Here is a 51,847-nt window from a genome sequence, read left to right as displayed (position 1 = left end):
TTTCCTTTATATTATATAGCATGCTATAGATTATACTTACTTTGTGCTCTATATAGCTCTAATTGCAGTGCTTTTCGTATTTGTTGTAGAGTGCGCGAAATTAGTACATTTAGCGCTTTGTTTTTTTCTATGTGTTTCCTTTATATATATAGCATGCTATAGATTATGCTTACTTTGTGCTCTATATAGCTCTAGTTGCAGTGCTTTTCGTATTTGTTGTAGAGTGCTCGAAATTAGTACATTTAGCGCTTTTGTTTTTTCAATGTGTTTTCCTTTATATTATATAGCATGCTATAGATTATACTTACTTTGTGCTCTGTATAGCTCTAATTGCAGTGCTTTTCGTATTTGTTGTAGAGTGCGCGAAATTAGTACATTTAGCGCTTTTGTTTTTTTCTATGTTTTCCTTTATATTATATAGCATGCTATATATTGTACTTACTTTGTGCTCTATATAGCTCTAATTGCAGTGCTTTTCGTATTTGTTGTAGAGTGCTCGAAATTAGTACATTTAGCGCTTTTGTTTTTTCAATGTGTTTCCTTTATATTATATAGCATGCTATAGATTATGCTTACTTTGTGCTCTATATGTTCTAATTGCAGTGCTTTTCGTATTTGTTGTAGAGTGCTCGAAATTAGTACATTTAGCGCTTTTGTTTTTTCAATGTGTTTCCTTTATATTATATAGCATGCTATAGATTATGCTTACTTTGTGCTCTATATAGTTCTAATTGTAATGCTTTTCGTATTTGTTGTAGAGTGTTCGAAATAGTACATTTAGCGCTTTTGCTTTTTCTATGTGTTTCCTTTATATATATAGCATGCTATAGATTATGCTTACTTTGTGCTCTATATAGCTCTAGTTGCAGTGCTTTTCGTATTGTTGTAGAGTGTTCGAAATTAGTACATTTAGCGCTTTTGTTTTTTCAATGTGTTTTCCTTTATATTATATAGCATGCTATAGATTATGCTTACTTTGTGCTCTATATAGCTCTAAGTTGCAGTGCTTTTCGTATTTGTTGTAGAGTGTCGAAATTAGTACATTTAGCGCTTTTGTTTTTTCAATGTTTTCCTTTATATTATATAGCATGCTATAGATTATACTTACTTTGTGCTCTATATAGCTCTAATTGCAGTGCTTTTCGTATTTGTTGTAGAGTGTTCGAAATTAGTACATTTAGCGCTTTGTTTTTTTCAATGTGTTTCCTTTATATTATATAGCATGCTATAGATTATGCTTACTTTGTGCTCATATAGCTCTAATTGCAGTGCTTTTCGTATTTGTTGTAGAGTGTTCGAAATTAGTATATTTAGCGCTTTGTTTTTTTCAATGGTTTTCATTTATATTATATAGCATGTTATAGATTATACTTACTTTGTATTCTATATTTTTCGAATTGCAGTGCTTTACGTATTTGTTGTAGAGGGTTCGAAATTAGTATATTTGCGCTTTGTTTTTTCAATGTTTTCGTTTATATTATATAGCATCTTATAGATTATAATTACTTTGTGCTCTATATAGTTCTAATTGCAGTGCTTTTCGTATTTGTTGTAGAGTGTTCGAAATTAGTACATTTAGCGCTTTTGTTTTTTCAATGTTTTTCCTTTATATTATATAGCATGTTATAGATTATACTTACTTTGTGCTCTATATAGTTCTAATTGCAGTGCTTTTCGTATATGTTGTAGTGTGTTCGAAATTAGTACATTTAGCGCTTTTGTTTTTTCAATGTTTTTCCTTTATATTATATAGCATGTTATAGATTATACTTACTTTGTGCTGTATATAGTTCTAATTGCAATGCTTTTCGTATTTGTTGTAGAGTGTTCGAAATTAGTACATTTAGCGCTTTTGTTTTTTCAATGTTTTCCTTTATATTATATAGCATGCTATAGATTATACTTACTTTGTGCTCTGTATAGCTCTAATTGCAGTGCTTTTCGTATTTGTTGTAGAGTGTTCGAAATTAGTACATTTAGCGCTTTGTTTTTCTATGTGTTTCCTTTATATTATATAGCATGCTATAGATTATGCTTACTTTGTGCTCTATATTGTTCTAATTGCAGTGCTTTTCGTATTTGTTGTAGAGTGTTCGAAATTAGTATATTTAGCGCTTTTGTTTTTTCTATGTGTTTCCTTTATATTATATAGCATGCTATAGATTATGCTTACTTTGTGCTCTATATAGCTCTAATTGCAGTGCTTTTCGTATTTGTTGTAGAGTGCTCGAAATTAGTACATTTAGCGCTTTTGTTTTTTCAATGTGTTTCCTTTATATTATATAGCATGCTATAGATTATGCTTACTTTGTGCTCTATATTGTTCTAATTGCAGTGCTTTTCGTATTTGTTGTAGAGTGTTCGAAATTAGTAAATTTAGCGCTTTTGTTTTTTCTATGTGTTTCCTTTATATTATATAGCATGCTATAGATTATGCCCACTTTGTGCTCTATATAGTTCTAATTGTAATGCTTTTCGTATTTGTTGTAGAGTGTTCGAAATTAGTACATTTAGCGCTTTTGTTTTTTCAATGTGTTTCCTTTATATTATATAGCATGCTATAGATTATGCTCACTTTGTGCTCTATATAGCTCTAGTTGCAGTGCTTTTCGTATTGTTGTAGAGTGTTCGAAATTAGTACATTTAGCGCTTTTGTTTTTTCTATGTGTTTCCTTTATATTATATAGCATGCTATAGATTATGCTTACTTTGTGCTCTATATAGCTCTAATTGCAGTGCTTTTCGTATTTGTTGTAGAGTGTTCGAAATTAGTACATTTAGCGCTTTTGTTTTTTCAATGTTTTCCTTTATATTATATAGCATGCTATAGATTATACTTACTTTGTGCTCTGTATAGCTCTAATTGCAGTGCTTTTCGTATTTGTTGTAGAGTGTTCGAAATTAGTACATTTAGCGCTTTTGTTTTTTCAATGTGTTTCCTTTATATTATATAGCATGCTATAGATTATGCTTACTTTGTGCTCTATATAGCTCTAATTGCAGTGCTTTTCGTATTTGTTGTAGAGTGTTCGAAATTAGTACATTTAGCGCTTTTGTTTTTTCAATGTGTTTCCTTTATATTATATAGCATGCTATAGATTATACTTACTTTGTGCTCTATATTGTTCGAATTGCAGTGCTTTTCGTATTTGTTGTAGAGTGTTCGAAATTAGTACATTTAGCGCTTTTGTTTTTTCTATGTGTTTTCCTTTATATTATATAGCATGCTATAGATTATGCTTACTTTGTGCTCTATATAGTTCTAATTGTAATGCTTTTCGTATTTGTTGTAGAGTGTTCGAAATATGTACATTTAGCGCTTTTGCTTTTTCTATGTGTTTCCTTTATATTATATAGCATGCTATAGATTATGCTTACTTTGTGCTCTATATAGCTCTAATTGCAGTGCTTTTCGTATTATTGTAGAGTGCTCGAAATTAGTACATTTAGCGCTTTTGTTTTTTCAATGTGTTTCCTTTATATTATATAGCATGCTATAGATTATGCTTACTTTGTGCTCTATATAGCTCTAATTGCAGTGCTTTTCGTATTTGTTGTAGAGTGCTCGAAATTAGTACATTTAGCGCTTTTGTTTTTTCAATGCTTTTCCTTTATATTATATAGCATGCTATAGATTATACTTACTTTGTGCTCTATATAGCTCTAATTGCAGTGCTTTTCGTATTTGTTGTAGAGTGTTCGAAATTAGTACATTTAGCGCTTTTGTTTTTTCAATGTGTTTCCTTTATATTATATAGCATGCTATAGATTATACTTACTTTGTGCTCATATAGTTCTAATTGCAGTGCTTTTCGTATTTGTTGTAGAGTGTTCGAAATTAGTATATTTAGCGCTTTTTTTTTTTCAATGGTTTTCATTTATATTATATAGCATGTTATAGATTATACTTACTTTGTGCTCTATATTTTTCTAATTGCAGTGCTTTTCGTATTTGTTGTAGAGTGTTCGAAATTAGTATATTTAGCGCTTTTGTTTTTTCAATGTTTTCGTTTATATTATATAGCATCTTATAGATTATATTACTTTGTGCTCTATATAGTTCTAATTGCAGTGCTTTTCGTATTTGTTGTAGAGTGTTCGAAATTAGTACATTTAGCGCTTTTGTTTTTTCAATGTTTTTCCTTTATATTATATAGCATGTTATATATTATACTTACTTTGTGCTCTATATAGTTCTAATTGCAGTGCTTTTCGTATATGTTGTAGTGTGTTCGAAATTAGTACATTTAGCGCTTTTGTTTTTTCAATGTTTTTCCTTTATATTATATAGCATGTTATAGATTATACTTACTTTGTGCTGTATATAGTTCTAATTGCAATGCTTTTCGTATTTGTTGTAGAGTGTTCGAAATTAGTACATTTAGCGCTTTTGTTTTTTCAATGTGTTTCCTTTATATTATATAGCATGCTATAGATTATACTTACTTTGTGCTCTGTATAGCTCTAATTGCAGTGCTTTTCGTATTTGTTGTAGAGTGCTCGAAATTAGTACATTTAGCGCTTGTTTTTTCAATGTGTTTCCTTTATATTATATAGCATGCTATAGATTATGCTTACTTTGTGCTCTATATTGTTCGAATTGCAGTGCTTTTCGTATTTGTTGTAGAGTGTTCGAAATTAGTATATTTAGCGCTTTTGTTTTTTCTATGTGTTTCCTTTATATTATATAGCATGCTATAGATTATGCTTACTTTGTGCTCTATATAGCTCTAATTGCAGTGCTTTTCGTATTTGTTGTAGAGTGTTCGAAATTAGTACATTTAGCGCTTTTGTTTTTTCTATGTGTTTCCTTTATATTATATAGCATGCTATAGATTATGCTTACTTTGTGCTCTATATTGTTCGAATTGCAGTGCTTTTCGTATTTGTTGTAGAGTGCTCGAAATTAGTACATTTAGCGCTTTTGTTTTTTCTATGTGTTTCCTTTATATTATATAGCATGCTATAGATTATGCTTACTTTGTGCTCTATATAGTTCTAATTGTAATGCTTTTCGTATTTGTTGTAGAGTGTTCGAAATATGTACATTTAGCGCTTTTGCTTTTTCTATGTGTTTCCTTTATATTATATAGCATGCTATAGATTATGCTCACTTTGTGCTCTATATAGCTCTAGTTGCAGTGCTTTTCGTATTATTGTAGAGTGCTCGAAATTAGTACATTTAGCGCTTTTGTTTTTTCTATGTGTTTCCTTTATATTATATAGCATGCTATAGATTATGCTTACTTTGTGCTCTATATAGCTCTAGTTGCAGTGCTTTTCGTATTTGTTGTAGAGTGCTCGAAATTAGTACATTTAGCGCTTTTGTTTTTTCAATGTTTTTCCTTTATATTATATAGCATGCTATAGATTATACTTACTTTGTGCTCTATATAGCTCTAATTGCAGTGCTTTTCGTATTTGTTGTAGAGTGTTCGAAATTAGTACATTTAGCGCTTTTGTTTTTTCAATGTGTTTCCTTTATATTATATAGCATGCTATAGATTATGCTTACTTTGTGCTCCATATAGCTCTAATTGCAGTGCTTTTCGTATTTGTTGTAGAGTGTTCGAAATTAGTATATTTAGCGCTTTGTTTTTTTCAATGTTTTCATTTATATTATATAGCATGTTATAGATTATACTTACTTTGTATTCTATATTTTTCGAATTGCAGTGCTTTACGTATTTGTTGTAGAGGGTTCGAAATTAGTATATTTAGCGCTTTTGTTTTTTCAATGTTTTTCGTTTATATTATATAGCATCTTATAGATTATAATTACTTTGTGCTCTATATAGTTCTAATTGCAGTGCTTTTCGTATTTGTTGTAGAGTGTTCGAAATTAGTACATTTAGCGCTTTTGTTTTTTCAATGTTTTTCCTTTATATTATATTGCATGTTATAGATTATACTTACTTTGTGCTCTATATAGTTCTAATTGCAGTGCTTTTCGTATTTGTTGTAGTGTGTTCGAAATTAGTACATTTAGCGCTTTTGTTTTTTCAATGTTTTCCTTTATATTATATAGCATGTTATAGATTATACTTACTTTGTGCTATATAGTTCTAATTGCAATGCTTTTCGTATTTGTTGTAGAGTGTTCGAAATTAGTACATTTAGCGCTTTTGTTTTTTCAATGTGTTTCCTTTATATTATATAGCATGCTATAGATTATACTTACTTTGTGCTCTGTATAGCTCTAGTTGCAGTGCTTTTCGTATTTGTTGTAGAGTGCTCGAAATTAGTACATTTAGTGCTTATGTTTTTTCTATGTGTTTCCTTTATATTATATAGCATGCTATAGATTATGCTTACTTTGTGCTCTATATTGTTCGAATTGCAGTGCTTTACGTATTTGTTGTAGAGTGTTCGAAATTAGTATATTTAGCGCTTTTGTTATTTCTATGTGTTTCCTTTATATTATATAGCATGCTTTAGATTGTGCTTACTTTGTGCTCTATATAGCTCTAATTGCAGTGCTTTTCGTATTTGTTGTAGAGTGCTCGAAATTAGTACATTTAGCGCTTTTGCTTTTTCAATGTTTTTCCTTTATATTATATAGCATGTTATAGATTATACTTACTTTGTGCTCTATATTGTTCGAATTGCAGTGCTTTTCGTATTTGTTGTAGAGTGTTCGAAATTAGTACATTTAGCGCTTTTGTTTTTTCTATGTGTTTCCTTTATATTATATAGCATGCTATAGATTGTACTTACTTTGTGCTCTATATAGCTCTAATTGCAGTGCTTTTCGTATTTGTTGTAGAGTGCTCGAAATTAGTGTATTTAGCGCTTTTATTTTTTCTATGTTTTTCCTTTATATTATATAGCATGCTATAGAGTATACTTACTTTGTGCTCTATATTGTTCGAATTGCAGTGCTTTCGTATTTGTTGTGTAGAGTGTACGAAATTAGTACATTTAGCGCTTTTGTTTTTTCTATATGTTTCCTTTATATTATATAGCATGCTATAGATTATGCTCACTTTGAGCTCTATAGTTCTAATTGAAGTGCTTTTCGTATTTGTTGTAGAAGTTCGAAATTAGTACATTTAGCGCTTTTGTTTTTTCAATGTTTTTCCTATATTATATAGCATGCTATAGATTATACTTACTTTGTGCTCTATAGTTCTAATTGCAGTGCTTTTCGTATTTGTTGTAGAGTGCTCGAAATTAGTACATTTTGCATTTTTGTTTTTTCATGTTTTTCCTTTATATTATATAGCATGTTATAGATTATACTTACTTTGTGCTCTATAGTTCTAATTGCAGTGCTTTTCGTATTTGTTGTAGAGTGTTCGAAATTAGTACATTTAGCGCTTTTGTTTTTTCTATGTTTTTCCTTTGTATTATATAGCATGCTATAGATTGTGCTTACTTTGTGCTCTATAGCTCTAATTGCAGTGCTTTTCGTATTTGTTGTAGAGTGCTCGAAATTAGTGTATTTAGCGCTTTTGTTTTTTCTATGGTTTCCTTTATATATATAGCATGCTATAGAGTATGCTTACTTTGTGCTCTATATTGTTCGAATTGCAGTGCTTTACGTATTTGTGTGTAGAGTGCTCGAAATTAGTACATTTAGCGCTTTTGTTTTTTCTATGTTTTTCCTTTATATTATATAGCATGCTATAGATTATACTTACTTTGTGCTCTATAGTTCTAATTGAATGCTTTTCGTATTTGTTGTGTAGAGTGTTCGAAATTAGTACATTTAGCGCTTTTGCTTTTTCTATGTGTTTCCTTTGTATTATATAGCATGCTATAGATTATACTTACTTTGTGCTCTATAGTTCTAATTGAAGTGCTTTTCGTATTTGTTGTAGAGTGTTCGAAATTAGTACATTTAGCACTTTTGTTTTTTCTATGTTTTTCCTTTGTATTATATAGCATGCTATAGATTATACTTACTTTGTGCTCTATAGCTCTAATTGCAGTGCTTTTCGTATTTGTGTGTAGAGTGTTCGAAATTAGTGTATTTAGCGCTTTGTTTTTTCAATGTTTTTCCTTTATATTATATAGCATGCTATAGATTATACTTACTTTGTGCTCTATAGTTCTAATTGCAGTGCTTTTCGTATTTGTTGTAGAGTTTCGAAATTAGTATATTTAGCGCTTTTGTTTTTTCAATGTTTTTCCTTTATATTATATAGCATGTTATAGATTATACTTACTTTGTGCTCTATAGTTCTAATTGCAGTGCTTTTCGTATTTGTTGTAGAGTGTTCGAAATTAGTACATTTAGCGCTTTTGTTTTTTCAATGTTTTTCCTTTAGTATTTATATGCTATAGATTATACTTACTTTGTGCTATAGTTCTAATAGTGCTTTTCGTATTTTTAGAGTGTTCTATACATTTAGCGCTTTCACTACCAAAAAAAGGGCTATTCACCACGGGTTGAGAGTCCGTAACAATAAAATCGTAACAAATAGATATATTAGTTACGACAAAATCCGTGACGAAAAAAAAAAAAACCCGGTCAACGTTTTAGGTTCTGTCGTTACGCAAAAAATATCGTAACAAATATGAGATGGTAGAATTTGGTCAAAATAACATTAGTTACGTAAAGTGTTCGTAACTACTGGTATTTAATTTTTTATTTTTGGAAAAGTTAAATTAAAAAAAAAAAAAAAAAGTAAAATACTGGATTGACGCTTTCATTCCAGAAACGATCAAAATGGACAAAAACGCTATATCATCCCACACTTAGACAAATTAGGGCATCTGGTTCATTTCCCTCGTTCGCTTCTCACAGTCGCCCGCGATCCGATTTCCTGTAGCTGCCGACGACGACGCGCGAGGTGAAATCGATCCGTCCCTGGGATCTACTCCGGCGCACCTCACCCAGGTAAGGTTTTGAAGGTAGCTCGAAAAAGATTTTGTATTACGCGAGGTATCTTCGACAAATTAGGGCATAATCTCATTTCTCCCTTGTAGAAAACTCGATCGAGTTTCCTTCCTCTGAACCTGCAGGACGACGAGCATTGTGAAATCAACGGAAACGAGGGATCTACTCCGGCATCTAGGTAAGGTTTTTAAGTTTTCTCCCGAAAGATTTGGTATTACTCCAAAGTTCTTCGCCTCTTTCTCGGTATGGATATAGTCTTACATTTTAACTCCATTTGTTTGGGCTTTATCGTGTGTTACATTTGAGGTGAATTTGTATTCCTTTGTCCAGAAGGAGAGTTTTTTTGGTTGAATTTATTTTTTTGATATTTATCTTTAATTTATAGTTAAACACCAAGTGCAATGCTTTACTGTATGTTAAATTTATGAGGTATTTCTTTGTTCTGGTAGCTTAAATGTTAGATTAAAACATATTAGCTCAATCCTCTTGCTAATTTGTTCAGAATACAAAGTAATACATTACGTCAGGAAACTTAATTCGGCTGTTGGGAAGCATTTAACAAGATTTATGAATTGCGAAATACCTCAAGTTGCATGCTTCTTGAATTGCAGTTCAGTTTTCTGATCGTAGGTAATTTACTATCAGATTTCGTTATCCTGCATTTGTAGTATGCGTATACACATACAGTCACCCATACATATATTCATTATAGCATTTCTATAAATTAAGGATAAAATCCAGGGCTTATTTACACTTTGCATTGAGAGTAGGGAGTAGAGAGTAGAGAGTAAAGGATGAGGGCGAGAGTAGTAATGTGAGAAGAAGATGATGCAAATGCAGTTTTGGTGGAAACAGATACAGTGAATCTTGTGGCTTTGGTGCTGTGTACTATTCCTATTTGTATCCCTCTAATTGGGGTAGAGAGCCATTTCTGTACCTCTATATATATATATGTATATCTATCTCAAAATTCTTATAGTACACGTCTTCCATCTCAATCTCCATCTTCCAGTCCCATATAGATAGATAGATAGATAGATATAGTGGTTGCAGCATACACACGGATGTCCCCCCCATGCTCCCCATGTCTTGTCAATTTCAGAAACTTTTTCACTTCTTTCTCACTCTCTCTTGCTGCTGATGTGTCTATTTGTGACGGCCCAGCATTTGTGACGGGAAATATATCCATATAATACTATTTACATTGCATCTATGGAAGATTTTTAAGTGGTGAGGGCTGCTGATTTTGGTCCATGTGCCTTAATGTTGTGATAAATTATAATGCTAGCGTCATGAAGAGCATCCATGTTTCCTATTATATCGGTGAAGGTTATGTTGTACTTATATGTTTTTGGTTGCATGTTTTGTTGATGGAATCGCATGTATATTATATTGCTAGATGGATAGGAGTTGGATAGACGATGCGAACCATATCTCCGCTCAATATTTGGACGGGGTCAGGGCTTTCTTAGATTTCGCATTTAAAGATCGTAGCTCTGAATCTTGCATCTATTGCCCCTGTACATCTTGCGGAAATCGCTTAACAAAATCTCGTAGAGATGTCTTGCTCCATTGTATTCGTTATGGATTCGACCAAACCTACAAGGTTTGGACTTGCCACGGAGAAGGAGAGGTGAACCCTGCTGTTGCAAACGACAATATGCCAATGCGTTGGGAGGAGGAACTAGAACTTCTATTGCGAGAGTGTGCATATACAGAGCACACCGATCCGGGGCCCAGTGGAAATGAACCTCATAGGGATGACGAAAATGAACATATACATCATGGCAGTAAGGGGTATAGAAAGATGTTAGAAGATGTAGAGAAAGAGCTCATACCAGGGTGCAAGAAGATGAGTAGACTCTCGTTTATCGCACGGCTTTTGCACTTGAAGGTTTTGTGCCACTGGTCTAATAATTCTATTGATTTGCTGTTAGAGCTGTTACGGGATGCACTTCCAGACGATGTTGTCCTTCCGAAGAACTTCTATGAGGCTAATAAGCTGACCAAGGACTTGGGGTTCACATGCAAGACTATCCATGCGTGCATCAACAATTGCATGTTGTTTACCGGGGAAGATGTTGACCGTGAGGTTTGTGTTGTGTGTGGGGAAAAGCGATTTACACAGGGTAAAGATAGATCTCCAGTGAAGAAGTTAAGGTACTTTCCATTAATTCCGCGATTGCAGCGATGGTACGTATCTTCCAAAACTGCATCTTCTATGAGATGGCATGCCGAAGGGCGTGTAGACGATGGCAAGATGCGTCATCCAGCAGATAGTCCTGCGTGGAAGAGTTTCGATCATCGGTACCCGACGTTCTCTGAGGAGATTCGCAACGTACGCCTCGGTCTGGCCACTGACGGTTTCAACCCTTTTGGGAATATGAGTGTGAGTTATAGTATTTGGCCCGTCGTACTTGTGATATATAACCTACCTCCGTGGCTGTGCATGAAGCAACCATCGTTCATCCTCTCTACGATTATAGACGGCCCGCATGGCCCGGGGGATCGGATTGATGTCTTCCTTCAACCTTTGATCGATGAGCTTAAGGAGCTTTGGTATGATGGTGTTCGGACGTACGATGCGAGTACTAAGGAGGATTTCCAGATGCGAGCTGCATTGCTGTGGACTATTAGTGATTTTCCCGGTTACGGTATGTTGTCAGGGTGGCCGACTCGTGGGGCGAATGCATGCCCTGTTTGTGGTTTAAAAACTCATTCCAGATACCTGAAAAATGGACATAAGTATAGCTATTGCGGGCATCGACGGTTCCTGCCGGCTGGGCATAGAATGCGCTTTGATAAACATGCATTTGACGGTTCGATGAGCTTTGACGGAAAGCCTTCTCGCTTGACCGGCGCTGAACTTCTGCAGCAGCTTCAGGATATGCCTACTGAGTATCGTACGGTTGACTTGATTGAGAAACGCATTGCACAGGGGTCTCGCAAGCGTCGCCGGGGGGTGGACGGGCAGCAACAGGTGTGGAAAAAAAAGAGCATATTCTTTCAGCTCCCTTATTGGTCTGAGAATGAGGTACGTCACAACCTCGACTTGATGCACATTGAAAAGAATGTGTGTGAGAATGTACTGTATACATTGTTGGGAACTAAGGGGAAAACAAAGGACAATCTGAACACGAGGAAAGACTTACAGTTGATGCAAATACGTAGTTCTTTACACCCGGTATCGGGTCCTAGGGGCGCTATATATTTGCCGGCAGCTACGTACACCATGAGTAACCCCGAAAAACGGATATTCCTATCTGTGTTGAAGGACCTCCGACCACCTCATGGGTTCAGTTCAAACTTATCGCGTCGTGTGAAGGTAGAACAACAACTAATATGGGGACTTAAGAGCCACGATTGCCATGTTCTTATGCAACGAATTCTACCTATTGCTGCCCGACGGTATACCCTTGAAACGCAATTATTTTAATTAACATGATATATGCCTCCTCTAAATATAACTGAAGGTGCTGATTCAACACTTCCTGTAGGTGTCTTCCCAAAAATGTTGTGCTCGTGTTGATTGAACTTTGTAACTTCTTCAATTCGATGTGCTCAGCTCATAACACAGTTCGTGAACTGGAGCGAATCCAAGAAAGAATTTCTTTGACGCTATGCCATCTTGAAAAGCTATTCCCACCTTCATTCTTTGATGTAATGGAGCATCTGCCTATCCATTTGGCTGAGGAGGCTATGGTGGCCGGTCCGGTGCAGTACCGGTGGATGTATCCCATTGAGCGGTACTTGGGTACTCTGAAGAGGTACGTACGGAACAGGGCACAACCTGAGGGTTCGATTGCACGTGGATACCTCATGGAAGAATGCGTGACTTTCTGCTCAAGATATCTCGGAGACATAGAGACCAAAGAGAACCGGGCTGCTCGAGGGGAGGAGGACGGGACACAACACGGGAAAGGATTGTTTGGTTCTAGGTTCAATCTTGATTACAATACGATGCACCAAATTCATTGCTACATCCTAGGAAATATAGATGAAATCAGTCCGTTGCGAAGGTTTTTTCACATCAATTTAACAATACTTGTATGCGTATCCGACCTGTGTTGAATATCTTCGACTTTTATTTTTGCACTGTAGGATTCACCTTGATACTATTAGGTCATGTCGAACTCGCGCACCCCCACGTGAGGTGCACCAGCAGCACAACGAACAATTTGCGTCTTGGTTTCAATCATATGTGAGTACCGCCTACATCGTCCGTACGTGGTATCTTGACTACACTCCCAAAAAACATTGAAATCACGAGTGTTCATGAACTACTTTACATCAAATGTAGGTAGATGATCCGACGAATAATGATGAGTGCCCAATCTCAGCGGAGATCCGTGCATTGGCGGGTGGACCATTATGCAATGCAACACGGTACTCTTCGTGCATTGTGTCAGGAATACGCTATCGTGTTCAAGACCGGGATGCAAGGAAGAGGACACAGTGTGCAGGTGTTATGGTTACGGCAGATACAGTGAGTTATGCCTCAGCTAGGGACCATAACCCACGAGAAGGTTCCGTGGCATATTACGGGATTCTTACGGACATTGTGGAAGTGTACTATAGCAATCAACAGAAGTATCTCCTTTTAAAATGTGACTGGGTGGATCTGGAGAGGGGCGTTAAAGAGGATGAGTTCAAATATAAATGTGTGAACTTTAAGTATTTGATGTACCCCAAGAACTTGCCCACGGATGAGCCTTTCATCTTAGCGACCCAAGCCTCTCAGGTGTGGTACATTGCAGACCCGGTTGATGAAGGTTGGAGCGTTGTCGTTCCGGTGTCACGGCGAGACACGTATGACGTGTATAGTACGATCGATCATAGATTCAGCACAGGGTTACCTTTAGATGACGGAGGCAATGTTAGAGGAGCAGCCGATTACTGGCTAAGGGAAGGTATTGAGGGGCAAGTAGTAGAAGATGCAGGGCAGATGGACCATGCCGATACTTCGCCTTCGGATTCGGAGGAATCCTCCGAAGATGATGGTGCTTAGCGCAGAATCAAATAAGCGGGCATTTTTGGTAGTATGCGAATATAGCCTAATTGGCCCATTTTTGATGGTTTGGCAACCACGCAACCTTTTTGAGTTCGCAGTTCAGAATAAATTACACATCTCAACAGATGGTCATCTATGTGGGGAGGGGGGGTCGGTGATTGAAGTACGTAATAGGTAACCACTTTCGGACATGCATGCCATCGTTCATAGGCCCTGTTTTCGCTTGATTTGCTGAAGCACTTTGCATCCATTATGTGCGCGCAGGATGTTATGATTTTTTCCGAATATGTCAACGCGGATAAGCTCTTTACCCCCTTTGCGTATGCTGAAGCAATTTACCCTGATTAATTGCAGTAACTATTATGTGAATTTCTCGTAATATGTCACTTCATAAGCTTTGTTGTGATAAGTGTGTTTTGATTTTCTCCTAATATACGTTTTCATACTGCCAACTAACACTGGTGTCTTGCAGGTTATGGGCAAATCTCAACGTGTTGCCGTTGGAGGGTCACAGGATCCGGCAGTCTCTCCCGCAAGACGTTTTACCCGGGCATCCGCACGTAACAGCCCCCTAGAGGCAACTCATCCCGCAAGCAGGAATCCATCGCCCATCCGCAATCCCACAAAGAAAGTGACAAAACGGAAGGGATCTCGGGTCTCGCCACTGCTCCAGCGACTCCGGTCCATCACATCAGAGTGGGAGAAAGAGCGCGATGCTCGTGGTCAAAGCATGAAGCCAACATCTTCCACTCGAAGGGCAGTGCTTCAGGATTCAGAGGGCCCTTTGGAGGTAATGTGGTTCCTTTGCCGAAAGCATGTCCTTATTTGAACTCTCAGTATAACACTACAATAGGCTGACACTGTTAACCCCAACAGGAACATGATGATAGGGATGTTCCATCACTTTTTGATCCGACGGCACTGACACAGGATGACGATGATACAATCCCCCCCACACAAGCAGATGACGAGACACTTCCGCCGACGCAGGACATGGAGACTGCAGAGAGTGATATGCCACTCTTGGATGAAGGGCCAGGCTCCGACCCCACTCTGATGACAGGAACAGAGGCGGGCAATATGGCACCATTGGACGAGATGACATCGCACGACGGTTTGGAAATTAGCCTTCAAAGATTACCGATTACATTTAGTGACTTCATATTTTGCATGTAATATCCTTATTAGAACATGTAATCTCCTGTTTGTGTCAGCTGGTTCGTCAAAGAAAAAGCAGGGGAGAGGGGCGGCACGAATGCCGCGTGGATGGGGAAAAGATCACAGGATGCTTGTATTCACATCGCCGGATGGTAAAAGCATCGTCGGACCCGACGTAAACGAGTACAAGACAGCCATTGGGGTCATTGCACGCAACGGAGCTCGACTTCCTCTACATTACCCCACGTTCGCTGAGATACCGGAGACGAAGAGACAGGGTGCATGGATGGAGGTTCAGGTGATGCAAACTTCATTAAATTGAAAGTTCTTTTATTTCATATAGATTCTTATATATGGCCCTACCATCTTCTCCGGACCTGGTGGAAACCGTGTGAAACGGCATTCCAGAGTAACAGCGGATTACCAGACTCAGCGGAGAAAGTGGTCTTGGCTGACCTAAGGGAAGTTTGGAGGCACTGGAAATACAGCATCAAATCAACTTACTTCAATCCGATCGAGGACGATGAAGAAGCACTGAAGAAGGTTCCCTCAAGCAGGATTGTGCCCGATCAGTGGCCGAAGTTGGTTGAGTATTGGCGCGACGAGAAGGTGAAGGTACGCATAGGGACATGCCAAATTAATATACGTTAAATCTGCACGGGCATGGACTGAGAACTAAATAACTTTGATTGACGTAGCTTCAATCCAAGAAAAATGCGTCGAACGTAGCGAAAAGAAGCTTTCCACATCGTACTGGGCGGAAGTCATTCACGACTCTGGCAGAGGAGGTACCTTTTATTACAATTAAGTAATTAGTCATGTCATGCTCCATCCCCATATTTTCCTCTCCTGTATTTCATTATGTTTTCGATGACAGAAGGCCTTGTATTGCTGCAGATCAAGGCAAAGGGGAAGGACCCCGACAATCTGGAGATTTGGATTTCCAGTCGCACACAAGGCAAGGGAAAGGATGACCAAGAAACCGAGGAGATATTGGTAGAATAAATTCGTTTCCAACTTAGTTACAATTCAGTCAGTATTTACATCTCTAACAACAAGAGCAAGTTCGGCCTCACTTAAATCTTTCCTGTAGACTTATTTACAGAATGAGCTAAACAAGGTTCCCCCTGAAGGGCGGACTCCCTCTGTTCGGGAGACTCTGTACCGACGGGCCCTTGGGGGAAAGATTAAGAAGCGGTCAAAGGTCGACAGTGCGGCAAGTTCAGCTCATCCCCGCAGCGAGTCAACTGGTTTAACAGACAGTGTAGCATTCCAGCATGGGTGGGAACAACTACAGAATGGAATGGAGGAGCTGAAGGCAATGATGGATGAGTTCAAAACCATCAAGGCTGATGTGTATGCATTCATGCACAGAAACTCCGGAGCGGTTACTGGCCAGGCAGTAAGTATTCATAATCCCTGACCTGTTTGGTATGAGTATCCCATGAGATTTGGATGGCGAAGGAATTTACCATCCTCGGCATGTTATATGATAGGGCACATCTCGTATTGATTCAGTCCCTGAGATTCCCAGGCCTGTGTCCGAGCCAAGCATGACGGTATGATTCCGTGACGCCCTGGAGTTTCTTAGAAATCAGTGCAGTGTCTAATTTAGGCTACTCTTGACTGCGTACTACCTTATCCAACTCATATGCCCTGTCTGTTGTAGGTCGGCACACATGTGCTTCTATTATCCCGCACCGGTGAGAAAAAAGTTGTTGCAGAGGGACTTCTGCTCTGCCCCCCTGGGCCAGGTTGGTCCGGTATCTTTGAGGATGTTTAATTAAACTTTTAATATGCCTCAGCGAGATATCGTAGGTTTTCGTGACTGTTCAGGCCTCATATTGCGTATTAGCATGGATTCACTAAGTGTAGAAGTATACAATGATACGATCCGTGGATTTCCAAAGCGATGTAGACTGTTAATGTAGGGGTGGTAAAATAACTGCTATTATGACGACCCATGTTTATTGAAGGATGTTTGGTTTAAAGATCAAGCTGCAATTACATAGGAAATTAGGGTATAATGTGCTTCGCTACCTAACTCATGAATGTAATACCATGTACTGTACGACATGTCTGAATGTACGTACTCCTCTTGTTCTAGTTCCAAAGTATTACACTTATAATGTCTGTGTTATGACATGTTATATATACAGTTCGAACGTCTGTTGATATATATGCTTGAATGTAATCAAAAATTGCTCTTGTGAATGCTGTAGGTGACACACTTTCCTTGGTCAAGGTCTTCGTGACATCCGCGTCAGTCCCGGACACACCCCTTATTTTGCCGACCATTTCTGGGGCGGCTACCCTTCGCGATGTCGTCGGCGAAGATCCTATTGAGTGGAGCTACAAGGACGTAAGGATCTACTTTAATACCTTTCTTGTATTGCCTTCCGAAATTTATAAGAAGTATGACTTAAAGTAATCTCTGTGTTGGCAATTGCAGCTCATGCGCCGGGCTTGAAATGTTGGTACCGATACACCCATGTTAATTGCCCCGTTTGTCATATGGATTGAATGTCGAACCTGTCTTTGGATGGATTGTGTTGAGTTTTTGTTGAACTATGTCTGGAATTGATGCGTAGACCTTTGTGGTTTGAATTCGTATGGTGAAAAATGTGCCTAATGGGACTGATGGATAACCGTATTTGCTTATTGCGTTGTTTACTTGTGTTTGAACTGTTAAGCACGTTTTGCGGAACAGGTTGTTGATGTGTAGATACTAGTAGGCTTGTTCTATGGGTTGCTTTATTTTGTTGGTAGGTATGGAATTCAGATTTTAATATGAATTAATGTTTGCGCGGGGCGTAATGATGATGATGTTTATAGCAATCTTTGTATTCGTAATTTATTTTCGTATCATACGCATCACAGCAGGTCCATTTGTTACGAAAAATTTCAATTGCAGCGTACCCCCTGTTTTTCACAATACGCTATTTTTCCGTAACAAAAGGCCAGAAAATCGTTACAAAAAGTGGTCTTTGGATATTTGTTGTTACAGACGGTTTCGTGACTATAAGTAGGTAATATTTTTTTTACGGGGTTCAATGCCGTTACAAATAGTCGTAACAAAAACCAAGTTCTGACAACCGGTCAATGGAAAACACTTGTAACGCGAGGAACTTCCGTAACAAATACCGTAACTAAAAGTCCTGCCACACGCGCGGAAGGATCTACCTTTCGTTACGAGAGAAAATTCGTAACAAATATCGTAACAAATACCATACTTCAGGGAGCGTTGACCGATCGTAATAGTTACGAAAAGTGGCGTGGCAAAAAACATTCGTTACGCGAGTACACATTACGGAAAAAAGTCGTAACAAAGGCGTAGCAAATACGCAAATTGCACGAAATATGGCTTTTTGTTACGATTTTCCGGCCGTAATAGAAAACAGTTTTTTTGGTAGTGTTTTGTTTTTTCAATGTTTTTCCTTTGTATTATATAGCATGTTCTAGATTATACTTAATTTGTGCTCTATAGTTCTAATTGCAGTGCTTTTCGTATTTGTTGTGTAGAGTGTACGAAATTAGTGTATTTAGCGCTTTTGTTTTTTCAATGTTTTTCCTTTGTATTACGTAGCATGTTATAGATTATACTTACTTTGTGCTCTATAGCTCTAATTGAAGTGGTTTTCGTATTTGTTGTGTAGAGTGCACGAAATTAGTGTATTTAGCGCTTTTGTTTTTTCAATGTTTTTCCTTTGTATTATATAGCATGCTATAGATTATACTTACTCTGTGCTCTATAGTTCTAATTGCAGTGCGTTTCGTATTTGTTGTGTAGAGTGTACGAAATTAGTGTATTTAGCGCTTTTGTTTTTTCAATGTTTTTCCTTTGTATTATGTAGCATGTTATAGATTATACTTACTTTGTGCTCTATAGTTCAAATTGAAGTGCTTTTCGTATTTGTTGTGTAGAGTGTACGAAATTAGTGTATTTAGCGCTTTTGTTTTTTCAATGTTTTTCCTTTGTATTATGTAGCATGTTATAGATTATACTTACTTTGTGCTCTATAGTTCTAATTGAAGTGCTTTTTATATTTGTTGTGTAGAGTGTACGAAATTAGTGTATTTAGCGCTTTTGTTTTTTCAATGTTTTTCGTTTGTATTATATAGCATGTTATAGATTATACTTACTTTGTGCTCTATAGCTCTAATTGAAGTGGTTTTCGTATTTGTTGTGTAGAGTGCACGAAATTAGTGTATTTAGCGCTTTTGTTTTTCAATGTTTTTCCTTTGTATTATATAGCATGCTATAGATTATACTTACTTTGTGCTCTATAGTTCTAATTGAAGTGCTTTTCGTATTTGTTGTAGAGTGTTCGAAATTAGTACAATTAGCGCTTTTGTTTTTTCAATGTTTTTCCTTTGTATTATAAAGCATGTTATAGATTATACTTACTTTGTGCTCTATAGCTCTAATTGAAGTGGTTTTCGTATTTGTTGTGTAGAGTGCACGAAATTAGTGTATTTAGCGCTTTTGTTTTTTCAATGTTTTTCCTTTGTATTATATAGCATGCTATAGATTATACTTACTTTGTGCTCTATAGTTCTAATTGAAGGGCTTTTCGTATTTGTTGTGTAGAGTGTACGAAATTAGTGTATTTAGCGCTTTTGTTTTTTCAATGTTTTTCCTATGTATTATATAGCATGTTATAGATTATACTTACTTTGTGCTCTATAGTTCTAATTGAAGTGCTTTTCGTATTTGTGGTAGAGTGTTCGAAATTATTACATTTAGCGCTTTTGTTTTTTCAATGTTTTTCCTATGTATTATGTAGCATGTTATAGATTATACTTACTTTGTGCTCTATAGCTCTAATTGAAGTGGTTTTCGTATTTGTTGTGTAGAGTGTACGAAATTAGTGTATTTAGCGCTTTTGTTTTTTCAATGTTTTTCCTTTGTATTATATAGCATGCTAATAGATTATACTTACTTTGTGCTCTATAGTTCTAATTGAAGTGCTTTTCGTATTTGTTGTGTAGAGTGTACGAAATTAGTGTATTTAGCGCTTTTGTTTTTTCAATGTTTTTCCTATGTATTATATAGCATGTTATAGATTATACTTACTTTGTGCTCTATAGTTCTAATTGAAGTGCTTTTCGTATTTGTTGTAGAGTGTTCGAAATTAGTACATTTAGCGCTTTTGTTTTTTCTATGTTTTTCCTTTGTATTATATAGCATGTTATAGATTATACTTAATTTGTGCTCTATAGTTCTAATTGCAGTGCTTTTCGTATTTGTTGTGTAGAGTGTACAAAATTAGTGTATTTAGCGGTTTTGTTTTTTCAATGTTTTTCCTTTGTATTATGTAGCATGCTATAGATTATACTTACTTTGTGCTCTATAGTTCTAATTGAAGTGCTTTTCGTATTTGTTTTGTAGAGTGTACGAAATTAGTGTATTTAGCGCTTTTGGTTTTTCAATGTTTTTCCTTTGTATTATATAGCATGTTATAGATTATACTTACTTTGTGCTCTATAGTTCTAATTGAAGTGCTTTTCGTATTTGTTGTAGAGTGTTCGAAATTAGTACATTTAGCGCTTTTGTTTTTTCAATGTTTTTCCTTTGTATTATATAGCATGTTATAGATTATACTTACTTTGTGCTCTATAGTTCTAATTGCAGTGCTTTTCGTATTTGTTGTAGAGTGTTCGAAATTAGTACATTTAGCGCTTTTGTTTTTTCAATGTTTTTCCTTTGTATTATATAGCATGTTATAGATTATACTTACTTTGTGCTCTATAGTTCTAATTGCAGTGCTTTTCGTATTTGTTGTGTAGAGTGTACGAAATTAGTGTATTTAGCGCTTTTGTTTTTTCAATGTTTTTCCTTTGTATTATGTAGCATGTTATAGATTATACTTACTTTGTGCTCTATAGTTCTAATTGAAGTGCTTTTCGTATTTGTTTTGTAGAGTTTACGAAATTAGTGTATTTAGCGCTTTTGTTTTTTCAATGTTTTTCCTTTGTATTATATAGCATGTTATAGATTATACTTACTTTGTGCTCTATAGTTCTAATTGAAGTGCTTTTCGTATTTGTTGTAGAGTGTTCGAAATTAGTACATTTAGCGCTTTTGTTTTTTCAATGTTTTTCCTTTGTATTATATAGCATGCTATAGATTATACTTACTTTGTGCTCTATAGTTCTAATTGAAGTGCTTTTCGTATTTGTTGTAGAGTGTTCGAAATTAGTACATTTAGCGCTTTTGTTTTTTCAATGTTTTTCCTTTGTATTATATAGCATGTTATAGATTATACTTACTTTGTGCTCTATAGTTCTAATTGCAGTGCTTTTCGTATTTGTTGTGTAGAGTGTACGAAATTAGTGTATTTAGCGCTTTTGTTTTTTCAATGTTTTTCCTTTGTATTATGTAGCATGTTATAGATTATACTTACTTTGTGCTCTATAGTTCTAATTGAAGTGCTTTTCGTATTTGTTGTGTAGAGTGCACGAAATTAGTGTATTTAGCGCTTTTGTTTTTTCAATGTTTTTCCTTTGTATTATATAGCATGCTATAGATTATACTTACTTTGTGCTCTATAGTTCTAATTGCAGTGCTTTTCGTATTTGTTGTGTAGAGTGTACGAAATTAGTGTATTTAGCGCTTTTGTTTTTTCAATGTTTTTCCTTTGTATTATATAGCATGTTATAGATTATACTTACTTTGTGCTCTATAGTTCTAATTGAAGTGCTTTTCGTATTTGTTTTGTAGAGTGTACGAAATTAGTGTATTTAGCGCTTTTGTTTTTTCAATGTTTTCCTTTGTATTATATAGCATGTTATAGATTATACTTACTTTGTGCTCTATAGTTCTAATTGAAGTGCTTTTCGTATTTGTTGTAGAGTGTTCGAAATTAGTACATTTAGCGCTTTTGTTTTTTCAATGTTTTTCCTTTGTATTATATAGCATGTTATAGATTATACTTACTTTGTGCTCTATAGTTCTAATTGCAGTGCTTTTCGTATTTGTTGTGTAGAGTGTACGAAATTAGTGTATTTAGCGCTTTTGTTTTTTCAATGTTTTTCCTTTGTATTATGTAGCATGTTATAGATTATACTTACTTTGTGCTCTATAGTTCTAATTGAAGTGCTTTTCGTATTTGTTTTGTAGAGTGTACGAAATTAGTGTATTTAGCGCTTTTGTTTTTTCAATGTTTTTCCTTTGTATTATATAGCATGTTATAGATTATACTTACTTTGTGCTCTATAGTTCTAATTGAAGTGCTTTTCGTATTTGTTGTAGAGTGTTCGAAATTAGTACATTTAGCGCTTTTGTTTTTTCAATGTTTTTCCTTTGTATTATATAGCATGTTATAGATTATACTTACTTTGTGCTCTATAGTTCTAATTGCAGTGCTTTTCGTATTTGTTGTAGAGTGTTCGAAATTAGTACATTTAGCGCTTTTGTTTTTTCAATGTTTTTCCTTTGTATTATATAGCATGTTATAGATTATACTTACTTTGTGCTCTATAGTTCTAATTGCAGTGCTTTTCGTATTTGTTGTGTAGAGTGTACGAAATTAGTGTATTTAGCGCTTTTGTTTTTTCAATGTTTTTCCTTTGTATTATATAGCATGTTATAGATTATACTTACTTTGTGCTCTATAGTTCTAATTGAAGTGCTTTTCGTATTTGTTTTGTAGAGTGTACGAAATTAGTGTATTTAGCGCTTTTGTTTTTTCAATGTTTTTCCTTTGTATTATATAGCATGTTATAGATTATACTTACTTTGTGCTCTATAGTTCTAATTGAAGTGCTTTTCGTATTTGTTGTGAGAGTGTTCGAAATTAGTACATTTAGCGCTTTTGTTTTTTCAATGTTTTTCCTTTGTATTATATAGCATGTTATAGATTATACTTACTTTGTGCTCTATAGTTCTAATTGCAGTGCTTTTCGTATTTGTTGTGTAGAGTGTACGAAATTAGTGTATTTAGCGCTTTTGTTTTTTCAATGTTTTTCCTTTGTATTATATAGCATGTTATAGATTATACTTACTTTGTGCTCTATAGTTCTAATTGAAGTGCTTTTCGTATTTGTTGTGTAGAGTGTTCGAAATTAGTGTATTTAGCGCTTTTGTTTTTTCAATGTTTTTCCTTTGTATTATATAGCATGTTATAGATTATACTTACTTTGTGCTCTATAGTTCTAATTGCAGTGCTTTTCGTATTTGTTGTGTAGAGTGTACGAAATTAGTGTATTTAGCGCTTTTGTTTTTTCAATGTTTTTCCTTTGTATTATATAGCATGTTATAGATTATACTTACTTTGTGCTCTATAGTTCTAATTGAAGTGCTTTTCGTATTTTTGTGTAGAGTGTACGAAATTAGTGTATTTAGCGCTTTTGTTTTTTCAATGTTTTTCCTTTGTATTATATAGCATGTTATAGATTATACTTACTTTGTGCTCTATAGTTCTAATTGAAGTGCTTTTCGTATTTGTTGTGTAGAGTGTACGAAATTAGTGTATTTAGCGCTTTTGTTTTTTCAATGTTTTTCCTTTGTATTATATAGCATGTTATAGATTATACTTACTTTGTGCTCTATAGTTCTAATTGAAGTGCTTTTCGTATTTGTTGTGTAGAGTGTACGAAATTAGTGTATTTAGCGCTTTTGTTTTTTCAATGTTTTTCCTTTGTATTATATAGCATGTTATAGATTATACTTACTTTGTGCTCTATAGTTCTAATTGAAGTGCTTTTCGTATTTGTTTGTAGAGTGTACGAAATTAGTGTATTTAGCGCTTTTGTTTTTTCAATGTTTTTCCTTTGTATTATATAGCATGTTATAGATTATACTTACTTTGTGCTCTATAGTTCTAATTGAAGTGCTTTTCGTATTTGTTGTGTAGAGTGTACGAAATTAGTGTATTTAGCGCTTTTGTTTTTTCAATGTTTTTCCTTTGTATTATATAGCATGTTATAGATTATACTTACTTTGTGCTCTATAGTTCTAATTGAAGTGCTTTTCGTATTTGTTGTAGAGTGTTCGAAATTAGTACATTTAGCGCTTTTGTTTTTTCAATGTTTTTCCTTTGTATTATATAGCATGTTATAGATTATACTTACTTTGTGCTCTATAGTTCTAATTGAAGTGCTTTTCGTATTTGTTGTGTAGAGTTCGAAATTAGTGTATTTAGCGCTTTTGTTTTTTCAATGTTTTTCCTTTGTATTATATAGCATGTTATAGATTATACTTACTTTGTGCTCTATAGTTCTAATTGAAGTGCTTTTCGTATTTGTTGTAGAGTGTTCGAAATTAGTACATTTAGCGCTTTTGTTTTTTCAATGTTTTTCCTTTGTATTATATAGCATGTTATAGATTATACTTACTTTGTGCTCTATAGTTCTAATTGAAGTGCTTTTCGTATTTGTTTGTAGAGTGTTCGAAATTAGTGTATTTAGCGCTTTTGTTTTTTCAATGTTTTTCCTTTGTATTATATAGCATGTTATAGATTATACTTACTTTGTGCTCTATAGTTCTAATTGAAGTGCTTTTCGTATTTGTTGTAGAGTGTTCGAAATTAGTACATTTAGCGCTTTTGTTTTTTCAATGTTTTTCCTTTGTATTATATAGCATGTTATAGATTATACTTACTTTGTGCTCTATAGTTCTAATTGAAGTGCTTTTCGTATTTGTTGTAGAGTGTTCGAAATTAGTACATTTAGCGCTTTTGTTTTTTCAATGTTTTTCCTTTGTATTATATAGCATGTTATAGATTATACTTACTTTGTGCTCTATAGTTCTAATTGCAGTGCTTTTCGTATTTGTTGTGTAGAGTGTTCGAAATTAGTGTATTTAGCGCTTTTGTTTTTTCAATGTTTTTCCTTTGTATTATATAGCATGTTATAGATTATACTTACTTTGTGCTCTATAGTTCTAATTGAAGTGCTTTTCGTATTTGTTGTAGAGTGTTCGAAATTAGTGTATTTAGCGCTTTTGTTTTTTCAATGTTTTTCCTTTGTATTATATAGCATGTTATAGATTATACTTACTTTGTGCTCTATAGTTCTAATTGAAGTGCTTTTCGTATTTGTGTGTAGAGTGTTCGAAATTAGTGTATTTAGCGCTTTTGTTTTTTCAATGTTTTTCCTTTGTATTATATAGCATGTTATAGATTATACTTACTTTGTGCTCTATAGTTCTAATTGAAGTGCTTTTCGTATTTGTTGTGTAGAGTGTTCGAAATTAGTGTATTTAGCGCTTTTGTTTTTTCAATGTTTTTCCTTTGTATTATATAGCATGTTATAGATTATACTTACTTTGTGCTCTATAGTTCTAATTGCAGTGCTTTTCGTATTTGTTGTGTAGAGTGTTCGAAATTAGTGTATTTAGCGCTTTTGTTTTTTCAATGTTTTTCCTTTGTATTATATAGCATGTTATAGATTATACTTACTTTGTGCTCTATAGTTCTAATTGAAGTGCTTTTCGTATTTGTTGTAGAGTGTTCGAAATTAGTACATTTAGCGCTTTTGTTTTTTCAATGTTTTTCCTTTGTATTATATAGCATGTTATAGATTATACTTACTTTGTGCTCTATAGTTCTAATTGCAGTGCTTTTCGTATTTGTTGTGTAGAGTGTTCGAAATTAGTGTATTTAGCGCTTTTGTTTTTTCAATGTTTTTCCTTTGTATTATATAGCATGTTATAGATTATACTTACTTTGTGCTCTATAGTTCTAATTGAAGTGCTTTTCGTATTTGTTGTAGAGTGTTCGAAATTAGTGTATTTAGCGCTTTTGTTTTTTCAATGTTTTTCCTTTGTATTATATAGCATGTTATAGATTATACTTACTTTGTGCTCTATAGTTCTAATTGAAGTGCTTTTCGTATTTGTTGTAGAGTGTTCGAAATTAGTACATTTAGCGCTTTTGTTTTTTCAATGTTTTTCCTTTGTATTATATAGCATGTTATAGATTATACTTACTTTGTGCTCTATAGTTCTAATTGAAGTGCTTTTCGTATTTGTTGTGTAGAGTGTTCGAAATTAGTGTATTTAGCGCTTTTGTTTTTTCAATGTTTTTCCTTTGTATTATATAGCATGTTATAGATTATACTTACTTTGTGCTCTATAGTTCTAATTGAAGTGCTTTTCGTATTTGTTGTGTAGAGTGTTCGAAATTAGTGTATTTAGCGCTTTTGTTTTTTCAATGTTTTTCCTTTGTATTATATAGCATGTTATAGATTATACTTACTTTGTGCTCTATAGTTCTAATTGAAGTGCTTTTCGTATTTGTTGTGTAGAGTGTTCGAAATTAGTGTATTTAGCGCTTTTGTTTTTTCAATGTTTTTCCTTTGTATTATATAGCATGTTATAGATTATACTTACTTTGTGCTCTATAGTTCTAATTGAAGTGCTTTTCGTATTTGTTGTAGAGTGTTCGAAATTAGTGTATTTAGCGCTTTTGTTTTTTCAATGTTTTTCCTTTGTATTATATAGCATGTTATAGATTATACTTACTTTGTGCTCTATAGTTCTAATTGAAGTGCTTTTCGTATTTGTTGTAGAGTGTTCGAAATTAGTACATTTAGCGCTTTTGTTTTTTCAATGTTTTTCCTTTGTATTATATAGCATGTTATAGATTATACTTACTTTGTGCTCTATAGTTCTAATTGCAGTGCTTTTCGTATTTGTTGTGTAGAGTGTTCGAAATTAGTGTATTTAGCGCTTTTGTTTTTTCAATGTTTTTCCTTTGTATTATATAGCATGTTATAGATTATACTTACTTTGTGCTCTATAGTTCTAATTGAAGTGCTTTTCGTATTTGTTGTAGAGTGTTCGAAATTAGTACATTTAGCGCTTTTGTTTTTTCAATGTTTTTCCTTTGTATTATATAGCATGTTATAGATTATACTTACTTTGTGCTCTATAGTTCTAATTGAAGTGCTTTTCGTATTTGTTGTGTAGAGTGTTCGAAATTAGTGTATTTAGCGCTTTTGTTTTTTCAATGTTTTTCCTTTGTATTATATAGCATGTTATAGATTATACTTACTTTGTGCTCTATAGTTCTAATTGAAGTGCTTTTCGTATTTGTTGTGTAGAGTGTTCGAAATTAGTGTATTTAGCGCTTTTGTTTTTTCAATGTTTTTCCTTTGTATTATATAGCATGTTATAGATTATACTTACTTTGTGCTCTATAGTTCTAATTGCAGTGCTTTTCGTATTTGTTGTAGAGTGTTCGAAATTAGTGTATTTAGCGCTTTTGTTTTTTCAATGTTTTTCCTTTGTATTATATAGCATGTTATAGATTATACTTACTTTGTGCTCTATAGTTCTAATTGAAGTGCTTTTCGTATTTGTTGTAGAGTGTTCGAAATTAGTGTATTTAGCGCTTTTGTTTTTTCAATGTTTTTCCTTTGTATTATATAGCATGTTATAGATTATACTTACTTTGTGCTCTATAGTTCTAATTGAAGTGCTTTTCGTATTTGTTGTAGAGTGTTCGAAATTAGTACATTTAGCGCTTTTGTTTTTTCAATGTTTTTCCTTTGTATTATATAGCATGTTATAGATTATACTTACTTTGTGCTCTATAGTTCTAATTGCAGTGCTTTTCGTATTTGTTGTAGAGTGTTCGAAATTAGTGTATTTAGCGCTTTTGTTTTTTCAATGTTTTTCCTTTGTATTATATAGCATGTTATAGATTATACTTACTTTGTGCTCTATAGTTCTAATTGAAGTGCTTTTCGTATTTGTTTGTAGAGTGTTCGAAATTAGTGTATTTAGCGCTTTTGTTTTTTCAATGTTTTTCCTTTGTATTATATAGCATGTTATAGATTATACTTACTTTGTGCTCTATAGTTCTAATTGAAGTGCTTTTCGTATTTGTTGTAGAGTGTTCGAAATTAGTACATTTAGCGCTTTTGTTTTTTCAATGTTTTTCCTTTGTATTATATAGCATGTTATAGATTATACTTACTTTGTGCTCTATAGTTCTAATTGCAGTGCTTTTCGTATTTGTTGTGTAGAGTGTTCGAAATTAGTGTATTTAGCGCTTTTGTTTTTTCAATGTTTTTCCTTTGTATTATATAGCATGTTATAGATTATACTTACTTTGTGCTCTATAGTTCTAATTGCAGTGCTTTTCGTATTTGTTTGTAGAGTGTACGAAATTAGTGTATTTAGCGCTTTTGTTTTTTCAATGTTTTTCCTTTGTATTATATAGCATGTTATAGATTATACTTACTTTGTGCTCTATAGTTCTAATTGCAGTGCTTTTCGTATTTGTTGTGTAGAGTGTTCGAAATTAGTGTATTTAGCGCTTTTGTTTTTTCAATGTTTTTCCTTTGTATTATATAGCATGTTATAGATTATACTTACTTTGTGCTCTATAGTTCTAATTGCAGTGCTTTTCGTATTTGTTTGTAGAGTGTTCGAAATTAGTGTATTTAGCGCTTTTGTTTTTTCAATGTTTTTCCTTTGTATTATATAGCATGTTATAGATTATACTTACTTTGTGCTCTATAGTTCTAATTGCAGTGCTTTTCGTATTTGTTGTGTAGAGTGTTCGAAATTAGTGTATTTAGCGCTTTTGTTTTTTCAATGTTTTTCCTTTGTATTATATAGCATGTTATAGATTATACTTACTTTGTGCTCTATAGTTCTAATTGAAGTGCTTTTCGTATTTGTTGTGTAGAGTGTACGAAATTAGTGTATTTAGCGCTTTTGTTTTTTCAATGTTTTTCCTTTGTATTATATAGCATGTTATAGATTATACTTACTTTGTGCTCTATAGTTCTAATTGAAGTGCTTTTCGTATTTGTTGTAGAGTGTTCGAAATTAGTACATTTAGCGCTTTTGTTTTTTCAATGTTTTTCCTTTGTATTATATAGCATGTTATAGATTATACTTACTTTGTGCTCTATAGTTCTAATTGCAGTGCTTTTCGTATTTGTTGTGTAGAGTGTACGAAATTAGTGTATTTAGCGCTTTTGTTTTTTCAATGTTTTTCCTTTGTATTATATAGCATGTTATAGATTATACTTACTTTGTGCTCTATAGTTCTAATTGAAGTGCTTTTCGTATTTGTTGTAGAGTGTTCGAAATTAGTACATTTAGCGCTTTTGTTTTTTCAATGTTTTTCCTTTGTATTATATAGCATGTTATAGATTATACTTACTTTGTGCTCTATAGTTCTAATTGCAGTGCTTTTCGTATTTGTTGTGTAGAGTGTTCGAAATTAGTGTATTTAGCGCTTTTGTTTTTTCAATGTTTTTCCTTTGTATTATATAGCATGTTATAGATTATACTTACTTTGTGCTCTATAGTTCTAATTGAAGTGCTTTTCGTATTTGTTGTGTAGAGTGTACGAAATTAGTGTATTTAGCGCTTTTGTTTTTTCAATGTTTTTCCTTTGTATTATATAGCATGTTATAGATTATACTTACTTTGTGCTCTATAGTTCTAATTGAAGTGCTTTTCGTATTTGTTGTGTAGAGTGTTACGAAATTAGTGTATTTAGCGCTTTTGTTTTTTCAATGTTTTTCCTTTGTATTATATAGCATGTTATAGATTATACTTACTTTGTGCTCTATAGTTCTAATTGAAGTGCTTTTCGTATTTGTTGTAGAGTGTTCGAAATTAGTGTATTTAGCGCTTTTGTTTTTTCAATGTTTTTCCTTTGTATTATATAGCATGTTATAGATTATACTTACTTTGTGCTCTATAGTTCTAATTGAAGTGCTTTTCGTATTTGTTGTAGAGTGTTCGAAATTAGTACATTTAGCGCTTTTGTTTTTTCAATGTTTTTCCTTTGTATTATATAGCATGTTATAGATTATACTTACTTTGTGCTCTATAGTTCTAATTGCAGTGCTTTTCGTATTTGTTGTGTAGAGTGTACGAAATTAGTGTATTTAGCGCTTTTGTTTTTTCAATGTTTTTCCTTTGTATTATATAGCATGTTATAGATTATACTTACTTTGTGCTCTATAGTTCTAATTGAAGTGCTTTTCGTATTTGTTGTAGAGTGTTCGAAATTAGTACATTTAGCGCTTTTGTTTTTTCAATGTTTTTCCTTTGTATTATATAGCATGTTATAGATTATACTTACTTTGTGCTCTATAGTTCTAATTGAAGTGCTTTTCGTATTTGTTGTGTAGAGTGTACGAAATTAGTGTATTTAGCGCTTTTGTTTTTTCAATGTTTTTCCTTTGTATTATATAGCATGTTATAGATTATACTTACTTTGTGCTCTATAGTTCTAATTGCAGTGCTTTTCGTATTTGTTGTGTAGAGTGTACGAAATTAGTGTATTTAGCGCTTTTGTTTTTTCAATGTTTTTCCTTTGTATTATATAGCATGTTATAGATTATACTTACTTTGTGCTCTATAGTTCTAATTGCAGTGCTTTTCGTATTTGTTGTGTAGAGTGTTCGAAATTAGTGTATTTAGCGCTTTTGTTTTTTCAATGTTTTTCCTTTGTATTATATAGCATGTTATAGATTATACTTACTTTGTGCTCTATAGTTCTAATTGAAGTGCTTTTCGTATTTGTTGTGTAGAGTGTACGAAATTAGTGTATTTAGCGCTTTTGTTTTTTCAATGTTTTTCCTTTGTATTATATAGCATGTTATAGATTATACTTACTTTGTGCTCTATAGTTCTAATTGCAGTGCTTTTCGTATTTGTTGTGTAGAGTGTACGAAATTAGTGTATTTAGCGCTTTTGTTTTTTCAATGTTTTTCCTTTGTATTATATAGCATGTTATAGATTATACTTACTTTGTGCTCTATAGTTCTAATTGCAGTGCTTTTCGTATTTGTTGTAGAGTGTTCGAAATTAGTACATTTAGCGCTTTTGTTTTTTCAATGTTTTTCCTTTATATTATATAGCATGTTATAGATTATACTTACTTTGTGCTCTATAGTTCTAATTGCAGTGCTTTTCGTATTTGTTGTAGAGTGTTCGAAATTAGTACATTTAGCGCTTTTGTTTTTTCAATGTTTTTCCTTTATATTATATAGCATGTTATAGATTATACTTACTTTGTGCTCTATAGTTCTAATTGAAGTGCTTTTCGTATTTGTTGTAGAGTGTTCGAAATTAGTACATTTAGCGCTTTTGTTTTTTCAATGTTTTTCCTTTGTATTATATAGCATGTTATAGATTATACTTACTTTGTGCTCTATAGTTCTAATTGCAGTGCTTTTCGTATTTGTTGTGTAGAGTGTACGAAATTAGTGTATTTAGCGCTTTTGTTTTTTCAATGTTTTTCCTTTGTATTATATAGCATGTTATAGATTATACTTTTTTGTGCTCTATAGTTCTAATTGCAGTGCTTTTCGTATTTGTTGTGTAGAGTGTACGAAATTAGTGTATTTAGCGCTTTTGTTTTTTCAATGTTTTTCCTTTGTATTATGTAGCATGTTATAGATTATACTTACTTTGTGCTCTATAGTTCTAATTGAAGTGCTTTTCGTATTTGTTGTAGAGTGTTCGAAATTAGTACATTTAGCGCTTTGTTTTTTCAATGTTTTTCCTTTGTATTATATAGCATGTTATAGATTATACTTACTTTGTGCTCTATAGTTCTAATTGCAGTGCTTTTCGTATTTGTTGTGTAGAGTGTACGAAATTAGTGTATTTAGCGCTTTTGTTTTTTCAATGTTTTTCCTTTGTATTATGTAGCATGTTATAGATTATACTTACTTTGTGCTCTATAGTTCTAATTGAAGTGCTTTTCGTATTTGTTGTGTAGAGTGTACGAAATTAGTGTATTTAGCGCTTTTGTTTTTTCAATGTTTTTCCTTTGTATTATATAGCATGCTATAGATTATACTTACTTTGTGCTCTATAGTTCTAATTGAAGTGCTTTCGTATTTGTTGTGTAGAGTGTACGAAATTAGTGTATTTAGCGCTTTTGTTTTTTCAATGTTTTCCTTTGTATTATATAGCATGTTATAGATTATACTTACTTTGTGCTCTATAGTTCTAATTGAAGTGCTTTTCGTATTTGTTGTAGAGTGTTCGAAATTAGTACGTTTAGCGCTTTTGTTTTTTCAATGTTTTTCCTTTGTATTATATAGCATGTTATAGATTATACTTAATTTGTGCTCTATAGTTCTAATTGCAGTGCTTTTCGTATTTGTTGTGTAGAGTGTACGAAATTAGTGTATTTAGCGCTTTTGTTTTTTCAATGTTTTTCCTTTGTATTATGTAGCATGTTATAGATTATACTTACTTTGTGCTCTATAGTTCTAATTGAAGTGCTTTTCGTATTTGTTGTGTAGAGTGTACGAAATTAGTGTATGTCATGGACCGAAATTCTCAACTACACAAGACACAGAATAAACTAACTAAAACGGAACTAACTAATAAACAACGACAAATAACGAACAACTAAACATAACTAACTAAGCAAGAAAGAACAAATTAACTAAGCGGAAACGAATAAAGCGAGAAAAAGGATAATCGAAAGAGAAGCAAACCTAAGTAAGTACTAACGTAAGAACGACCCGATACCCTTCTAGCATCGAACCATCCTCCACGAAGGCACCACCTCGGTCGACACTTTTGGAGAGCTCTTCCACCTTCCCCAAATGCCACGAACTTGAGGCTTTATACTCAAACCCGAATTTTGAAACTAAACCCCATGGAGCATGCAATGGAATTGCATTCCATGAAATATTAGACTAAAAGAGAAAGTATTGCTATCAAGCATAACTTTTCATAAAAAGGAAATGATCAATAATGATCAAATATTCATAAAATTTTCTTGCTTGGTGTGTTTTACAAAGCACCTTAAGAGTCCTATTTATAGGAGTGGGGGAGGGGGCAAGTGGAGTGATTTTCCAATGTGGGATAGGTTTAGTATAACTAAGTAACCTCTCATTGATTGACACCTAGCTAATGGTCCCCTCTTGCATGTGAGAGAGCTTATTGTATATGTATATGTATAAGTGGTCCCAATAGATGGTCCCCCCCCACTTAAGCATGTGCAACCTAGGTTTATATAATTACCTATTAAACCCTCTATTTTAGCAAACTCCTAGGTTTGCACAACTTTTCCGTTAGTTTTCCGGTTGAGGCGTTGCAAGCTCCAATGTAACCTTTACAACCACGGCACTCGCCCTAGGCTTTCCATCAAGTCCTCGCATGTTGTAACATAGTCCGTTGGTTGGGCTCCAATTCTCTAATTTTTTTATTAGGCCTTGCAATTTTTCAATGCACGCTTTCGCTCGAGCTCTCGAGACTGGTCCGATTGGAATATGTGGAATTGCAAGTCCCGATCTTTTCGTATCCATGTCATCCTCTCCCCCTTCAGAAGGTTGATCCATCAACCGTTGTGCTTCCTCATCGGCTCGATCATAGAGTGATAAATCTGCAATATTAAAAGTAGGATTTATACCATATTCATCCGGAAGTTCCAAACGGTATGCATTATCATTAATCCTTTCAAGCACTCGAAATGGCCCATCTCCTCGGGGTGATAGCTTTGTACGTCGTCTTGCTGGAAACCTTTCCTTCCTCATGTGAACCCAACCCAATCGACGGGATGCAATATTACAGCTTTACGTCCGCGGTTAGCGTACTTAGCATATACCTCCGCAGATTTTTCTAGACTTGCTTTGACATCCTTATGAAGTTCCTTTATGCGTCTTGCTCGTTCCCTACCATTAACATTTAAGAACTCATTGCTAGGCAATGGTAAAAGATCAGTAGGCGTTAGTGGGTTCATTCCATAAACTACTTCAAACGGTGACATGTGTGTGGCTGTGTGGATATGTCTATTGTATGCAAATTCAATGTAAGGAAGACATTCATCCCAACTTTTACTATGTGAATTCACAATAACTCTAAGGAGATTACCCAACACCCGGTTTACCGCCTCCGTTTGTCCGTCAGTTTGGGGGTGATAGGATGTGGAGAAAAGAAGCTTAGTACCAATTTCGTGCCACAACGATTTCCAAAAGTAACTCACGAACTTTGCATCACGATCTGAGACAATAGACCTTGGCACTCCATGAAGGCGTACTATCTCCTTGAAAAATAGTTTGGCGATGTGATGGGCATCATTTGTCTTTGCACAAGGAATGAAATGCGCCATCTTGGAAAACCTTCGATTCCGCTGTTGTTGCCCCCTCAAGTGCTTCAAGGTCTCATGATCAGTGTGTATCACAAACTCTCGTGGCATCAAATAATGTTGCCATGTCTTTAAAGCCCGTACCACCGCATACAACTCCTTGTCATATGTAGAGTAATTCAAGGCAGCCCCTCCAAATTTCTCACTATGATAGGCTATGGGTCGACCTTCTTGAAGCAAAACTGCACCCATGCCTTTGCCCGAAGCGTCACACTCAAGCTCAAAGGTCTTCTCAAAATTTGGTAGCGCAAGTACTGGTGCTTGAGTAAGCTTTGCCTTCAATGTCTCAAACGCTTCTTGGTGTGCTTGCTCCCATTTAAATGGGACTCCCTTCTTGAGCAAGGACGTGAGAGGAGCAGCGATCAAGCTAAAACCAGGCACGAACCTCTGAAAAAATCCACACATTCCCAAAAACCTCCTAATTTCTCCCACATTCATTGGAGGTGTCCATTCTTTAATTGCCTTTACTTTTGTTTCATCAACCTTCAAGCCATCCTCGCTAACTACAAACCCAAGGAAAACAACTTCATTAGTGTGGAATATGCACTTTTTAAAATTAGCATAGAGTTGTTCTTCCCTTAACCGTTGAAAGACGAGTCGCACATGCTCCACATGTTCATTTTCACTTTTACTGTAGACAAGAATATCATCAAAGTATACTACAACAAATTTACCAATGAAAGCACGTAGAACATGATTCATTAAACGCATGAAGGTACTAGGAGCATTAGTTAGACCGAATGGCATTACCAACCATTCGTACAAACCTAGCTTTGTTTTAAATGCCGTCTTCCACTCATCGCCGGGTTGCATACGAATCTGGTGGTATCCACTCCGAAGGTCAATCTTGGAGAAGATTCTCGCCCCATTGATCTCATCAAGCAAGTCATCAAGGCGCGGGATTGGGTGTCGATACTTAATTGTAATCGCATTCACCGCTCTACAATCCACACACATCCTCCAAGTTCCATCCTTCTTGGGGACAATGATAACAGGAACAGCACATGGTGATAAGCTCTCCCGAACCCATCCCTTCTCAAGAAGTTCTTGGACTTGTTTTTGAATCTCCTTATTCTCATCTGGGTTGCACCGATATGCAGGACGATTTGGGATCGAAGCACCGGGTACGAAGTCAATTTGATGCTCTATCCCACGAATGGGCGGTAGTCCTTGCGGTAGTTCCTCCGGGTATACATCCTTCATCTCTTCAAGCATCCTAGCAAAGGGAATGGGAAAATTAGTGAGTAGATTATCTTTATCAGAATGAAATAAATCTTTGCATAACAACATAAAACAACCCCCCTTTTGATGATCTAGGTCACCAACTTCTCTCTGAAAATCGGTAAGTGAAAGAAGGATGTTGGAACCCTTAGCAGTAGACTCTCTCTTTTCCTCTGTGGATACTTCTTTTCCTTTAGCTCTTTTAAGGCTTTCAGCCTCTTGCATCTTCTTTCGCAAACTTTCTTGATCTTTTCGAACCTCCTTCAATGGCAAAGAAGGAATCATTACCTTGTAGCCCTTGTCATAAAATCTAACTTTGTTAGTCTTGCCATCATAGATAATTCCTTTATCGGATTGCCATGGTCGGCCAAGAAGCACATGGCATGCGGTCATCGGAGTAACATCACAAAGGACATCCTCTTTGTAGGGGCCGATTGAAATTGGAACTTTGGCTTGCCTAGTGATCTTCATATCTCCACTAGAGTTCATCCATTGAAGATGGTATGGAGTTGGATGCTTGATAGTTTGGAGTCCAAGCTTGTCTACCACATACCAACTTACGACATTGGTGCAACTTCCGTTATCAATGATTATCGACGCTCGCTTCCCACCAATCTTGCACCGACAATGGAACAAATTCTCCCGTTGCTCCTTAACCCGATCAACAAAATTTTCCGACTCCTTGGGAACTGCTCCAAGCATTCGCAAAACCACTAGAGAGTCCCCGGATGAATCCTCTTCAACGTGCTCTTCCGTCTCTTGGATTGCTTCATCCTCACTCGCCTCAACTTCATGTTCCCAATCTTCACCCTCATCATCCGACAAAAGTACATAGTCCCCATTGTCACAAAGCACAACAGTTCGCACATTAGGGCATGTATTGGCATAATGACCTTTCCTTTGACACTTAAAGCATGTGACTTCCTTTGCTTTGTTTGGTGAACCATCCTTGCTGACTTTCCTTGGTTCATCACGCTTAACCACCTTAAGCGGCTCATTCTTGGTCGTGTGCTTATCATCTCCTTTGGGCCAAGATTTTGTTGGTCCCGTATTACCCCCAAACTTGTTGAAATTTGGTGACGTCTTTCCAAAGCTCACACTTACTCCTACCTTTCCATGCGATTCAATCTTGGTAGCAAGTTGGACAAGTTCCAAAGTAGAATTGTAAGGATACATATCCACTTGAATCATAATATCACGCCTCAGCCCCTTGAGAAACCGATACATGGTGACTCCATCATCTTCCACAAGCTGAGCCCGCATCATAAGCATCTCCATTTCCTTGTAGTACTGCTCAACCGTCTTGCTACCTTGGACTAAAAACTGAATTTTCTGAAGAAGATCCATCCGATAATGCGGGGGCACAAAACGTGCATGCATAGCTCGAGTAAGGGCTGCCCATGTCTCAATCGGAGGCATTCCGGACCTTGCAATATCAGCTTGTATCTTCTCCCACCAAACAAGAGCATACTCCTTAAACTCCACAACAGCAAGCTGAATTTTCTTGCGCTCCGAGTAATTATGACATGCAAACATCATCTCCACTTTGCTTTTCCACTCAAGAAACTCATTAGGTTCAGCCGATCCTACGAAAGGTGGTATGGAGAACTTGATGGACTGCATGTTATCATCAACCTCATTAACTCGAACTCGGCTCCTTCGGTTATGGATATCTTCTTCCAAGTCAAATTCATCAAGTAACTCTTTGGTAGCATCCCGTCTTCCTCGTCGGCCTTGGATAGATGTAGGCCTTGGACTAGTATGACGCCTTTCGCCAAAATCATCAACTTGGATAGATCGATTTGGGAAAACACTTGTTGAGCCCATAGGTTGCTTGCCAAGGTGGATTTCTTCACGTCTAGCATCACTATGACTTCCCCTTTCTTCAAGAGTAGCAACCTTATCGAAAACCTCATCGAGTTTCTTTTCCATGTTTTGATCAACCTTCCTTAACAAGGCCTCCGCATAAGCCTTCATCCGAGCATCCACAACATCATCTATGTCATCTCGAACATGATCAACTTGACTCCGTAGGTCATGTATCTCTCGACCTTGCTGATCCACACGAGATGTCATGCTATCCATCTTTCCACCTAACTCGTCTTTAATATCTCGCATATCTTTGCTTTGCTTATTTATCGCAGCCAAGATATCATCCAACGAAGCCATACCTGCACCAAAACAAACTAATATATGTATATTGAAAGTTAGTTCTCTCAATTCCCCCCCCTCTCGCACACTCGTGTATACCTCTCGACAAATGGATAGAGTTTCCAAGCTCTTAAAGTGTGCCTTGATGGAGTCGTAAAGGTGGAACCTGAGTGACGTACGCGTTTAAAGTGGACAAGAAACTTTAAACACGACTCAATCAAAGAAAGCTCAAGATAGTGTCAATCATGCAATGCAAAGAACCAAGCTCATTCATTCACGAACGAATGACCAAACGTACACAACACACAAATGCCGGAACTAAGCAAGTCAACAACAAACACAAGCTGAATAGATCTCAACAACCACCAAATCACCACAATACTCAACCCCTTCTAAAACGTGTCAAACGAATATGACAAGCACAAAATCGATCCAACTCAAAAATCCAAAACTGAATAATCAACGTCAATTACAAATTCACAAAAACTAATTAATATAACTTTCTCCCCACTTCACAAGCTTTCCAATGACATATCATACGCGAAAAATGGAGCTCGTATGAGAAAACTACAACTCAAACAAGATTATCGACAAAAAATTGCTCTAGTCCTCCCGCTCGATTTTGTTTTTTGTATTTTGTTTTTTTTTTTCAAATATTTTGGTTTTCTTTTTCTTTTCTTTGCAACAATTTTTTTTTCGCAACTCCTTTTTTTTTTTTTTTTTACTTTTTCACGGCAATATTACGAGGCCTAGGCAAAACAATACATCAACAATAACTCCTTACACTTCCCAACAACATCCAACTCAAAATTAATTCAACCTCACTTCAAACAACAACGAACTCAACAACCCGCAAACTTGCAAATCTCAAACAAGAGCAAAATCGCAAAACTCAAACAAGAACAAACTTGCAACACTCAAAGAAGAACAAACTCGTAAAACTCAAACAAGAGCATGAAGTGTACAATTAAAATCAATCGTCAACAAGTCACAAGCTTGAGTTCATATAATGCATATGGATGTAAGGTGCATGTTGAACACTAGGAAGCATAGAGGATCAAATCGTCTAAACTAGAAGGCCAAGCAATGACAAAACTCGAGATCAAATTTACGTCAATGATATGCAATAAAAAACTTCAACTAAGCAACAAGAAGAAAGAATGAAACTGAAAGATAACAAAGGAATTTTTTTTTTTTTTTTTCGGAATTTTCGGAATAAAGATAGTGTAAATTGATCAAACTGCTCTGATACCAAAATTAAATATATGTCATGGACCGAAATTGATCAACTACACAAGACACAGAATAAACTAACTAAAACGGAACTAACTAATAAACAACGACAAAGAACGAACAACTAAACATAACTAACTAAGCAAGAAAGAACAAATTAACTAAGCGGAAACGAATAAAGCGAGAAAAAGGATAATCGAAAGAGAAGCAAACCTAAGTAAACGTAAGCACGACCCGATACCCTTCTAGCATCGAACCATCCTCCACGAAGGCACCACCTCGGTCGACACTTTTGGAGAGCTCTTCCACTTTCCCCAAATGCCACGAACTTGAGGCTTTATACTCAAACCCGAATTTTGAAACTAAACCCCATGGAGCATGCAATGGAATTGCATTCCATGAAATATTAGACTAAAAGAGAAAGTATTGCTATCAAGCATAACTTTCCATAAAAAGGAAATGATCAATAATGATCAAATATTCATAAAATATTCTTGCTTGGTGTGTTTTACAAAGCACCTTAAGAGTCCTATTTATAGGAGTGGGGGAAGGGGCAAGTGGAGTGATTTTCCAATGTGGGATAGGTTTAGTATAACTAAGTAACCTCTCATTGATTGACACCTAGCTAATGGTCCCCTCTTGCATGTGAGAGGCATGTGAGAGAGCTTATTGTATATGTATATGTATAAGTGGTCCCAATAGATTGTCCCCCCCCCCACTTAAGCATGTGCAACCTAGGTTTATATAATTACCTATTAAACCCTCTATTTTAGCAAACTCCTAGGTTTGCACAACTTTTCCGTTAGTTTTCCGGTTGAGGCGTTGCAAGCTCCAATGTAACCTTTACAACCACGGCACTCGCCCTAGGCTTTCCATCAAGTCCTCGCATGTTGTAACATAGTCCGTTGGTTGGGCTCCAATTCTCTAATTTCTTTATTAGGCCTTGCAATTTTTCAATGCACGCTTTCGCTCGAGCTCTCGAGACTGGTCCGATTGGAATATGTGGAATTGCAAGTCCCGATCTTTTCGTATCCATGTCAGTGTATTTAGCGCTTTTGTTTTTTCAATGTTTTCCTATGTATTATATAGCATGTTATAGATTATACTTACTTTGTGCTCTATAGTTCTAATTGAAGTGCTTTTTGTATTTGTTGTAGAGTGTACGAAATTAGTGCATTTAGCGCTTTTGTTTTTTCAATGTTTTTCCTTTGTATTATATAGCATGTTATAGATTATACTTACTTTGTGCTCTATAGTTCTAATTGAAGTGCTTTTCGTATTTGTGTAGAGTGTTCGAAATTAGTACATTTAGCGCTTTTGTTTTTTCAATGTTTTTCCTTTGTATTATATAGCATGTTATAGATTATACTTACTTTGTGCTCTATAGTTCTAATTGCAGTGTTTTCGTATTTGTTGTGTAGAGTGTACGAAATTAGTGTATTTAGCGCTTTTGTTTTTTCAATGTTTTTCCTTTGTATTATATAGCATGTTATAGATTATACTTACTTTGTGCTCTATAGTTCTAATTGAAGTGCTTTTCGTATTTGTTGTGTAGAGTGTACGAAATTAGTGTATTTAGCGCTTTTGTTTTTTCAATGTTTTTCCTTTGTATTATATAGCATGCTATAGATTATACTTACTTTGTGCTCTATAGTTCTAATTGCAGTGCTTTTCGTATTTGTTGTGTAGAGTGTTCGAAATTAGTGTATTTAGCGCTTTTGTTTTTTCAATGTTTTTCCTTTGTATTATATAGCATGTTATAGATTATACTTACTTTGTGCTCTATAGTTCTAATTGAAGTGCTTTTCGTATTTGTTGTGTAGAGTGTACGAAATTAGTGTATTTAGCGCTTTTGTTTTTTCAATGTTTTTCCTTTGTATTATATAGCATGTTATAGATTATACTTACTTTGTGCTCTATAGTTCTAATTGCAGTGCTTTTCGTATTTGTTGTGTAGAGTGTACGAAATTAGTGTATTTAGCGCTTTTGTTTTTTCAATGTTTTTCCTTTGTATTATATAGCATGTTATAGATTATACTTACTTTGTGCTCTATAGTTCTAATTGCAGTGCTTTTCGTATTTGTGTGTAGAGTGTACGAAATTAGTGTATTTAGCGCTTTTGTTTTTTCAATGTTTTTCCTTTGTATTATATAGCATGTTATAGATTATACTTACTTTGTGCTCTATAGTTCTAATTGAAGTGCTTTTCGTATTTGTTGTGTAGAGTGTACGAAATTAGTGTATTTAGCGCTTTTGTTTTTTCAATGTTTTTCCTTTGTATTATATAGCATGTTATAGATTATACTTACTTTGTGCTCTATAGTTCTAATTGCAGTGCTTTTCGTATTTGTTGTGTAGAGTGTACGAAATTAGTACATTTAGCGCTTTTGTTTTTTCAATGTTTTTCCTTTGTATTATATAGCATGTTATAGATTATACTTACTTTGTGCTCTATAGTTCTAATTGCAGTGCTTTTCGTATTTGTTGTGTAGAGTGTTCGAAATTAGTGTATTTAGCGCTTTTGTTTTTTCAATGTTTTTTCTTTGTATTATATAGCATGTTATAGATTATACTTACTTTGTGCTCTATAGTTCTAATTGCAGTGCTTTTCGTATTTGTTGTGTAGAGTGTACGAAATTAGTGTATTTAGCGCTTTTGTTTTTTCAATGTTTTTCCTTGTATTATATAGCATGTTATAGATTATACTTACTTTGTGCTCTATAGTTCTAATTGAAGTGCTTTTCGTATTTGTTGTGTAGAGTGTACGAAATTAGTGTATTTAGCGCTTTTGTTTTTTCAATGTTTTTCTTTGTATTATATAGCATGTTATAGATTATACTTACTTTGTGCTCTATAGTTCTAATTGCAGTGCTTTTCGTATTTTTTGTAGAGTGTTCGAAATTAGTACATTTAGCGCTTTTGTTTTTTCAATGTTTTTCCTTTGTATTATATAGCATGTTATAGATTATACTTACTTTGTGCTCTATAGTTCTAATTGAAGTGCTTTTCGTATTTGTTGTAGAGTGTTCGAAATTAGTACATTTAGCGCTTTTGTTTTTTCAATGTTTTTCCTTTGTATTATATAGCATGTTATAGATTATACTTACTTTGTGCTCTATAGTTCTAATTGCAGTGCTTTTCGTATTTGTTGTGTAGAGTGTACGAAATTAGTGTATTTAGCGCTTTTGTTTTTTCAATGTTTTTCCTTTGTATTATATAGCATGTTATAGATTATACTTACTTTGTGCTCTATAGTTCTAATTGAAGTGCTTTTCGTATTTGTTGTGTAGAGTGTACGAAATTAGTGTATTTAGCGCTTTTGTTTTTTCAATGTTTTTCCTTTGTATTATATAGCATGTTATAGATTATACTTACTTTGTGCTCTATAGTTCTAATTGCAGTGCTTTTCGTATTTGTTGTAGAGTGTTCGAAATTAGTGTATTTAGCGCTTTTGTTTTTTCAATGTTTTTCCTTTGTATTATATAGCATGTTATAGATTATACTTACTTTGTGCTCTATAGTTCTAATTGCAGTGCTTTTCGTATTTGTTGTAGAGTTTACGAAATTAGTGTATTTAGCGCTTTTGTTTTTTCAATGTTTTTCCTTTGTATTATATAGCATGTTATAGATTATACTTACTTTGTGCTCTATAGTTCTAATTGAAGTGCTTTTCGTATTTGTTGTGTAGAGTGTACGAAATTAGTGTATTTAGCGCTTTTGTTTTTTCAATGTTTTTCCTTTGTATTATATAGCATGCTATAGATTATACTTACTTTGTGCTCTATAGTTCTAATTGCAGTGCTTTTCGTATTTGTTGTGTAGAGTGTACGAAATTAGTGTATTTAGCGCTTTTGTTTTTTCAATGTTTTTCCTTTGTATTATATAGCATGTTATAGATTATACTTACTTTGTGCTCTATAGTTCTAATTGCAGTGCTTTTCGTATTTGTTGTAGAGTGTACGAAATTAGTGTATTTAGCGCTTTTGTTTTTTCAATGTTTTTCCTTTGTATTATATAGCATGTTATAGATTATACTTACTTTGTGCTCTATAGTTCTAATTGCAGTGCTTTTCGTATTTGTTGTGTAGAGTGTCGAAATTAGTGTATTTAGCGCTTTTGTTTTTTCAATGTTTTTCCTTTGTATTATATAGCATGTTATAGATTATACTTACTTTGTGCTCTATAGTTCTAATTGAAGTGCTTTTCGTATTTGTTGTGTAGAGTGTTCGAAATTAGTGTATTTAGCGCTTTTGTTTTTTCAATGTTTTTCCTTTGTATTATATAGCATGTTATAGATTATACTTACTTTGTGCTCTATAGTTCTAATTGCAGTGCTTTTCGTATTTGTTGTGTAGAGTGTACGAAATTAGTGTATTTAGCGCTTTTGTTTTTTCAATGTTTTTCCTTTGTATTATATAGCATGTTATAGATTATACTTACTTTGTGCTCTATAGTTCTAATTGCAGTGCTTTTCGTATTTGTTGTGTAGAGTGTACGAAATTAGTGTATTTAGCGCTTTTGTTTTTTCAATGTTTTTCCTTTGTATTATATAGCATGTTATAGATTATACTTACTTTGTGCTCTATAGTTCTAATTGCAGTGCTTTTCGTATTTGTTGTAGAGTGTTCGAAATTAGTGTATTTAGCGCTTTTGTTTTTTCAATGTTTTTCCTTTGTATTATATAGCATGTTATAGATTATACTTACTTTGTGCTCTATAGTTCTAATTGCAGTGCTTTTCGTATTTGTTGTGTAGAGTGTACGAAATTAGTGTATTTAGCGCTTTTGTTTTTTCAATGTTTTTCCTTTGTATTATATAGCATGTTATAGATTATACTTACTTTGTGCTCTATAGTTCTAATTGAAGTGCTTTTCGTATTTGTTTGTAGAGTGTACGAAATTAGTGTATTTAGCGCTTTTGTTTTTTCAATGTTTTTCCTTTGTATTATATAGCATGTTATAGATTATACTTACTTTGTGCTCTATAGTTCTAATTGCAGTGCTTTTCGTATTTGTTGTGTAGAGTGTACGAAATTAGTGTATTTAGCGCTTTTGTTTTTTCAATGTTTTTCCTTTGTATTATATAGCATGTTATAGATTATACTTACTTTGTGCTCTATAGTTCTAATTGCAGTGCTTTTCGTATTTGTTGTAGAGTGTCGAAATTAGTGTATTTAGCGCTTTTGTTTTTTCAATGTTTTTCCTTTGTATTATATAGCATGTTATAGATTATACTTACTTTGTGCTCTATAGTTCTAATTGCAGTGCTTTTCGTATTTGTTGTGTAGAGTGTACGAAATTAGTGTATTTAGCGCTTTTGTTTTTTCAATGTTTTTCCTTTGTATTATATAGCATGTTATAGATTATACTTACTTTGTGCTCTATAGTTCTAATTGAAGTGCTTTTCGTATTTGTTGTGTAGAGTGTACGAAATTAGTGTATTTAGCGCTTTTGTTTTTTCAATGTTTTTCCTTTGTATTATATAGCATGTTATAGATTATACTTACTTTGTGCTCTATAGTTCTAATTGCAGTGCTTTTCGTATTTGTGTAGAGTGTTCGAAATTAGTGTATTTAGCGCTTTTGTTTTTTCAATGTTTTTCCTTTGTATTATATAGCATGTTATAGATTATACTTACTTTGTGCTCTATAGTTCTAATTGCAGTGCTTTTCGTATTTGTTGTAGAGTGTTCGAAATTAGTGTATTTAGCGCTTTTGTTTTTTCAATGTTTTTCCTTTGTATTATATAGCATGTTATAGATTATACTTACTTTGTGCTCTATAGTTCTAATTGCAGTGCTTTTCGTATTTGTTGTGTAGAGTGTTCGAAATTAGTGTATTTAGCGCTTTTGTTTTTTCAATGTTTTTCCTTTGTATTATATAGCATGTTATAGATTATACTTACTTTGTGCTCTATAGTTCTAATTGCAGTGCTTTTCGTATTTGTTGTGTAGAGTGTACGAAATTAGTGTATTTAGCGCTTTTGTTTTTTCAATGTTTTTCCTTTGTATTATATAGCATGCTATAGATTATACTTACTTTGTGCTCTATAGTTCTAATTGCAGTGCTTTTCGTATTTGTTGTGTAGAGTGTACGAAATTAGTGTATTTAGCGCTTTTGTTTTTTCAATGTTTTTCCTTTGTATTATATAGCATGTTATAGATTATACTTACTTTGTGCTCTATAGTTCTAATTGCAGTGCTTTTCGTATTTGTTGTAGAGTGTACGAAATTAGTGTATTTAGCGCTTTTGTTTTTTCAATGTTTTTCCTTTGTATTATATAGCATGCTATAGATTATACTTACTTTGTGCTCTATAGTTCTAATTGCAGTGCTTTTCGTATTTGTTGTGTAGAGTGTTCGAAATTAGTGTATTTAGCGCTTTTGTTTTTTCAATGTTTTTCCTTTGTATTATATAGCATGTTATAGATTATACTTACTTTGTGCTCTATAGTTCTAATTGAAGTGCTTTTCGTATTTGTTGTGTAGAGTGTTCGAAATTAGTGTATTTAGCGCTTTTGTTTTTTCAATGTTTTTCCTTTGTATTATATAGCATGTTATAGATTATACTTACTTTGTGCTCTATAGTTCTAATTGCAGTGCTTTTCGTATTTGTTGTGTAGAGTGTACGAAATTAGTGTATTTAGCGCTTTTGTTTTTTCAATGTTTTTCCTTTGTATTATATAGCATGTTATAGATTATACTTACTTTGTGCTCTATAGTTCTAATTGAAGTGCTTTTCGTATTTGTGTGTAGAGTGTTCGAAATTAGTGTATTTAGCGCTTTTGTTTTTTTCAATGTTTTTCCTTTGTATTATATAGCATGTTATAGATTATACTTACTTTGTGCTCTATAGTTCTAATTGCAGTGCTTTTCGTATTTGTTGTGTAGAGTGTACGAAATTAGTGTATTTAGCGCTTTTGTTTTTTCAATGTTTTCCTTTGTATTATATAGCATGTTATAGATTATACTTAATTTGTGCTCTATAGTTCTAATTGCAGTGCTTTTCGTATTTGTTGTGTAGAGTGTACGAAATTAGTGTATTTAGCGCTTTTGTTTTTTCAATGTTTTTCTTTGTATTATATAGCATGTTATAGATTATACTTACTTTGTGCTCTATAGTTCTAATTGAAGTGCTTTTCGTATTTGTTGTGTAGTGTTCGAAATTAGTGTATTTAGCGCTTTTGTTTTTTCAATGTTTTTCCTTTGTATTATATAGCATGTTATAGATTATACTTACTTTGTGCTCTATAGTTCTAATTGCAGTGCTTTTCGTATTTGTTGTGTAGAGTGTTCGAAATTAGTGTATTTAGCGCTTTTGTTTTTTCAATGTTTTTCTTTGTATTATAGCATGTTATAGATTATACTTACTTTGTGCTCTATAGTTCTAATTGAAGTGCTTTTCGTATTTGTTGTGTAGAGTGTACGAAATTAGTGTATTTAGCGCTTTTGTTTTTTCAATGTTTTTCCTTTGTATTATATAGCATGTTATAGATTATACTTACTTTGTGCTCTATAGTTCTAATTGCAGTGCTTTTCGTATTTGTTGTGTAGAGTGTACGAAATTAGTGTATTTAGCGCTTTTGTTTTTTCAATGTTTTTCCTTTGTATTATATAGCATGTTATAGATTATACTTACTTTGTGCTCTATAGTTCTAATTGCAGTGCTTTTCGTATTTGTTGTAGAGTGTACGAAATTAGTGTATTTAGCGCTTTTGTTTTTTCAATGTTTTTCCTTTGTATTATATAGCATGTTATAGATTATACTTACTTTGTGCTCTATAGTTCTAATTGCAGTGCTTTTCGTATTTGTTGTGTAGAGTGTACGAAATTAGTGTATTTAGCGCTTTTGTTTTTTCAATGTTTTTCCTTTGTATTATATAGCATGTTATAGATTATACTTACTTTGTGCTCTATAGTTCTAATTGAAGTGCTTTTCGTATTTGTTGTGTAGAGTGTACGAAATTAGTGTATTTAGCGCTTTTGTTTTTTCAATGTTTTTCCTTTGTATTATATAGCATGTTATAGATTATACTTACTTTGTGCTCTATAGTTCTAATTGAAGTGCTTTTCGTATTTGTGTGTAGAGTGTACGAAATTAGTGATTTAGCGCTTTTGTTTTTTCAATGTTTTTCCTTTGTATTATATAGCATGTTATAGATTATACTTACTTTGTGCTCTATAGTTCTAATTGCAGTGCTTTTCGTATTTGTTGTGTAGAGTGTACGAAATTAGTGTATTTAGCGCTTTTTTTTTTTCAATGTTTTTCCTTTGTATTATATAGCATGTTATAGATTATACTTACTTTGTGCTCTATAGTTCTAATTGAAGTGCTTTTCGTATTTGTTGTGTAGAGTGTTCGAAATTAGTGTATTTAGCGCTTTTGTTTTTTCAATGTTTTTCCTTTGTATTATATAGCATGTTATAGATTATACTTACTTTGTGCTCTATAGTTCTAATTGCAGTGCTTTTCGTATTTGTTGTGTAGAGTGTACGAAATTAGTGTATTTAGCGCTTTTGTTTTTTCAATGTTTTTCCTTTGTATTATATAGCATGTTATAGATTATACTTACTTTGTGCTCTATAGTTCTAATTGCAGTGCTTTTCGTATTTGTTGTGAAGAGTGTACGAAATTAGTGTATTTAGCGCTTTTGTTTTTTCAATGTTTTTCCTTTGTATTATGTAGCATGTTATAGATTATACTTACTTTGTGCTCTATAGTTCTAATTGCAGTGCTTTTCGTATTTGTTGTAGAGTGTTCGAAATTAGTGTATTTAGCGCTTTTGTTTTTTCAATGTTTTTCTTTGTATTATATAGCATGTTATAGATTATACTTACTTTGTGCTCTATAGTTCTAATTGCAGTGCTTTTCGTATTTGTTGTGTAGAGTGTTACGAAATTAGTGTATTTAGCGCTTTTGTTTTTTCAATGTTTTTCCTTTGTATTATATAGCATGTTATAGATTATACTTACTTTGTGCTCTATAGTTCTAATTGCAGTGCTTTTCGTATTTGTTGTGTAGAGTGTACGAAATTAGTGTATTTAGCGCTTTTGTTTTTTCAATGTTTTTCTTTGTATTATGTAGCATGTTATAGATTATACTTACTTTGTGCTCTATAGTTCTAATTGAAGTGCTTTTCGTATTTGTTGTGTAGAGTGTCGAAATTAGTGTATTTAGCGCTTTTGTTTTTTTCAATGTTTTTCCTTTGTATTATATAGCATGTTATAGATTATACTTACTTTGTGCTCTATAGTTCTAATTGCAGTGCTTTTCGTATTTGTGTGTAGAGTGTTCGAAATTAGTGTATTTAGCGCTTTTGTTTTTTCAATGTTTTTCCTTTGTATTATATAGCATGTTATAGATTATACTTACTTTGTGCTCTATAGTTCTAATTGAAGTGCTTTTCGTATTTGTTGTGTAGAGTGTACGAAATTAGTGTATTTAGCGCTTTTGTTTTTTCAATGTTTTTCCTTTGTATTATATAGCATGTTATAGATTATACTTACTTTGTGCTCTATAGTTCTAATTGCAGTGCTTTTCGTATTTGTTGTGTAGAGTGTACGAAATTAGTGTATTTAGCGCTTTTGTTTTTTCAATGTTTTTCCTTTGTATTATATAGCATGTTATAGATTATACTTACTTTGTGCTCTATAGTTCTAATTGCAGTGCTTTCGTATGTTGTGTAGAGTGTTCGAAATTAGTGTATTTAGCGCTTTTGTTTTTTCAATGTTTTTCCTTTGTATTATGTAGCATGTATAGATTATACTTACTTTGTGCTCTATAGTTCTAATTGAAGTGCTTTTCGTATTTGTTGTGTAGAGTGTACGAAATTAGTATTTAGCGCTTTTGTTTTTTCAATGTTTTCCTTTGTATTATATAGCATGTTATAGATTATACTTACTTTGCTCTATAGTTCTAATTGAAGTGCTTTTCGTATTTGTGTGTAGAGTGTACGAAATTAGTAATTTAGCGCTTTTGTTTTTTCAATGTTTTTCCTTTGTATTATATAGCATGTTATAGATTATACTTACTTGTGCTCTATAATTCTAATTGCAGTGCTTTTCGTATTTGTGTGTAGAGTGTACGAAATTAGTGTATTTAGCGCTTTTGTTTTTCAATGTTTTTCCTTTGTATTATATAGCATGTTATAGATTATACTTACTTTGTGCTCTATAGTTCTAATTGAAGTGCTTTTCGTATTTGTTGTGTAGAGTGTACGAAATTAGTGTATTTAGCGCTTTTGTTTTTTCAATGTTTTTCCTTAGTATTATATAGCATGTTATAGATTATACTTACTTGTGCTCTATAGTTCTAATTGCAGTGCTTTTCGTATTTGTTGTGTAGAGTGTCGAAATTAGTGTATTTAGCGCTTTTGTTTTTTCAATGTTTTCCTTTGTATTATATAGCATGTTATAGATTATACTTACTTTGTGCTCTATAGTTCTAATTGAAGTGCTTTTCGTATTTGTGTAGAGTGTACGAAATTAGTGTATTTAGCGCTTTTGTTTTTTCAATGTTTTTCCTTTGTATTATATAGCATGTTATGATTATACTTACTTTGTGCTCTATAGTTCTAATTGCAGTGCTTTTCGTATTTGTTGTGTAGAGTGTACGAAATTAGTGTATTTAGCGCTTTTGTTTTTTCAATGTTTTTCCTTTGTATTATATAGCATGTTATAGATTATACTTACTTTGTGCTCTATAGTTCTAATTGCAGTGCTTTTCGTATTTGTTGTAGAGTGTTCGAAATTAGTGTATTTTAGCGCTTTTGTTTTTTAATGTTTTTCCTTTGTATTATATAGCATGTTATAGATTATACTTCTTTGTGCTCTATAGTTCTAATTGAAGTGCTTTTCGTATTTGTTGTGTAGAGTGTTCGAAATTAGTGTATTTAGCGCTTTTGTTTTTTCAATGTTTTTCCTTTGTATTATATAGCATGTTATAGATTATACTTACTTTGTGCTCTATAGTTCTAATTGCAGTGCTTTTCGTATTTGTTGTGTAGAGTGTTCGAAATTAGTGTATTTAGCGCTTTTGTTTTTTCAATGTTTTTCCTTTGTATTATATAGCATGTTATAGATTATACTTACTTTGTGCTCTATAGTTCTAATTGAAGTGCTTTTCGTATTTGTTGTGTAGAGTGTACGAAATTAGTGTATTTAGCGCTTTTGTTTTTTCAATGTTTTTCCTTTGTATTATAAGCATGTTATAGATTATACTTACTTTGTGCTCTATAGTTCTAATTGCAGTGCTTTTCGTATTTGTTGTGTAGAGTGTTCGAAATTAGTGTATTTAGCGTTTTGTTTTTTTCAATGTTTTTCCTTTGTATTATATAGCATGTTATAGATTATACTTACTTTTGTGCTCTAAGTTCTAATTGAAGTGCTTTCGTATTTGTTGTGTAGAGTTCGAAATTAGTGTATTTAGCGCTTTTGTTTTTCAATGTTTTTCTTTGTATTATATAGCATGTTATAGATTATACTTACTTTGTGCTCTATAGTTCTAATTGCAGTGCTTTTCGTATTTGTTGTGTAGAGTGTTCGAAATTAGTGTATTTAGCGCTTTTGTTTTCAATGTTTTTCCTTTGATATTGTAGCATGTTATAGATTATACTTACTTTGTGCTCTATAGTTCTAATTGAAGTGCTTTTCGTATTTGTTGTGTAGAGTGTTCGAAATTAGTATTTAGCGCTTTTGTTTTTTCAATGTTTTGCCTTTGTATTATATAGCATGTTATAGATTATACTTACTTTGTGCTCTATAGTTCTAATTGCAGTGCTTTTCGTATTTGTTGTGTAGAGTGTACGAAATTAGTGTATTTAGCGCTTTTGTTTTTTCAATGTTTTTCCTTTGTATTATATAGCATGTTATAGATTATACTTACTTGTGCTCTATAGTTCTAATTGCAGTGCTTTTCGTATTTGTTGTGTAGAGTGTTCGAAATTAGTGTATTTAGCGCTTTTGTTTTTTCAATGTTTTTTCTTTGTATTATATAGCATGTTATAGATTATACTTACTTTGTGCTCTATAGTTCTAATTGAAGTGCTTTTCGTATTTGTTTTGTAGAGTGTACGAAATTAGTGTATTTAGCGCTTTTGTTTTTTCAATGTTTTTCCTTTGTATTATATAGCATGCTATAGATTATACTTAATTTGTGCTCTATAGTTCTAATTGCAGTGCTTTCGTATTTGTTGTAGAGGGAACGAAATTAGTGTATTTAGCGCTTTTGTTTTTTCATGTTTTTCCTTTGTATTATGTAGCATGTTATAGATTATACTTACTTTGTGCTCTATAGTTCTAATGAAGTGCTTTTCGTATTGTGTGTAGAGTGTTCGAAATTAGTGTATTTAGCGCTTTTTATTTTTCAATTTTTTCCTTTGTATATAGCCTGTTATAGATTATACTTACTTTGTGCTCTATAGTTCTAATTGCAGTGCTTTTTGTATTTGTTGTATAGTGTTCGAAATTTGTAAATTTAGCGCTTTTGTTTTTTCAATGTTTTCCTTTAATTTATTAGCATGTTATAGATTATACTTACTTTGTGCTCTATAGTTCTAATTCATGTGCTTTGCGTATTTGTCGTGTAGAGTGTTCGAAATTAGTGTATTTAGCGCTTTTGTTTTTTCAATGTTTTGCCTTTGTATTATATAGCATGTTATAGATTATACTTAATTTGTGCTTTACAGTTCTAATTGCATTGCTTTTCGTATTTGTGTGTAGAGGAAACAAAATTAGTGTAAAAGCACTGCAATTAGAACTATACAACACAAAGTAAGTATAATCTAAAACAAGCTATATAATATAAAGGAAAAACATTGAAAAAACAAAAGCGCTTAATGTACTAATTTCGAACACTCTACAACAAATACGAAAAGAACTGCAATTAGAAAACTATGAGCACAAAGTAAGTATAATCTATAAGCATGCTCTATAATTATAAAGGAAAAAACATTGAAAAAACAAAGCGCTAAATACACTAATTCGTTACACTCTACACAACAAAGCCGAAAAGCCTGCAATTAGAACTATAGAGCACAAAGTAAGTATAATCTATAACATGCTATAAATATAAAGGAAAAACATTGAAAAAAAAAAGCGCAAATGTACTAATTTCGAACGCTATACAACAAATACGAAAAG

General features: G+C 33.6%; 5 protein-coding genes across 6 annotated transcripts; 4 read left to right on the top strand and 1 right to left on the bottom strand.

Annotated features, from left to right (window-relative positions):
• Positions 1-8,632: 8,632 nt before the first annotated feature.
• On the top strand, positions 8,633-11,979 carry LOC127251192 (uncharacterized). Its single transcript, XM_051274781.1, has 4 exons — positions 8,633-8,845; positions 8,935-9,023; positions 10,245-11,920; positions 11,970-11,979. The coding sequence occupies exons 3-4, from the start codon at positions 10,245-10,247 to the stop codon at positions 11,977-11,979; spliced, it is 1,686 nt and encodes a 561-aa protein (XP_051130738.1). The 5' UTR covers positions 8,633-8,845; positions 8,935-9,023.
• Positions 11,977-12,916, top strand: LOC127251188 (uncharacterized). The gene is made up of 2 exons (XM_051274778.1): positions 11,977-12,253; positions 12,343-12,916. Exons 1-2 carry the CDS (start codon positions 12,003-12,005, stop codon positions 12,914-12,916), a joined length of 825 nt encoding a protein of 274 aa, XP_051130735.1. The 5' UTR covers positions 11,977-12,002.
• Positions 12,902-13,853, top strand: LOC127251189 (uncharacterized). The gene is made up of 2 exons (XM_051274779.1): positions 12,902-13,046; positions 13,146-13,853. The coding sequence occupies exon 2, from the start codon at positions 13,314-13,316 to the stop codon at positions 13,851-13,853; it is 540 nt and encodes a 179-aa protein (XP_051130736.1). The 5' UTR covers positions 12,902-13,046; positions 13,146-13,313.
• Positions 13,854-14,328: 475 nt separating this feature from the next.
• LOC127251187 (uncharacterized) lies at positions 14,329-17,645 on the top strand. Of its 2 annotated transcripts, none has more exons than XM_051274777.1 (11): positions 14,329-14,646; positions 14,733-14,970; positions 15,071-15,312; positions 15,423-15,629; positions 15,713-15,802; positions 15,912-16,010; positions 16,120-16,416; positions 16,511-16,573; positions 16,684-16,768; positions 17,237-17,376; positions 17,467-17,645. In XM_051274777.1, exons 1-11 carry the CDS (start codon positions 14,332-14,334, stop codon positions 17,482-17,484), a joined length of 1,794 nt encoding a protein of 597 aa, XP_051130734.1. In that variant the 5' UTR covers positions 14,329-14,331; the 3' UTR covers positions 17,485-17,645. The 2 variants fall into 2 exon arrangements, with proteins under 2 accessions (XP_051130734.1, XP_051130733.1); XM_051274776.1 differs by having other exon boundaries at positions 16,108-16,416.
• A 16,459-nt stretch (positions 17,646-34,104) lies between these two features.
• On the bottom strand, positions 34,105-37,495 carry LOC127251190 (uncharacterized). Its single transcript, XM_051274780.1, has 2 exons — positions 34,200-37,495; positions 34,105-34,111 (listed from the first exon to the last, which is right to left on the bottom strand). Exons 1-2 carry the CDS (start codon positions 37,493-37,495, stop codon positions 34,105-34,107), a joined length of 3,303 nt encoding a protein of 1,100 aa, XP_051130737.1.
• Positions 37,496-51,847: the final 14,352 nt, after the last annotated feature.

Source organism: Andrographis paniculata, unplaced genomic scaffold (assembly GCF_009805555.1).
Source record: "Andrographis paniculata isolate CXL003 unplaced genomic scaffold, ASM980555v1 Contig40END, whole genome shotgun sequence".
Lineage (NCBI taxonomy): Eukaryota > Viridiplantae > Streptophyta > Magnoliopsida > Lamiales > Acanthaceae > Andrographis > Andrographis paniculata.
Note: the sequence above shows the minus strand (reverse complement) of the source record. Positions and strands in the feature narration are given on the sequence as shown.

Coding starts and splice junctions, on each gene's coding strand:
- LOC127251190 (XM_051274780.1), bottom strand. CDS start 37,495: ATGGCTTCGTTGGATGATATCTTGGCTGCGATAAATAAGCAAAGCAAA.
- LOC127251188 (XM_051274778.1), top strand. CDS start 12,003: ATGCAAATACGTAGTTCTTTACACCCGGTATCGGGTCCTAGGGGCGCT. Junction 12,254..12,342: donor CTACCTATTGCTGCCCGACG/GTATACCCTTGA, acceptor CACTTCCTGTAG/GTGTCTTCCCAAAAATGTTG.
- LOC127251189 (XM_051274779.1), top strand. CDS start 13,314: ATGGTTACGGCAGATACAGTGAGTTATGCCTCAGCTAGGGACCATAAC.
- LOC127251192 (XM_051274781.1), top strand. CDS start 10,245: ATGGATAGGAGTTGGATAGACGATGCGAACCATATCTCCGCTCAATAT.
- LOC127251187 (XM_051274776.1), top strand. CDS start 14,332: ATGGGCAAATCTCAACGTGTTGCCGTTGGAGGGTCACAGGATCCGGCA. Junction 14,971..15,070: donor CGAGATGACATCGCACGACG/GTTTGGAAATTA, acceptor TGTTTGTGTCAG/CTGGTTCGTCAAAGAAAAAG. Junction 16,574..16,683: donor TGTCCGAGCCAAGCATGACG/GTATGATTCCGT, acceptor TGTCTGTTGTAG/GTCGGCACACATGTGCTTCT.